Raw genomic sequence first — 55,023 nt, 5'->3', positions numbered from 1 at the left:
TAAATTTTTTTTAAACATGTGTTTTATTCATGGTTGAAGAAAATAAACGCTCCCACTGCGCTCCCCTCCCGGAAAAAAAAACACATTCCAAAGCATCTTTATTCTGCCACTCTTATTACATTATGGAATTAACTGGGATCAGATAGCATTCCCAATGAGCTTTTCTGTCCATTTGCTCATGGTTTAGGCCTTTACCAAACACGCCGTCCATTTCAAGGCTAAAAGGCCGTTAAAACCATCACCGGGTCGGCAAGATCAAAACGGTTAACTTGACTTGCGCAAGACATTGTCACACGGGTATGATGGTGAATTAAGTCAATTTACTTCAATAGAAACACACTTCATTTTGACTTAATGTCTGGCTGATCATACTGTTTAACCCTTTCGACCGCAAAGCAAGCCATGCATTTTTGAAGCTAATCCATTGTGAAAAGTTACGATATTTCTTTCCCCTCCACAACCTTCTCCGTAAAACCGATGTGTTCTAATCTGATTTGGCCTGGGTACCCTACCACGCATAGCCAAGCTTTCCACTACAGGTTTTTTTTATCGTTAATACTTTCATAGATTGTTTGCATTCAGCGGCCATCTTTGAGGAGTGCTTTGTTATGTTAATTCATTAATGCACAAGAGGTCCACTCATGGCAGTGCAAACCATCTATTTATACAAAACATAAATGTACCGTTTCCATTTCAGATATCGGAACTCAAATAATTATCCCCAATTCCAATTGAATGGAAATATTCCCAACATTTCGGAGAATTCTGGCGATTGGCTTGCCAAGGTAAACCGTACAATGGTAGAAGTAGGACCTCCCCTGACCCCAACGTGTGCGGGTCACTACGGGGTCGCGTGGTGAGATCGCTCCCCTTGCCCGACACGCGACTCTGTGGCCCCGCTACACGATGTGACGATTGAAGGCAACCTTTTACCGCGTAATTATTTTCGTCGAGTCTTTAAATTCCGAAGGTAAGCCGGCAACGCCAGAGTTTTAAAAGGCAAGGACTTCCCTAAATCCCCTCTGAGAATGTTTTTGTCAAACTTTTAAACACTCTGCTTTGTGTTTATTGTCTTCGTCGGCACGGCTCTAGCCATATAATTATACGAACGCTTTGAAGTATAACGATTTGCATACAAACATTTCCAGCGGTAAGGATCAATGTTTATTGGGTATTTTTATTTCGTCTGTGTGTCAACTATGTTTTAAGTTCACACATTGGCTTTTATGGAAGCGTGATATGTTTAAATCAAACTGATTAAATTTCATTGGAGAGGACAATATTTACACAGCTGCCACTGCTCAAAAGTTTGAAAGTATTGATCTGTGTTAAATTTTTAAACGCCTCTTGTTCATGTTTGGTTTTAGATTTATTCATTGGCTGTTTTTCTTTTGTGTGTTATTTTATTAGTCTCGCTAAGACGAGTGCAGCGCATTCGCGCAATGCGGAGATCGTATGCAACATGAATTGTTGAATACCCCCCGCTACCGGGTTATCTAAAGCTTCAGAAGGCCAAAAAAAGTCTCCGGTTTCTGGTATGCGCGCGCGTCGCCGTAGCCATGCGCGTCGGCAAAATGAAAAAGTTTTTTTTTCAATGAAAGATGATGTCTCAAAACCGCCAAACTTACTGGTTTGACTAGAATCCTGCTGCTGCACAATTTTAACGGTTTTTAGATGGGGTTATGATCGAAAATAAGCTTTATGTGGCCTCTCTGGACTCCCATATATTTGCACTAAGTTTAGTCGGGCACCATTTGCAGTCATCAGCCGACATTTGAAGCAAAAAAGTCAGGTAAAAAAAAAAAAAGCCGCGTCGCCGCACCTCTTTTTTGACAAGCTCCATACCAGAAACCGGAGACTTTTTTTTTGGCCAAATCTATGGCGTGCAAACTTAACATTTAATCGCGAAATATAGATACATTGTATCTCTATTCATTAGAGATATCTCTATTCCTAATAGAGATATCTCTATTTCTAATAGAGATATCTTTATTTCTAATACAAATAACTCTATTAGAAGAAATATATAAATTAGAAATAGGGATTTCTTTTGAAATAGAGATGCCTCTATTAGAAATAGATGTTAGAAATAGAGATATCTCTAGACCTATTTTTATTAGAAATATATATTTCTATTAGAAATAGATATTTGTATTAGAAATGGATATCTTTATATCGGGATGCTATAGAATTCGTTTGCAAACAGGCATTTTAAATAAAGTGCAGGTCATAAAAACCTAAAACAATTGAACTCATAATTAGCGATTGAGTCATAATGGAAACTTTAGACCGATATCAAACGATGACACCAAATAGAATACTTACGGACGAGATAATTGTAATATTAAGTTTTGCTCCTATACACAACGCAATTTCCGTATACCCAGTTTGTGGTGTCGGAGAGATTGTGAGAAACAAAAAAATGAGAAGTGTTCTTCTCTGCACTAGTAGGCCTAAATATGAGGTCGTGGGTTCGAGTCCTACCCGCGCAAGCTTCTTAAGATGATGGAAAACCCAATAAATTCACATAAACTTTTGGTGACAGTTTTGAACTTTACGGTCATGTACAGTTATAATATCTTTTGATCGCAAGAAAGAGGTAAAATAATGAAATTAATACGAAATTCTACATACCTTCGGACCGCCGCTGAACGAGCCGAGTTGGAGATTCTGAATAACCCTATTTCTCTAGTGACTTTCAGATGCAAATTTTCTGCCTGCATAAAAGTCTCAAGCATGCCAGCGCCACGAGACACCGTGCCTGTTCCCTCCATCACCAACTAGTCTCTGCAGGTTTTGCAGACGACCCCTATCTCGCCACGGAGGCGTGCCCGGCTCACGGTCAATGACACGCGGTAAACGACTTGCCGCCATGGTGGTCTTATCAAGTGGTGAACTCGGTGTTCTGTACAGGGCGACTCCAAAAAACGAAACCCAAATGTCAGGATCATTGTGTTAGTGAAGTTCTGCATGTAGCACTTTCAAAATCTAGGATATGAAAGCCCAATTCATAAGCTTTCTTTTAGTACAAACATCATTCAAATTACTCATGTACTTTTCAAGTTACATAATTTTAAACACAACCACCGTTTTAAGGTTCTGTCCATGGATCACCAAAAACCTAAGGCTTCAATGTACTTTCAGCAAAACGAAAACAATCACAAGGGATGTGTGTGAATTGTTTTCGTTTTTGCTGAATAAACGCACGCCTTTTTTGTGATCAGTGGACAGAACTTTAAAACGGTGGTTGTGTTTAAAATTCTGTAACTTGAACAGTACACGAGTGATTTGAATGATTCTTGTACTGAAAGAAAGCTTATGAATTGGGCTTTCATGTCCTAGATTTTGAAAGTACTACATGTAGACCTTCACTAAAACAATGATCCCAACATTTGGGTTTCGTTTTTTGGACTCACCCTGACTATGCACAGTTGGTCGCACGCTACTCGTCGACTTCTTATCAAGAATGTATATGAGGATGAAAACGTTGGGTCCCAAAGATGTCGCTGAAAAACCAATTGACACTTGCTTATAATCACTGTTCAAGGCGTAGACCACGCCACAGGCTTAGCAAATGAATAGTAACGGAATGTATAGTCTGATCTTTCAATTATTTGAGGGTATTAGTGCACATGGGCCTTCGGCACGAGTTGGCCATTTTTGTCGAGTTCCCTGAATGTATTTCATAAATTGTTAACTGTTGAATGGGATGACGCCAGACTTTTTATGCAGCCTTATTGTACTGTCATTTTTTTTTTAATCTGGAATAAAACATTAGAGAATGTTTAATTTTAAATTATTTATTGAAGCAGACTTGAATTAGTTAGTTATTTACTTGCTTTCATTTCTCTTCGCAAATTCCAAATCAGGAAGATTTTGCCTCACTTTCAATTCAATTTGGCTGACTCGTGCATAAGGCCCATAGACGTTTCAGCCAACGCTCACATTGGGTTACTTTGGGATGGCAAAAGGGTTTAAGTAGTACAAACTGCAACACTTGGCATGCATCAACGATTATTATTCCCTACATTGTAACCGCATTTCAGTAACGTATAACTATAGGGTTAAATTGGGGGGGGGGGGGGGGGCAACCTGGGATGAATATATTTTTCAGGGGGGGGGGGGGGCACTACAGGCAAGTGACTATTTTGTGTTGCCTATGATCCACTATAGAGTCCCAGTGGCGGACCCAGGATTTGGTGTGGATTTTTTTTTTGGGGGGGGGCTCATTTTTTTCAAAAAATTATAGTTGCCCAATAGTGTTGGCCGCAGAAAAAAAATTGGAGTCTTTTTTTCGGGGGGGGGACCTATTATGACATTGGTAGCGCCACTTACACCCCTATTATACTACCCGAAAATAGGCCACATACATATCAACAAGGTAAAATCGTGGGGGGAAAAATACAAATTGGGGGGGGGGGGGGGGGCTCAAGCCTCCCGAGCCCCCCTTCCCCCCCCCCCCCCCCGGGCGCGCCACTGTAGAGTCCTCGACATCAACACGCAGAAAAAAAGCAATATTAACGGCTGGGGGGGGGAGGAGGTTATACCATAGTAGATGCAGTCGTGAGGTGCCGCGCTTTCATTTCCTAAAAGTAAAAAAAAAAAAAAAAAAATCGGAAAATACCTTTAGAATTTCGAACCGTACATTTCATTACTCTAAATTCTACTTCACAAGGTATCAATACCAAGTGTTATTGAAGTAGTTCCGATATTCAATTGCAGGAATATGAGGCTGGCCTCCTACAACCTTAATAAGGTCCCACAGGTGTCCATGCTCAGACTAGAAAATTGGACTCTACACCAACCGGAACCAATGGCATCAACTATAAGACGAAAGTCATAGGTAAACCCGTCCATCAAATAACTTGAACTCTGCGATTCAACACATCTGAACTAGCATCTGGTTTCGATACACACAAGTATTTCAATCAATATATGAAGAAGATCTGGTCTGTTTAAATATATCCTTCATTTTTACTTCATGTTTATTCCAATCAGTACCCAGAAAAAAATGATAAAGAGAAACCAAAAAAGTTATGTGGTGTTGGCCAAGCATTCAGGAGTCGGACTTACTAAACTCATGATCAATTGAGCCCATTACCGACTTTCAATATAGGAGTTATGTAGCTGTATTGTGTTTAAACTGTATTTGTGTGTTCTAAAGTCTATAACTGGAAAGGTACACGAGCGATATGAATGATTCTTTTACTAAATGAAAGCTTATTAATTGGGGTTTCACATCCTTCAGATCTGAAAAGTACCACATGCAGAATTTCTTACAAAGGGAGCGCCATTTTGGTGTATTTTTTAAATTAACCCTATGGGCCTGTAGGCCCTGTACAAGGCCGAATTTTGTTCTTGCTAAGGAAATCCTACGACCTGACAAACTCTATTATTCTCAACTTCCAAAATAGAACTGCTTGTTCTGTTTTCAAGTTTTCCCACTGCTGTTGCTGTTTCGAGAGAGAATGTTTCCGCAAAATCTTCACGAATTATTGGTTTTTATTTGCAGATCGATTCTCCTTCAAGTGAAGCGAGTACTAGGGCTCTTTCCACTACACATTGGTCCTAATGACCTATCGGAATAGTTTAATGGTGGTCGCAGCAACAGCATGACGTACTTTTCCCACTCCTTCAGGTTTTTAATGAATGTTTAATAACATAACGATCCATACACTCAGCAACCCGCGCGGAACCTTTTTTTTTTTACCGAAACACTTCAAGCTGGGCTAATTGTTCTGCCGGGTACGGCGCGAGCTGGCGTGCGCGTCTAACAACTGGCTACCGTGCACTTGAACTGAAGTACCCGTGGACTGAATTAACTCGCCCCGCTGACTGTTCAAACTCCTTCATGATCGCCGATTTTGGGGTATTATGATGCACGAATTTGTTAGTAGCAAATCAATAAACTTGGGTTAATGATTCATCATTTTCAGGCAGCGTCTGGGTGTAATACTCCTGTTGGTTTTGAGATGATCTTTGCCCGGAAAGTTCTTGAAACGCGTTAAGCTCGCGGTGCAAACATCATCCTAGAATTGTGTGGGTATTTCAGGCAGCTTTGCAAAGCTCGTTCTCCCCTTAACCCCTCTGTCTACAACTAAGGAATTCGTGGAGCTCGAATTAAAAAGAAAAAGCTCGTGAGTTGCCTGGAATTACACCGAGTTAATATTTTTCGAGGATTTTTCCTTTCATTTTTGGACCGCTCTTGTAGTCGTGGTGTCGCGTCTTGCAGCTGGTGCTGGAATTAAATACGATAGTCAGGAAACAGGTCAGCGACTGGGAAATAATAAAAACAATTCCCTTTGGAATGGAGTACTTTTGGGGATTGGGGTCGCCAAAATTTGGGGTAAACATTTGGTGGGTGTGACGAGAATACATAACAAATGTATGTCACAGACGCCGGTTATTCATACGAACTCATTGGAGAGTCGTGAAAATTGTTAAGTATTTGCTTTACAGAATTTATGAGTTGTTTCCCAGTCTAAACTTTTTGGCCAATATTTACAATGAGGTCACATAGTTTTATACATCATGAATGCTTTACTTAGGAACACTAAATTCTTTTTTAAGAGCAGATGGACTTCAAAACAGCATTTAAACCGAGAGCATTGGTGCTCTCTCTCTCCCTCTTGTGGTGATTATCAAAGAAGAAAAGGTCCTAAATGTCAAACATGGCTTCACACTGAGAGCTTCGGCTTGAAAGTGGAGGAGCGCTCCTAACATCAAAAATATTTTTATTAAAAAAAATGACAACTCAATTCGTTGGACGAAGTCCACATAGAACGTTGCTCCTTTCTTACTTTTTGTGTCACTCCCCATTGTTCTGGGGGATTAAAACAAAATGCAAGCTCAGGAGCGGACCTAGAGGAGGTGGTCGAACCCCCCTCCCCCTGCTCTGACACCAAAAACGAATTATAACAATATTACAGTAATAACAACAAAAATGACATTCTGCCTGTCTGCAACAATCGGACATAACAAAATCTGACGGGCCTGACCCCCCTGCAAACATTCCTGGATCCGCCCCCAGCTGCCACGCATGCAGCGTGAACATGGCGGAAACTCACGAAAGATGTTTTGTAAGTGTAACGCAATGAGTATACACATTATTACGCACCAAAAGTGAATGCGTAAAATTCTTCGGTATTACGTACCGCATTTTGCAGCTCTTTCGGCCAGTCTTTTCCACGTTTCAGCCCCTCATCATTACCAGCCACATCTTCATTGTGTAGACAAACCATCTCCTCGCCAATATATAGACGTTTCCAAAACAATTTCGGCTGCAAAGAATCCTTCCCGTGATTTCATCTTATTGTTCTGCAGTCGCATCGGAATGCGCGGTAACAAAAGTAATGACCAGAACCAGAGCGATGTCGTCTGCCCACTGCAACGCGCGACGGTGATTGGCTACCAAGTTTTTTCCATTGGACAGCCTGTACTCAAATGAGCGTTGTGATTGGCTGGATTTACACGCTTCGGCTTAATTTGCATACTCAACACCTGTTACTAAAGGATAATAGATCGGTCCTTTGGCACAATGATGTTTTCAAGTTGTTTTGATTGAGGTTAAAGGATTTAGTTACACAAATTAGAATACATTTCAACCAAAATCATATACATTGCGGAGTTTTTGATGTCTGGCTCGACAGAAGACGAACGCCAGTCAAGTCTTTCATCGAGAGAGCCTATTAAAATGGAGTTCGTTTAAAAGTAGAGGGGGAAAAATTTAAAAATCCTCCATGAATTTATTGAACACAACCTTAAATTTAGGTTCAAAAATGTGGAATTAGAAAAATGTAGGCTTTAATTACCCCCCCCCCCAAAAAAAAGAGCAACATAAGAAGTAAACCCAATAAAACAGCCACTGTTTTCGTGGGTCACTACCCTTGATGGGATAGAGGGCACTAGACTGGATTTAGTAATGAGATGTTTTGGGGCAAAAACAAAGGGACCGCAGAAGTAATTTTTTTCGAGCCCGCTATTAAAATGTACGTCCATTGATCGAGGCAGTAAGCTACCCACAATTCTTTGCGACCCTATGCTTCCGTCACAAAATGTTTGTGAAGTGATCAGCCATTCCCAGCGCCCTGTTTGGGGAGATGGGGACGAGCGAATTAGGAACGTAGAAACATTCACCGTTGGGGGCGCTGTTCATCAAAATTCAGCTCCCAGCAGATCAATTCAATATTGATCTGTGAAATTCCCCTTTCGTCTTCAAGGCACGGTTTTGTTTAAAAAAAAAAATGAGGCCTGAGGTTTTTACCCCTCGTCCATCCCCAGAAAAAACTGAAATAATTACGAATTTTGAAATTATAAAATCACCAAAATAATGTATGGAGGGATTTAGGTGCAACCCATCACTTCAAAATAGGAAGTAAAAAAATGATTAAGAAAAGCCAACACATGCAAACGAAAGAAACGTTTGTTGAATTATATGCTTCAAGATAATCACTTTTTATTACAAATATTACAGCATACAGCAAAATGTTTTAATTTCTTTGTCATCTCGGCACATGTTTCATTAACAGACACATAGCGTCCAGCATAGTGAACAGCAGCAGTTCTTAAATGTGAACAACTTCAATTGCATTCCCAACCGTTTTGTCGCTTAAAAAAAAACAATCTCAAAATCATTGCATAATTACTTGGGAATCTCAAAGACAACATCCGAAAATATATCTCCAAACTATGAAGATTAAACAAAATAACAACAGCTTAAATCTCCTGAATAAAAAATACAGACTTAAGGAAAGACATGAAAAAAAACAACGACATAACTTGATGTTCAGTTCAATCTGACTGGCCAATGCTCTGATCATGTGATGACAAGGAGCTCTCTGATTGGATATGCAGGATCTGATGTCAGAGTCAAATATCAAAAGTGCGTTGGCCCACTTGCTTGAAAGTGTGACAAATGCCACACTCGTATGAAATGCGTAACGCTGCAATGATTGGAAGTCTGAAGAATTTTGCCTCACATGAAGGTACCGGACTACAAACATCCAGTTTTGTTGAAAAGCCAGAAATAAAGCGAAACAGTAAACTACATCAGTGCGATCACATAACACTATGGCGCATCAGCAAAACCGGACAATGGAAAGTTAATTTATGTGCGTATCAGTTATTGTCGGATCTGTGTAAATTCTCTTACGGACTGCAAAGTCTTTAAGTACACTGCTGAAGATATTGTCACAATTCACCAAATTTGGTTACTTCGTATATTTCCGTTTCAATATACAAATAATTAATGTTTGGAGTGCAATTGTTAGAATAAGTTCACGCAGTGACATGGAATGATCCATGCACCTCGTGGAGTAGAACATTCCATCCGTCACTGAACAAAATTATTACTTTCATTACAAAAATGTGAAACATTAATTATTTATTCGCTACAATGCCTGAATAAATTCCCACCACCTGATTGGTAACAGTATGTCCGTGCAAGGTAACTTCTATTTATCGTGGAATGGGACTTCTAATATGCAGGGAGGCCGGGCCGTGGGTTCGGACGAATAATTCCATGATATGTGATGCCATGATCAACAACCCATCAATCAAACTACAGGGATTTATTCAGGCGTTGTATATAACAACTGCTATTGTTAATTGATAATAATCTAAAAAGACATTAAAACAAATATAACTAAAAAATCAATAAAAATGAAAGATCAAAACAAATGACAAAAGGTCAGGTTTGGGAAGATGTGTCTTAACACTGGACTGATATTCCAATTTTTTTTTTAAATTTTACTTTATAAGTTTTAATACGAAGAGGTTTTTTGGGGGGAGGGGGGCTACACATTGATGAAACTAATTATGGAAGGAAGTTGGTAAAGCTTGCCTATTTGGGAAGGTTTACCCATATGGGAAAGTTTGCCCATGGGAGAGAAAACCAGTACACCCATGTGGGAATCCTTGCCCATTTGAGGTATATAAGGTACCGGTACATGCACACCCATATGGGAATTTTTGCCCATATGGGAATTTCTTTTCAGATTTTACACTGATTGTTCCATAAGGAACCAAAATACTCAAGTTCTGAAATACTCCCTACTGCATGGGTATTCATTATAGATTTGGTATGCTGACTTGATTTTTAAAAACTTTTTTTTAATATCATACAAGGCAGGCAATAACCCAATGTTACAATACATATACAAATACAACACGTGACATATACATATATAATCATAGAATTTGTTTTTATCGAAATACGTCTTTACCTCGCACGTTCCTTAATACAAAGAACACTTCAAAGAGGCATCTTAACATTTTAAAGGGTTTTCTTAGATCTAATTAAGGCAGGTTGTTTAGAGGTTTCTTTTCAAGTCGGAGTGTGTAAGAAAGAGCATTTTGGTCTCGCAAAGGGTTTAGAAGAAAGCCATCCCATTCTCAGAATTAAGCTTGAAATCTAAGAAACTTGTGCCCTCCTACACACATTGGTCTAAAAATCAGAGAAACCCCCCTCAAAGGTTTGTCTGGTACCCAGTGCACATTCTGCGGGGATTGCATGTAGTCCTTGGGGTAATCTGGTCCAATCGGGGGGCAGGTCACTGACTAGATTATACTAATAATTTAGGGGGCTAATCATCCTTACTCGCAGCTGAGAAGCTGAATTATGAAGGACACGGCTACAACATGGACGAGCTGAACGCATGTAAAGGCGCCTTTGGCAGCCGCCATACGACTTATGTCTGACCGAGGAGCACAACCAGAGATCAAAAGTGTTTGATTTTTGCGGAGGGAGGAAAACCGGAGAGCCCGGAGAAAAACCCTTGTGGCACAGGAGAGAACCAACGCACAACTCTACTCACAAATGGTCCGAACCGGGAATCGAACCCAGGCCACAGTGATGAGAGGCAAGCGCTTTACGCACTAGCCACCCATGCCACCATCAGATTGGTATGACGATGATAACCTTTGACCAAGAGGTCACAGATTTGAACGATAACTAATCCCCTGGGTGGAAAAGAAATTAACAAAATCTTTAAATGTTTTTGCTAGAAACCTTCCTCAATCCTACAAAACCCACCATTATGCAGGAAACCAAAGGTTTACCATTTGGGATTGAAGTTGCAAGTGGACTAACTTCCTAAATCCTGCAAACTCCTGGAAAACCTCTTGGTGCATTTCGAAGGATCTAAGAGATCACGGTTAACTCTAGGTCAAGAAACAGTCAATTTATGCAAGGGTTTCCCATCTGCAAGACGTCTGGTTGCAACTTTAAGTTCCTTTTCTAACAAACCGCAGTCACCATAGTTTCCTTAGAATGTATCACAGGATAAAGTGAACCACATTCAAATTGCTGATTGTTTGATAACAATGTTCTGAACGTTTAAAGCTATTCATATACATGCGTAATACATCAGCCTCTTGAGTACAGAGGGCATGTGCCTCCCCACACGCAATTTAAAAAGTAGCCTCATATATCAAATCCATTTTGTTGTCTTGTCTTTAATACAGAGTCACCACAATTTACACTTCAAAATGAAAACAATTATTAGGAATTTTTGCTGCTCCTGTGACAGCAAACTCTTGCTATTTTGACCCAAGGTGGTACAATAAGCTGTTAAGCTTACCAGCATATCCCACCAAACATCTTGCAGATGGCAAAACCCTTTCTGGACGATAGCATTCCCAGCTCATGCAAGGATTAAGGACTTAAAATAACTGAGGTACTCAGACAAGTTGGAGCTTAGGTAGACTAAACTCTCTCACTTGCAAGTTTTTGAAGGACATTTAGCGAGGCTTAACACTGATATTTTGAAATTGAGAAATAATCATGTTTTTCCATGTGAGGTGCCATTTTTTTTAAAATTCATTGTAGAAGGCATGTGTAGGGAATGAAATACTTCGAAGTGTTTATACACAGACATCATCAACAATGCCTGAAATACGAAAGAGCACATTGTAAAGAGCTATAAGATATTAATGATATACTATACAATCTCCCAAGAGGGAGCTATCGTTGAATCAGGGACCTTATCTCCTCCATCTGTTTTTGGACGTCGCTGAGGATTGACCCCAGCTGGCTGTCGGAGCCCGTCGTCGTCTTCATTTTCAAGTTTTGCACGTGCGTGTCTAGCGCACTCAAGTGTTCCCGGACCGAGAAGCGCATCCGGACGGGCAGCGATTCCAGGTACTTGATGCATGTACTGTAAAAGATCTCCAGGTCCGCGCAGAGATCACTACACCGGCCAAATTCCCGGTGGTCCTGGATGGAGTCCGCTTTGAAGCTGAGGGAATCGGAGAGCTGGAGGATGAATGATTTGGAGATCGGTCCTACCTTGGTAGAATTTTCCGTCTGTCCAGACAGGGGCTTTGTTTGGATGGAGGTCCGCTTCTGGGGCTTTGGGGGCACCAGAGCCGTCTGCTGCTGGTATTTCGGGCTGGTCAGGTCGGGTTTAGGACTGAGAATGGGCTTAGGTCCTATGATTTGGGGTTTGGGGGATAACGGGGTTGGTTTGTTTGATGAGGAGGAGGATGTCACTTGGGAGGATTTGCTAGGAGAGCCGTGGGGACTTGGACTGGATTCTGACGAAGGTGATGTCACCGCGTCGGCAGGGGGCGCAGGGGGTGGCACAGTCGGGCGGGAAAGCTTACCCTTATCCCGGGTCCTTGTTCCATAATTGGGCAGAGTTCCCCTGGGGCTCTCCGGTTCGGGGCTCAACACTGGGCTTGTCGGGGGAGGCGGCAGGGTGTTTTTCTTGGAGTAGGGTAGCGATTTGGTCTTAGCCAGCTGCTCTTTGGCATTGTCTGTCTCCTGGGTGAGATCTCGGTGCCTGATGTCCAATTTTGGGGGAGGTTTGAGAGCCTTGCGCCTCATGGTATGTTCCTCTGTCACCTCTGGCAGTGCTTCGGTCTTCCTGGGTTTGCGCTCGCAGGTTGGGCTTGACGAGGAGGATCGCGGGATTGGAAAGGGTCCGTCTTGCTCCTCTATCAGGGCTTCATCAGCACTCTTCTTCCTCTCCTTGCGAGGTTTCTTGCGCCCATTGATGGGAGGCCTGAGCGCAACGCGCACATTCTGGCCCGAGCCTCCGCTATTGTCCCCGCCACTCTCGGAGCTAGTCTGGCCGTGGGACTGGGAGGAGTTGTGCAAGCACGAGTTCAGCTCCTGGTGTACAGTATCGTGGAGACGGGTGGTTCCATTCTCCTGCCGATGAATCGGCGAGCCACGACGGGGCTTCTCGGGGACCTCCTGGTGGTTGATGTGATGGCCTCTTGTGGAGGCATCCTCCTCAGTTGAGCTGATCTGCCTGTCTGGGGGATGGTGGTGATGGGGGTGATGCTGCTGCTGCTGCTGGTGGTGGTGGGTGCCTTGGTCTTGCTGTTTGGGTCGGTCGGTCTTCTTGCGGGGAAGGTTAGGGAGCTTGAAGGGAAGCTTCTTCCGATTATGTTCGGGGGAGTTTTGAGGGCTTTGTCTTTGTTCTGTGAGCAAAATGTAAAAACAAATTGCGCAATTAATAATTTCACCTTATATCATGATTTTGTCTAGATTTAAGATCTCTCAAAACATAACTGAATAAAGTTTGAATAGAGTTACCATTTTGCTAACAAATTTGATGAAAACTATTCAGGAAGTTGAAACTTTAGAAATATCTGGAAAATGAATTCCATAATTTTTAACTGAGGTTAGCATTCACATCTGCAAAATAAGTGCAATCCCTTAAAGAAAAATCTTTAAAAGAAAAGAGCTTTTAACTAAAACGATTACAATCACCTAAGTCTCATCAAAATAAACAAAACATTTGTTTGAAAAATAAATTGCCTTCTGATAACTTTGGCGTAAAGCAGCGCATTATAAAGTGAAATAATGGTTAGAAAAATAATAAAACGTGCAGATTAAATGAAGGGTGCAAAGAATCATATTTTAGTAACATATCAAACTTTAAAAGATATGAGATTTGAAACAAATTTAGCCAAAAAGACTGGTAGCTTTAGAGGGTGTGGCTTTGCCAACTAAAGGAATTCTCATGCAGTATAATGGACAGAGATTGGACTGAAACTCAGTCACAAAAACATTTGAATATGACGATGAAGATGATGAAGCTTGAGGCCAAATGAAAAAAGGTTAATGGTTGCTGAAAATGAGTTGATTTGGAATGCAGTTTTAGCTTTTCTGGTTCTTCAAAGACTGTTTTTCTTTACCAAAAATGAGAGCAGCCTCAAAGGTATGAACGGAAAAAAGGTACAGACGTCCTTGATTTTTAATAAATTTCGCCTAGCAATGGTTTGCAAACAAGATGGATTTTTAATGCTTAGTGACAGTTCGAGAAGGAAGCGAGCATCAAACAAAGTACAGCACTCAGAGGGAATTAGGAGAAGGCATGATAGATTCACAGCCATGCAAAACTAAGAAAAGAGTAAGGGGGGGGGGGAAGGAAGAATAAACTTCTTCAAACTCCTTCATGCAAACATTCACCACATGCAAAAAACCATTTAAGGTAATTGATTTCTCGGCATTTTCCTGTCATCAAATTAATTTCTGTGACTGTAGGTTTATTTTCCACTGCACTTATCACCAAAAGCCAACTGACTATCAAAAACTCTCTGAAATTCATTTACCTAAATGAATTTTGAGATAGAGATTGAAATCAATGAGGCTGAAGAGCCAGGAGATTTTAAACTAATGGTAGAAATTTAGCAGTTACACAAATGTGAACGAGTCCTGCAAGGAAAGAATGCAAAATAAAAGAGGCAGTAACTAGAGGTTAACCTCAAGATTTTTTTGAGGTAGTGAGGAGTTTTAAAGGATAACTCCGGGCTCAACCTCAAGTTTAATTTTGCAATTTTCCCTATTCATAAGATGGAAAGTGATTTTTTTCCAACTTTCACTCGGGAGGTAACACACTGTGTATACAATGTTATACGTCGGTGAAGGGCAAAACCTAATTTGATTCAATTTTCCCTAACAGAGCAGCAGAAAAACCTGAGACATTATGATGTCACGCTTTGTTTACATGTGCGCTTTCTTAGATGCGCACTTGGTGGCACTTGCCCCACCTGGCGCCCACAGGAAAAGCGTACATGTAAACGAAACATGACGTCATTATGTCTTGGGCCTATTGATTTGTGTGTGTGTATATGGTGAAACAATGTATTGCCTTTGAATGGCGCCCTCTAGAGGTGATGAGCGTATACATTGACTGCATTGTAACTTGCTTATTTGCTCAAAAGGCCACTTTTTACAGGTTTAAGATTCTGTATGCTAACAAATGAGGAAAGTACTGGAATTTTAACCCTGGATATCACAGATTTAATAGAAGGTATATGGGCTCCGTGCACCAACGAAAGAGGGCGCCCTTTTACCTAGCAACGACGTCCCATGGGCGGGACATTTAGCTGGTTGACGCGCACCGTTCCTTGTGTGTAACGCATGTTCACCAGGGGATTCGTATTATGTACATGTAGTGGTACTGGTACGGCCGGCCGGCCGCGTGTCACGGCAAAATTGCAGTCAGGCAAGATGGCGTCTGTTGGTCACCCCCAACTGTACTCTCTTTGCCAGTGAGGGGGTACTTGTGAACGGAGCGGATATAGGATCACGTTGCTGTTCGTGCATTTTGTTCGTTTCCAATAACACCACTCAAAATCCAAAGAAGAATGTTCAAAACCTCAGTGGATGCTACACTTTCCAAGAAAACAGTGAAAACACCATGCACAACCCTTCGATCACTCTTTATTAAAAAAAAAAAAAATCATCAGTCAATTGACTGATGGTTGGAAATCACCTACATTTCTTGATTTCTTCTAAATGACAGCAAGCCAGACGGAATAATTTCACGGGGTGTTTAGTACCAGTACGATCTCTAATCCAAGTAAGCTTTTTATTAATAATTTGGAAGGTTACTTTTGGGGTAAATGCAAATGATCCTACAAGCCTTTAAGTCGCACAACTTCGGATCTCTTTTCCGTGATCTAGAGGCCAAATGCATGCAAATTACATGCAGTACTGGAGGAGCAAGTGTTTTGGTGAGTCATATGGAAAGGCCTGTCGTTCAAATCTGACTCATTTTTGTATGTGTACAACTTAAAAATACTGAGTCTCTTTCAAAACAATGCGATTCTTGGAATCGTTTTTTGGGGTTTTAAGTTGTTCATACGCTTACACACACGCACTCCACAATGCTGAGAACACATTGGAAAGAAGTCAGTGAATATATAAGATTATGAATCACAAAGAATACAAATAATGAGACTACAGACAGTTGTCAGATTAACAGATGAAAATGTTAGTAGGAATGGCAAGGACTAGTGCTGCTTTGTGCCCCCCCCCCAAGAAAAAAAGTTGTTTAAGTTCCAATTTGTCAATAAGATTTACAGTACCGTAGCACCATGTGACAAATCTCTTTTGTGAGTTCGTGAGGTTCTCAAAAGAACCGGGGGAAACTCAATGCTTCGGACAGTACACTCTGCCCGTCATCAGGGGACTCAGATTTTCAATTTCTCACAGACTCGGATTTTCAAGTTTCCTGACGACGGGCAGAGCATACCGTCTGAAACGTTGAGTTCCCCCGGTTCTTTTCAGAACCTCACAAACTCATAAAAAAGATTTGTCACAGGGTGCTACCGTACATTTTTATCTTATTGCGACCTTCACCATGCAAACCTTCCAATCTTATCTTTCCAATTTGTCCATGATATGTGATGCGATCAAGCTAAATGAGTCGTTTGTTGGGAACTTTCATTTGGAGATACAGGCCAAAATAGGGCAACTTCATCACATCACTTCATCACATCTCTTGGTGTTCCGACTTCCATAATTTTTGACCTAAAAATGGCATCAGCATGCGGTTTTCACAGCAGAAATGCTGAGATTGTGCTCGTTTCAAATCTGTAATAAACTTTTTTTGACCAGGGTCGACAAACGACTCATTTAGCTTGATCACATCACATATGTCCCCTCTAGAATCTGCAACTGCCACCTTGCCAACACTGACAAGCGGTAGCGTTGTTGACGTAAGTGGAACCCATCCCAGGTTCGGCACATTGCATATACAAAACAAAGTGTCATGTACCTCTGCACCAAATGTGCAGGGCACCAATTCTTGTGAACAATATGACCTTCACTAGTTAGTGGGTCACAAAGCATCATCTACATGCAAATTTCCTGCAGGAACTGAAAGAGTCTTTGATCGACATGAGCATCTTCCCCGTCCCAAAACACAGCACTTAGTCCTTGCCAGGAAGTTAGTGAAAGCAGTGCAAGAGCAAGGGCAAACCTACGAGCGTGACCTACTGGTGCTATCGCCAGGGGCCTCCTTGCCCCCTCCTCTGCCATGATGCTCCGCCCCCTCAGACCCTCCCCCGCCTCCTCCTCCGCTCCCCTTCCTGCTGCTCCTGTTCTTCGTTGGAAGCAACGGTGGCTCCCGTCGCCGGTGTAAGGACTTCTCCACCTCCTCGCTGATGCTGGAGTTCTGAAACATGTTGTTCATCTCCTCCTGGATGCCGATGAAGTCTGGCCGCTCAGCTGCGCTCCACTCCCAGCACTTGAGCATGAGTTTGTAGACGTCTGCCGGGCAGCCCTCGGGCCGCTCCATCCGGTAGCCTCGCTCTAGCTTCTCGTAGACGTGCTGGAGCTCCACGCCAGGGTACGGAGAGCTGCCATAAGTGGCAATCTCCCAAAGTAAGATACCGAAGGCTGGATAAAGGAGAACAATCATGGTCAATTGAATTGAGAATCAGATCCGAGGGGGACATTACTGAAATCAGACATATCATTCGGAGACAAATAAAGAAATTTGTGACACCTTGAAATGAATTATTTGATTCATTTTGTCCAAACAGTCTTAGAGTCCAATTTACCCACTGGAAAAATAATCCTGAATACAAAAATCTTTAACAAATATTGAGAGGTAAACCCTCAAGTTTTTCAAGGTTTGGAGGTATATTCTGAGTTTGTAAAGTTCACCGGAGCTCTTGTTAAATTCTAGACACTCTCCAACAAACATGAAAGATAGGAATGAGATGTGCTGTATTAAATCAGTATTTGTTTTGAACAATATGGAGGGACTAGACTCCATACATAACTTGCATACATTGTGATCTGCTACCAAAGTATCTTATGCAAATTTTTACGGTTATCAGGGGACGCTCTGGCGACATTTCAACCATGTGTCCATTTTCAGTTGTGATCCAAGATGATTAGGAAATTCCCCTAAAACAGCCAGTCCCTATAACAAGCGAGGTAAAGCACCGCCGCGGCGGAAGAGGTTGCCATCAACAAGTTGAATCAAATCAAGTCTTAGGAACTTTGGCAGTGCTACCCAGGAAAGTCCGAGCATACCTTTAAGTGATATATTCAAGGTAATGTATGCGGGAGGTACGCTCAGAATTTCCTGGGTAGCACTGCCAAAGTACCTTTGATAACCAAGGGGAAGTGTGGCCTAGTGGTTAGGGTTTGTGACTCATGATCAGAGGGTAAGGGGTTCCAATCCAGCTGCTGACAATGTGTTGTGTCCTTGGGCAAGCCTCTCTCCACCCAGGAGTATGAATGTGTACTGGCATTAGCTGGGAAGCAACCTGCGATGGACTAGCATCCCATCCAGGGGGAATAGAAATATTCTCAGTCGTTTCATGCTACTGAAACCAGAGATAAATGTTGGCCTGATGGACCATATTGGCTCGTGACAGACTTTGCTGTCATAGACCAGCTGTATGAGGAAAATCAAATTCAAATCCAGTCTTAGAGTAAGACTAGCATTCTCCTTACAAAGACGCAGGTCTGTGCACACTCAGCTGGTCTTCAAACTCATCTTGGTCAAGCCCTATGAGAGAATAGAAAGAATCTCAACTTGAGCCTTGCGCCCACTCACCCCATATGTCCGACTTGTTGGAGAACTTGTTGTAAGCCAGGCTCTCCGGGGCTGTCCACTTGATGGGGAACTTGGCCCCGGCCTGGGCCGTGTAGATGTCACCGCTCACGATCCTGGCCAGGCCAAAATCAGCCACCTTGACCAGGTGGTTGTCGCCCAGCAGGCAGTTCCTCGCTGCCAGATCCCTGGGAGGGGGAAGAAAAATGATATGGAGAAATTGGGAGATTGTCAACATAGGAATGGGTAGCTCAAGATGGTAGGATGATGGTACGGTGTTCCAGAGGTCACAAGTTCGAATCCTGTTACGACTAATGTCTTTCATCAATGTTGTACCGACAATTTTTTAAATTAGAAGCAAAGCCAGGGCTCACGGGAGTGGGGGTGGGGAGTGGGGGTGGGGAGTGGGGGGGATGGGGGTGGGGGATGGGCATGGGGGTTGGGGGGGGGGGGTAAAGATGAGGGGTTGGGGGTTGAGGACTGACCTGTGAATGAAGCTCTTGGACTCCAAGTAGCACATGGCGGAGGCCACCTGGGAGGCCATGTAGAGCAGCGTGACGGCCGGCAGTGTGGTGTCATCATTCTCCCTGAGGTACTCCAAGAGATTGCCGTGCTGCATGAACTCAGTGATGATGTAGAAGGGGGGCTCACGGGTGCATACGCCTGCGGGGGAAAGAACAAACTTGTTGAAAACTTGAAAGCAGTATACTGAGCCCGTGATAAGCATTTTGAACTTAAACGTTAGCACGGAATCCTTAGTTATTACATGGTGACTTTTACTCACAATGGTACAGTCCAATTTCATCGCTCTGCTAGCCCCACAATTCTGCGCAGCTTGTGTCCACAATTTTGTGCTGCATCAAAAGCTCTGAAATTTGGTGCTTACCCATTTTCTACATCACCTCCTCTACACGATGAAATCACCGGATATCTATTACAGATAATAATCTGTATTTAAAAAGTTCAAAATGCATGGCCTGCTAACCACAAAATTTGCTTATGATCACCATTCTCTGCTTCAAGTGCTGGCACTTGAGAAATTAGTTGTGCGTACACCATACGTAAATAATAAAATTACAGCGCTTATATAGCGCTTTCCATCGTATCAACAATCTCAAAGCACTTTACATTATTCACCCGTTCATCAGGCCAAGAGGCCAAGAGACCACGCGGCAGCCAATATCAGCGCACATTTGGTCCTCTACCCTCACAGGTACCCATGCATACTCCCGGGTGGAGAGAGGCAATTGTAGTTAGGTGTCTTGCCTGAGGGCACAAACACCATGTTCCTGACAGGGTTCGAACCCATGTACCATCATACATGAGTCACACACCATAGCCACTGGATCATAGCATTCTTTATGTGCGCCAACCTCTATTCCTGTGTGTCAGGGCAAACGATGTATCCCTCCCAAGAGCTCTCGTAAGCTGTCAAAATGCACCATCTACTTTACATGCACAGAATCCACAGTAAGCAGAGCCTCTATTTAGTAGTGGCTACAGCCACAACCCATAGACTCGTGTGTAATTTCTAGCCGTAACCATGTAATTCAGACGTGGCCTTACCTAGTAGCTGGACCAAATTGGGATGCTTGATCGTCTTCATGACCGCTGCCTCTCGCAAAAACTCGTCCACTCTCATATTCTCTTCCTAAGTAGGAAAACAAAAATTCTTTGTAGAAATTATGTTTTGCATATCTGAGGATGTATAGCCTCCATTAAATGCTGTAAGGGGAGAATGCAAAACTCAACAGGTGTTATCTCCAGGTTCACCTCTAGTTTCAATGAGGTTTTACAGTGTTGTATGGGGTACCTCGTAGTTTAACCTCAACTTACCGCTTTTTAAAATTTTGCTTTTGTGCTAGATATATGTGTTAATATCAGCAGTAAATGTCACTTATTTTATTTTTTTTTAAAATATGGTGAGAAGAATCTCTCCGAGTACCAACTAAAAGCATTATGCAGAATTGGAATTTGACTGGTGACCACTTGTTACTTCAGCTGATGTTTGTCAAAGAAACTCTATGGCCTAAAGTTCATTTTCATGGCTTTCCAAAAAAGTCGAACTGACATACTGCGGACTTCGACAAAATATTTCTTTGTTGTAGCAGCATGCATCACAAGTCCATCACAAGTAATCTGATCCCAAGTCAAGTCAGGCGAAGTGTAGCAAAGGCATTCCCTTGCTAATGTTAATCCTCTGTAACTCATCACAAGACTTGTGATTGCCTTCACTACATCACTGAAATATTTACGATTTGTGTTTGTGAACTGATTTGATCACCTGATGGTTTTCAAGCCATCTTCGAGTCAATTTTTTTTTTCTCCGCAATTTCAGTTTTGCCCTAAAACAATTCCAAAGCTTGTCTGTACCCTGACATGTGATTTGTGACTGGAGTTTTTAATGGACTTGTGAAAGACTCAACTAAAACATTGAAATATTGATGACTGTAAATTTATGAAATGACTGACCAGCTGTTAACTCTTTCAGTGCCAAACTCGTACATGTACGAGGTATATTTGTTAGTACAAAAGTGCCAACCTCGTACATGTACGAAGTAATGTTCGTAAATGTTCGTACTTAAATTGCCAAACCTCGTACATGTATGAGGTAGAGTAAATATGTTATCTAAAGGGGGCGCTCTCGCTCTTTCTAATGGTACCATTTTCATGCATGAACGACCTGTATTTATTTTTTCATTCGAGTTCTTGCGAGAGGGCGCAGCACTAAATCTCGTATTTTCTGCAAAAAGTGCGGAATTCCCCTGTGTTCAGGCCAGTGTTTCAGGGTGTATCAGTATGTTTGTGACTACTTTTGACTTTCCAATATATCAAGGATATACCAGAGAGCAACAACAACAAATTTAGTGAGTAAAACTTATTTACTTTTTTTTTTTACAGAATTTCGAACAATTAACAAAAACGCTCGAAGTTGGGCACTTTAGGGTTAAACTTTTCAAATTTCGCTGGCACTGAAAGAGTTAAGTTGCTATCCAAGTCAGGTGATTATTTCTCCACAATTTCATTTTTTTTTTAAAGTTTCAACGTACCCTGACTGTCTTGACTGCCACGATCTTGCTGTGCTTCTTCCAGACAGCCTCGTACACCTCCCCGTACTGCCCCCCGCCCAGCTTGTTCCTCATGGAGATGTCTGTCCGCTCAATCTCCCACTCGTCTGGCTGCGGTGAGACGCCGTAGATCGTTGGCTTGTTGGTCTTGGCCGCAGGGAACCGTAGCGTGGTGATCAGGCCGTCGGCGTCCTTGGAATGGTGGTGGACCAGCTCGGCTACGGTCGGGAACTGGCTCTCGTTAGTGACAAAGAACTAAGAGAGAGAGAGAGAAATTAAAATTATTTGATGATTTCAACTAAGTGATGAAAAACCCTTAAGTTTCTTCATCTTTGTTTTGGGGTTTAATTTCAAGCCTCACGTAATTCAAATTGTTGCACTGGTACCACTCTCTGTACCTTGCCTTCAACGGAATAACGGTTATCCGATTTTACCAGAAGCTCCCATTCAGCTCACAGTCACGCCAACAAAGAGTGACGAGTGAGGTGCCGCATGTAATGCCCTCCCAATGACTGGGTATAGTTTGTGGGATTCGATGACCACTGGGACTTTACCAAAACACTCCAGAGCGGTCATGTTGAAAACATGTGTGGGAATTCGGGCGATTCACAATGCAGTGTGCCACCAAGAGTTCGCCATGGAGAGTTCATTTTTCCCAGTGCATTGTGGGAGATGGTCGACAAATTCGCAGCGCGGGACATTTGAAATTGTTAGTTTTTCCGGTCAGTAGTTTCCAAGCGTATGATTCAAGGATCTGTTTGCCCTTTTCATTTTATCAATATGGTGTTTTTTGTAAGGTGGCAGAACGCTATACCCCAATATATAACAAATTAGCTCAAGTTGTCTACTGACACTCATTCAAATGGGCCGTGTTTTGTCGACCGGAAACTTGAAAAATGGACTCTTCATGGCAAACTCTTGGTGGCGCACTACATTGTGAATCGCCCGAAATGGGCACGCTATCTATAAACACCACTGAAAGAATGTGGTCACAATCAGAGACTATTGAGAAAATTGGAGGATGATGGAGAAAGTTATTTTGTTTAGCATGTGTCCCAAAAAATGAAAGACCTGATTTTTTTAAAGGTTGGTTTCAAATATCCGGTTTCCACAATATAACCCGAAAAGTGGAACTCAAACTGAGTGTTAAAAAAAATCAGAATTTGAATCCCGCCACTACTGACTTTTTTCGAAGTCGATATTTGTTCCCACGGTATTACTGATACACTGATAAAATCATCAACAATCGGAGAATATCCAAATTTGAATTTATGCTCAGAATATCTTTGATCCTAGTAACACAATTCTCCAGACTTAATTTATCTTGGTGATAGCACCCTCTGCCACCACTGCGGCTTCACATTTTGGGTTTTTTTTGCATTAGAGGAACAACTTAAATCCAAACCCACTCTCGATCGAGACTTATGAATCTACCTTGGTCAGATCTGGGGAGTGGTTGATCCGATAGTGGTACACCCTCCCAGCGAAGCGCAGCGAGATGGACAGCTGGCCTGGGCTGCTCTCGCTGTCACGGACCAGGAAGCTGCCGTCTATGCCGCTGCTGAGCAAGTACTCGGCCGCGGTGCGGGAGATGGGGCCGTGGTACCACGAGTGCTTCTCTAGACTGCTGACGGGGGTGACGTAGCTGGAAGGCACCCAGCCTGACTTGCCGTTGGACGTCTTCTTGGCTTCGCACCATTCGCCGTTCTTGTTGTAGGAGATGATGCGCACATTCTCATCTGCCAAACAAAAACAAAAGATGCATTTTCAAAAGGAAGGACAAAACAAACCAACCAAACAACTACTACCAATGCAGAGGCTTCTAATCCAAGTCCCAAATCAATACTTTTTTTTTTTCAAATGAACTTAATTCACAAGAAAATCATGAAAATCGGTTATAATAGGAGTAGATCGAATTCTTTCAGGTTGATGAATGCTTATTTCATATAATTTTAACACAATTGCTCCTAAAAAAATTTTCTTTAATATTTGAAAAAAAAAGAAGAACTTCAGTTTTGTATCAACATTTTTTTGTACCTGACGCACAACATACGTTGTACGCAAATAAGAGCTACAGGTATACACAACAGAATTGATAAAATATTGCATCCAACCTGTTTGACAACGTGAGCCCTAAGAAAAAAGACTTCAAGAATTCCACAGGTTATTTGAACTTGACACTTACTAGTAAAAGTACAACAAACTACCCCATGGGATAAAGAAAGGAAAGCTATTTTGGAGCAAGGCTTGAAACTAAATACGTGTATTGTGGAAACATTCACAGCTGCATCCTACAAAGCATGTTTTAATAGTTGTATAAAATGTGCCAAACATCGCATCTGAGTAGAGACCCATTTCCCCAATCGTATTACTTCCAACCATGATGACGCAATCTTCCTTCTTTTTTTAACCGCCCGCTGCTGAACACTTCGGAGACCGGAAAGCAGCGATGTTCTTAATGACAGAATTCTAACCCTCTGGGGTGACAAACATGAGCTGACGACAACTCCCTGTCAGCCTAGTTTGTCTTGAAAAGTGTGTCGCTCAGAAGTAGGTCAGGTAACTGGGATTAGAACGTTCACGTTCCAAAGTTTACTGGAGACTAAGCGCTAAGTGAGGAATATCAACAGCCCAGTTGGTCAGAGAATTCAAAAGTGGGGCCACCAACAATGAGGATCGGGGTGGGCACAGTTTCACTTAGCACACCATGCAAGTTTTTTTTTAAATTCCAATGGTACTTGGAGTGTGGTTTTCACAACGTATATTTATTGTTCAGTAGTGATTGATAGAGTCCTAAGATTAATATCTGTGTGACCGACAAATGCTTTGCCCAAAGTCAATATGTATGGAATTTCAATTGAAATGGCGCATGAATATTTATGGTCTTATTTCACAGGAACTTAATAGTGAAATCAATATCAATTTGACACAGAAATTGACTGGCACTGTTTTTGAATCTGCAACTTCTGCAACACTGTACCAGCGATCTCGTAACTGAGCTATCCAGCCCAATATTGGGCAGTCTCACGATCTGTCCAGGTCTTTGTTTGTGGGGCAATTCTCAAATGATTTAATGCAAGTACTTCAGTAGAGAAAAGTTCTTAGGGTCCAATCCACAAGGTAGACCACAACATTCCCCAAATCACCAAATTCTAACGGCCCTTGATATTGAGTTCATTTCTGGACTCTTCATCTCGTATGAGTTCAACCTGACTCTCGAACAAGTCTACCCTACCAAAAAAACACTGAGATTCAACCGAGTTGGCAATGGGGGAGGGAGGAGACAGGGCACTTGTCTCAACCAATCGATTGACAATAATCCTGACAGAGGGGTTAGCCTAGGTCAAGCAACTCCCCCCAAAAGTTCCTTTCTGCTTGGGTGTGAACGAGGGGCCTCTGAAATCTTCACATCTATGATCGGTGAGTGTATGGAGGAAATGAACTGATGAGCTAGTTGAGTACTACGCCAGAGTTGACAGGCCCCTGTCAGATGGAGATTTGTTTTATTGCGAGTTGAGAAGTGGCTCATTTTTGTTGGCATGCTCTCAAGGTCACTAAATTTGTTGGGAAAACTCTACCCTTAAGCAACATTTTAGACAGCTGGATACAACATGTCTGACACTGATGCTAGAACTAAACATAACGGATAGCAACACATGTACAAATCAATGTGAAGAACAACTTTTCTAAAGAATCGCTACCTTTTATGAGGTGAATGAGCAAGTTAACGAGAGAGACTGCATCTCTTGCATTAGTCATTCACTACTGTAGCTCATTTTGGATATTTGTGACGTAAGTTTCATTGCTCTATTTGAATGAAACCGTTTGTATCCGGGGGGAGAATCGGAACCGATTCAAAAAAATGTTGGGAGTTGCCCGGGCCTTTATAATTATATGAACGAACAGTAACCTCTTAGGACGTTATTTGATATTCCTGTCTCTCTGTCCTCACAACAGGAATTGTGTACTTTAGTACCACTCCACACCAGTCTGAAACTTAATTACGGATGCGATGGAGACACCCCCGCCCACTGATGAAAAATGTATTACGTTGTTGCACGTCCAGCTGCAAAACATTACAATTCGCTTATCCAAGGTCAATCGCATAATCCAACAGAATCCAAGTCCGAACGAAAACTTTCACTTTGTCCTGAAATAGAACCAAATCACGCCGATTAATTAAGCCGAGGCTAAAATTAGTGGACTCCGTGATCCAGACGTTGTCGAGGGGGGAAAAGCAAAAAGCAGAAACATCCTGTGGATATGAAGCTTAATTGGTTTCCGCGGCAACCGTTACCAGCGACGTCAGAGGGCAGGGTTTCTGTACGTCTTTCCTGGGAGGGGTTGGGAGGGGGGGGGGCCCTGGGTCATTGTGATAGGTGATCTTGTCCGAAAGAAGAATTTGAAAGAAGTCAAAGATACAACATGCCAAAAATATAAACGCTAGCAGTTACAGACGTCTGGTTACGAAAGAGATTTGCGTACTTTTTATCTCCACTGCCATGAATAAATGTTTGAAAGTGTGTCACGTTAATAGCGCAGAAACTTGAAGTTAATGTTGTGGCATGTTTATATTGTCAAGAGTTATGACAATTAGCTAAGACGTCCCTTTGTTTTCATATTGGTTTCTCTTCTATTGATTCTGTGAGGTTAAAATATTTGACAACTTAATCTTACGTTTGCCAAAATTTCGTGTTACATTTAAATTTGATTTTACTGATTTTAGTAACGAGGTAGCATCATCTGCAATTATTCTTACATTATTTTTCATGTGTTACGAAGGATCGATTTGTCAAGTAACTTTTCGAGAAAACTTGAATGGAACCAAGAATAGACCAATCTGTTAGGCCCCACACACTGTGCAACAATATGCGAGCCTTTCAAACGCCATACTGTTCATGCATGTCATGTGCGCACAACCGCACATGCACGCATGTTGGACATTAAGCACGGCTGTGATTGGTCCAAAAAACCATGGGGCGGGGCTTAGTGGATCGTCTATTTGCTGGTTTTGAAGTGTTCAAACCTGTTAAGTTTTAAAACCAGCGTGCTGTTTTTTAAGTTAACATTTAAAGAAAAGAAAAAAAGAAGAAAAAACAACTGATGTGGTGTACCTTTGCGAACATTGAGTTGGTTCTCCCCGCTTCCACTGAAGTCGTAGAGCACCACGAAGAGCTCGGGGTCATCCTGGGCATTCAGCTCCTCGCTTGAGTTCCATCGCGGGAGGTCCACCGGGCCGTGCGACGGGGTGCTGGGGAGGGGCCGTGACTGGATGCTGTCTGGAAAATTCTCTAATAAGAAAAAAACAAAGGAGAGACAGAAAATGAATGTAAAGGAATGGGTACTTTTAAAACAAGAGATTTTTTTATGATTCCAAAACTAAAATTGAAAACAAAAAATTATATCTAGACTCGACTTGGCCCTTGTTTAGACTTCATTCTGGATTCCACAGTACCGGTACTTCTGAGGCCAAGTTCGTGCAAGGACTATAGTTGACCAATGGTTAACTAACGTTTGCCTGAACTCTGTCTAGTCGACAGTGGTTGACTACGCTAGTTGACTATTTGGAACCAGCCTACTGGGGTTGGTTGCTTCGCTGGTAACCAATAGCCGCGCGCATTCATATCGCTAGCAGAGAGCCAGGATCCAGAAGTTTTGCGATGACATTTTGACCAGCGTTTGACTAGAGACGTTCACACGTTGCTATCAGTGCGCAGGCGTAAGGTACGTCACAAATCAACCACTACCGGTAGTCGACTAATGGTCCTTGCCCGAACTTGGCCTGGAATTTCAGCATCGTGGGGGAGATAATGAGCAGATGGGGAAATCCTCACTATCAGAAATTCCACCGCTAATTTCATACGTGATAGCAGTTTTCAGGATTGTTAAATCACTGATCGATACCAAGTGCTTTAATAACAACGTAGTAGATTTATGCATAAGTATGACTAGCACACCAAGTTCCGAAAATTTCCTTTAAGAAATGACTTGACAGACTCAACTCCTGCAAACAATGCCAACTTGCATCAGATATTCTTTATTTTCTGTTCACCATTCCATATTTGCTCACTCTCTCCTTGCATTTCCCCCATTATTTTACGGTGCATTGCACCTGGACACAAAGAACAAAGGATAGATGTCACAAAAATGCCCCAGGCTGAAACAGTCAGTATATATACACTGGAAAGAAAAACCAATTTCTGAATGAGACCACAACACAGCTGCATTTGATTTTCCTGCAGTAACTGCCTGCCTGAAACGCACACCTGTGAGCGATATCCTAGAGGAAATGAAGGAAGGGTCTCCAGAGGGATATATATAGCACCTTGAAAAAGGGGGTGGGGGGCTGTAAGGGGGGGGGGGTCGTTAGGGGGGGGGGGTTGTTAGGGGTGTGACGTCTGTGCAAGGGGTACATCTACCGGTACGTACAAGTTCAGCACTTCTGCAAGTTTAGAAATTTGGTGGCATTTCCTGCATTTAGGGCAGGCGTGCTTTCTGTATATAACATTGAAAATTGAATTATGTACAAATACATGGGGCAGAAATAGGTTTTTTTTTTGGTGGTTGCATTTTTGCATGCACTTGGAAATGCATCATTTAAAGTGGTCCTGATTTTAGACTGGAACAACGTTCAGGAATTTGAAACCCCCAAAAATTGCAGAATTTGGTTTCAAAGACCAAAAACTGAGTTGCGTTCAGGTCTATTACAGTCTAGTGTTTCGCATGCTGCAAAGCTATGCATCCATGCAAGAGTATATAAATTGAGAAGGTTCAGAAATAATCATTGGCATGACGATCAGGGGTACTAGCAGTACCATCCACTGCTAATAGTAAATACCGCTTCTGTACAAGCGCACTACCACAACTTCTGCTTCATGTGCTACAATCGGCACAAAAAGAGCAAAAAGTCATGTTAATATTCAGCGCATGTTCAGGACAGAAATTGGCTGGAGAAAAAATGTGAACATTGCTCCGTCCCAATAAAGAGTTCTTCTGCGGTCCTTGCCCCCTCGTGACTCATTCAATGGTCACATGGACCAACTTAAGCCCGTTAATCCAATCTCGCAGGCCACGGGGATTATGGGCTTGTGTACATCAGTTCAAGTACATTAAGCGTGTTACATGCAGTTACGTCTTCCGAGCCCTGCACTCTAAACTCTTCAATCCACTTTAATTAGCTTTGAAAGGACAAGGTGAAGCAAGTGTAAAGTTTGAACTGGACAATGACATGAGTGTTGAATCACAGCGCTGGCATGTGGAGGGCATGCTGTAATCTTGTTAACTGACAACTTCAACCTTTTCTTCTTCTGTCACGCCTTCATGGCTTGCTACAAACAACCCTGCATTTTTGCTAGGATGTAACCTCAATCCTGCAAAATCCTCCAACTGCCCCCATGTAAAAATAACATTAAGCCTCAATCCTGCAAAATACTCCGTTATTTCTTGAGTGTGGTCCTTGGAGGGGTGACCACTGCCTCAATCCTCCAAAATCCTTCGGCAGTCACTGTCAGTATGTTGAGGCAGAGCCAGTGACATCCTAGAGTGGTATGGAGGATTTCAAGTATTATCAAGGCCTAAATTTATGCACGGAAGGTCCGGCCCAAGACCTTGACACAGTGCGTCCTCCAAAATCAGCAACACACTTTGGCATGTAGCCTCAATCCTGCAAATTCCTCCAATTTGCAAAGAGGATTTTGGAAGATTTGGGATGGATGCACCTATCAATTGTATAAGGGCACTCAATGACCACCGAGAATGGTCTGTCAGTGTCCAATAGTAGGTCAGTCTTTTATGGAATCTACACATCACTGTGTCAGAGCAGTGACGCACCAAATGTTTTGACACTATTTGGCAACATTTTTGACCCACCTTTCACAGATTGTGATGCACCTACTGAGGAAAAGTGACACACCCCATAAGAAGTTTGACACACCAAATTATGACTTGTCACGCCCCTGTGTCTCAACCATGAAGAACATGATGCACCTTTGATACACAATGCAGGGGAGGGGGTCATAGGTCATTCTTACAATTTACGGGTGCATGGCGATTAACCGCCAAGTAAGGTTTTGCTACAGAAAGAGTGTCTGTACATGTAGAAATAATTTCTCCATGGTCTGTATCACTGAAGTTGCACCACATGAGCCCTTACTTGGCCCTTTGTGAGCATGAAGCCAATAGGCTTTAAAGTCTGTCTACAGAGGAAGTTCAGCAAGACGAAACTTGCAATTCGGGCATTTGGGACTCTGACATAAAAAAAAGCGCGTAACCAAGCAACGTCCTAGACTGGAGACCTGTCTTTATACATGAGGACAGGCAATCCTCCCAAGCTCTTGAAACTTGCTGTGTGTCTCGACAATAGTACATGTGCCTTTCCACCGGTGCGTTTCACTTATGTGAACAATGCGAACGCTTGTCAACATTGGCAACGTTTGTGCAAATAGGGCCGACTGTTTGCCTCCAACTTGAAAAGTCTTCCTGCATCGTTCGCTATGGTTTCCCAAAATGGCCGACAAGAACAATGCACTATCCTAAATCTGAAGCCACAAAAAAAGCATAGAATTTCTAAAATCCTTGAATACTACATCCCAGTCTGTAACACCGATCTACTTCTGCAACGAGTGCTCCATCGAGCGCATGTATTGAATGTGAGTAATCGATTCCGTGCAGGGACTCGACGGAGCAATTAGCCTCCGACACCTCCAATGCTGAGAGCAGAATTCCCCATCAAGAGAAATTGCTCCCTCTGGCTCCGAGGGCAGAAAACCATTTATCACCTGGAACAGAGTCTAGATGGTTTGTGCCGTGAAAAGCACAATGTACATGTACATGTACATTACACAGTAACAAAGCTGACGGATTTAAAGCACTTGGTGTTGAAATAATTGCCATGGCAACATAATAAAAACATCTTTTTCTTTACAAATAAACTTTTCTTGTCTGATGGTCATGAATCTCTTTTGACACAAAGGTAGTTATAATTTCTGAATGGATCGTTTGCACTTTAAAGAGTACTCAAGTTTTTTCAGAGTCTTCAGATACATGTATTTTGTTCCATTTGTTCCAAAGTGTCATGAAGATGCACAAAATTTTAGGAATAATTAACAGCAACTGGAGTAGGTCTTCATAGAATTAACATTTTTTGGGGGAGGGGGATTTTTCTTTTACCTTCTACACTGTACTTTTTGTTCTCCTGTCTAAATTCCCGAGAACTTTGTTCAATTTTTTTGCCATTTTCAATTACTTCAAGTCCCATGCAATTTACAGCTTCAGAAAAAAACTTGCCAATTCCTATCACCGGCCGCTGCAGGAGAAGTGCAGGCCTCTCATCCCCAAGTTACAACTTGCCTCACGCTGAGGACAACCCAATAAAAATCCCCCGACACTAGCTCGGCACTCTCAGGTGATCGGTGGAAATGCTACCCTTGCCGGGCCTTGGGGCAATACAGCCGTTTAGTTTGATCAAGAACTGGAAAGCAAGGACGAAGAAGAAGAAGGAAAAAAGGAGAATGAACGAAAGAAAAACACCTCAATTGGGATCCTCACTCCCTGACGGACATTTCAAAATACCACTTGTCCCTCTAGGGTATAGTAGCAGTTTTTCTTCTTCTTCTGGGACTCAATGTCTCAAACACGCTGTGGACAGGTCGCTTTCGAACAAGGAGTCAACGACATCTATGCAAGGGACTCTTGAAAAAAAACAACTCAGCTGACTAGCAGGCCGGGCAGGTCTTTTTGAAACTTTTTATGAACGAGATGTGGAACAACTTGGGAGGTTTTTGGGTCTAATCATGATTCAGTTTAGACAAGAGGCATTTTTGGAGGTTGGCGGATTGGGTGAAGCATGGTAGGAGAAAGGGGAATGCCACTTGCGGTCATGAAAATATTCCCATATATTTACTTCTTGAAATTTTGTTCCAAGTTAGCAAAACCTTGTCAGGATTTCTACAGATACTGGCTTGTCTGTATATTTAATCCTGAAATAAACCAATACACAAACTGGCTAAATGTGGAATGTGAATGCTTACCATTTTAAGTTATTTTTTGGAACAAGAAATCAGTGCGAAGTCGGGGTTTTTTTAATGCCGGACATACAAATTTCCTTTTTGAGGTCTTTTCAAAGAATTAGGATATCAAAAAGTTGGGGTACAAAATTCAACATTTATTGTACATGTCGGTGAATACTGCACAGACAAATAGGGACAAATATAGAACCCTCTGTTATTGTTACAGACACCCGGATACACATTTCTAAAAAAAAACTGTGTTTCCTAGAAATATGCCACAAGTAACCAAAGAATATTTGTTCACATGTTTTCAATATAGCCAAATAATAACTACAATGCATACAATAAATACTGTACATGTACAACCACCTTGGTCTGGTACCCAGAGTCAATGTCATTGAAATTCCTTCATGTAAATTACTGGTTACAGGCTGCATTTGCTTTCCTACAGATTTGTACAGTATGTCTTGAACCCAAATATATTTGTTTAATGTAGGTAAAGCTAAAGTTTTGCCTGATGTGAGTGGGTATTTTTTTAGCACAAATTTCTGCTGTTGCAGTCACAATGCAATGCATTCTTGACCATTGCCAAAACCAAGCCATGCCAAAATACCAGCGCACAATGTTACAAGCGACTATTTAAAAGGGCTCCGTGCAAAGGTACATAATCACAGGCAAGAACAGAGAGTTGGGGAGACCATTGAGCGAGACATTCAAACGCATCGCAGACACCTGGCGCCCACCACGCGAAGACGTTATGGCTTTCTGCATGTTCAGAATAAAATAAGCTGTGCACACTTTTGCACTATTGTACGCACATGCAGTGTGTCCTGTCCCAGGGCTCTCAAAAGTGTTAAAAAAGCGCCCTCTCTTGTTGGCGCACGGAGCCAATAGTGCACAAAGAATTGTTTATGTACATACGTGTACATGTACATACATGATACGTGTCCCACACTCTTGATGTGTACAGTGTTTCAATTTATTTTATCTTTCTAATCTTTCGACTGACATGTAAAATTCAGTGACAGACAATCAATTGCCCACCCACGGCTCTAACATTGCTGAGCTGCAGAGCGACCCCAGCTGTGTGTGCGCAGAGCTGATAGGCAGCTGTCATTTCCGGAATCTATCTATCCCAACCAAGAACCATTTATCACACAGCTGCTAACCATGGAAACTTGCCCAGCAGAGAAACTTGTTAAGCAGAGAAACTATCTGCTTAGCAAGAAACAGTTACCGGCTAAAAGGTCATGCGATGCCTACTGCTTGTCACTGGTGCTCAGGTAATTTCTGGTAAGCGGATTAAACTGCTCAGCAATATTTTATGCCCAACAGGTCCACGAGATTTGGTCCTGGGGTCAATTTCACGGCGCTGCTAAGCACAAAAATTTGCTTAGCACAAAAAAAAGTCTGGCTTATAAAAGCAGGTTACCAGCCAAAACTCTGCGTGATGTATATTGCTTGTGATTGGTATTCAGCCATTGTTTGCTTCGCATGAAAATCACATGGAGTTTTTGGCTAATAACCTGCTTTTATAAGCCAAACTTTTTTGTGCTAAGCAAATTTTTGTGCTAAGCAGCGCCGTGAAATTGGGCCTGATATTGACACACTGAGGCTTCGGTATGGCTTGATATTACACATGAGTCTATGGGAAGTGGCTGCAGCGGCTACCATAGACGTGTGTGTAATTTAAGCCGTAGCCACTTTGGGCACAGCCTCAGTTGCCAGTAATGGCTTTGCAACAAAACCAGTCCAGGGGTTAACGTTGGACAAACCCATTTTTGTTGTATCAAACTATCGGTCATTAAGACTCCTTATTGAAAGTGACATATGGGGAACTGATTCACACCTTTTGGGTGATCACAGAGATTTATTTATAAATGTGAATGACTGCGACCTTGCCCCCTGCCAAGGACTATAAAGACAAGACCACAAATGTGGTCCAGTCCAAAATGACCAAACCTAAAAGGGTGATTCTATGAATTTAGGGCCCAAAGTTTGACATTTTTCCTGTCCCTTTTACCATGGCACTTTGTATTTCTCATTGAAGGACATGTATTTGTACCATTAGCAATGACTTCAAACAATCCTTTATCTGTTGGGTAGGTACAGTGTACATGTAGTTTGCTATTCATAATCCCTCTTGGAAAGTTGGAGGACAATTGCATCAAGAAGTGCGGCATCAGATTATGAAATCATAAACGTCAGATGCAACAGGGCCATAAAAAAGGGTACACTAAATTAATAGACTGACCCACAATGTACATGTAACATACACGTACATGTACATGCACTTCGCTTATTAAAGCTAAAATTCGGCAGTGATGAAAACGTACCAAATGCAAACGCACAATGGCCTCAAGCAATGTAATGCATCCTTTATAATACCTTGTACAATCAAGCACTTTATTAGCAAGATACCAACATGAATATCAACCTTTATAATAATAATAATAATAATAATAATTTGGGAGGCTAATCATCCTTACTCGCAGCTGGTGTGCTGAATTGCGAAGGACGCGGCTACAACGTGGTCGGGCCGCTGGCACATACATGTAAAGGCGCCTATGGCTGCCGGCCACATCGACCCATTATGATCACGGAGCACAGCCTGAGATCGAAAGTGTTTGATTTTTCCAGAGGGAGGAAAACCGGAGGGCCCGGAGAAAAACCCTCGTGGTACAGGAGAGAACAAACGCACAACTCTACTCACATGTGATCCGCGACCAGGATTCGAACCGTGGTCACCTTGGTGAGAGGCGAGCGCTTTACACACAAGCCACCCATGCCACCCATGCTATGAGGCATGCAACCGTGAAGCCACAAAAACGGAGGAAATTCAAAGACTTCAAAAAGACTTTGTACAGTGTTTTTGAATTGTCAATGGCAGACATTGGAATTGACAAGGACGGATTCTGCTGATCCTAGAAAAAAAGTTGCATGTAGTTCAACAAAAACAAGACAAACTGTACAGAGTTCCAAAAGAAAGAATTAACTTTTAAAGGGAAGATACAACATTTGCAAACTTCACAAAACGAAATGATCAAATTATCACAAAATACCTTACTGGACTGTCGGGGAATGACAGTCTAAAGCATCCTGTAAAATCGTGGCTCCTGGTGTGCTGACATTTTCAAGAGAAATGGGATTTTTCCAATGCTGGTCGGCCGACCAGCGTTGGAGAAAACTGGCTTTTTTCAAAAACTGCTCCTAATTGTTCATAATTAGTTATTCCGCATTTTCTAATCCTCCAAATCCATTCATTTCTGAAAACTGCAGCAAAAGCAAATGTTGTACATTCCCTTTAACTTTGACCACCCTAAATATGGTCAATCCCAGCAAAAAGCCAACCACGAATTCCAGACCGGCCACTTCATCTTATCACAAATACCTTCCCTTTGAGCCTCTTTTGTTCCACCGATGACCTCATTCCCTTCGCCTAATTAATCAATTAATCCAGCCAATCAGCAGGCAGCCATGTGTTTGCATGACTGAGCGTCAGAACAATAGGACAAACCACACCCACTGACCATGTCATATCACTCAATTGTTCATTACCAGAGTGCTAATTATAGAGCATGATAGTAATGTGTCATTTTGTTAAATTCTCGCCACCCATTGGTGGCAATTTGAATAATGGGGTCACTTGCCCATATAAGGGCACAGCTCAAAGTTATGAATGAACCACTTCAGAGTCCAGGATATTCAGAATATGGTTCTTAGGCCCCCCCCCCCCCAAAAAAAGTCTCCGGTTTCTGGTATGGAGCTTGCCCCAAAAGTGGTGTGGCGACGCAGATTTTTTATATATTTTTTTTATTACTTTTTTTCCCTTCAAATGTTGGCTGATGACGGCAAATGGTGCCCGACTAAATTTAGTGCAAGATGTATGGGAGTCCAGAGAGGCCACATAAAGCTTATACTTGATCGTAACCCCATCTAAAAACACGTTAAAATTGTGCAGCAGCAGGATTCCAGTCAAAATAGTGAGCGTGGCTGTTTCGAGACATCATCTTACATTGAAAAAAAAAAATTTGAATTTTGCCAACGCGCATGGCTAAGGCGATGCACGCGCATACCAGAAACCGGAGACTTTTTTTTGGCCTTATACATTCTTTTTAACTATTGATACAAGAGCCTCACATTGAATAAATTAGCACGCTGAGTTCACTGTTGTACACACATGTTTGCCAATGGAACCAACAAAATGCTCTTTATGATTAAAAAATATTTTTAAAAATGCGTACCAAACTAAATGTATTTAAATGTTCATGTGCATGAACATGAACCATACCAAGTTTCGTAAGCAATTTGTATGCAACATGTGCAAAGACAAGCCTATACCAATCGTGTGCACAACAAAAAGTATGCATGCACTGTATGCCTTTAAATGCAAAAAAAAAAAGCAAAACACAATTATGATATTACATGTAAGCTTCTAAATGTCAAGCCACTTGCAGATGCTACATGGAGTGAATGTTACATGCAAAACAATTCCAACAAACAGACAGGGAGACTAACATACCAGCATGATACATACTCTGGAGCAGTGACACTGACAAAGATGGTAGCAAACAGTGTGACAGACAGTCTGGGGGAAGGGGTGAAAGAGAGAATACAATACAATTTAGAAAAGAAAAGCTCGATTGTGAAGTTGCATTTTAAATGAAAACTTTGGAGCGACACTTAGTTAAAGTGATTTGCTATGGCACTGCATGACTTTTAAAACAAAACTATCAAAATGTAAACAATATAGCCAGAGTGACATACTTTACCAATGTACGACTACTACTTTCAGTGTTTAAAAACGAGTTGAAAGTGTGTGCATGTTTACAATGTCCATTGCACAAGCGTGTTCATTTCATGTTTTTTAAAGGCCACAGATAATTTAGTAATTCATAGCTCTCTAATTTTCAACAATCAATCACACAATTACATGTTAAACCTCAATCTAGAAAAAAAGCCTGAAAATGTCACAAACATTAAGGGGAATTTAGACTCAACTCTTTGCAAGCCAGGAACAGCAAAGGGTTATTAGAAGAGTTGACTTCTCTCCTCTCTGGGTGTCCAATCAGGTCCAATTGATCCTCGTTAGAGGAAATCATTTCAAAAATGGCCCCACGGGGGCAACGTGGGCCTTTAGAATTGTAAGAATGAAGTGAATGTTAGATGATCCTCTGTGCTACTGGAGAAATAAAAATGCCTCCACTGTGTTAGAAGATATGGTCAAAGGCTAATACGTACATGTAGTTGTGCTTAACTGCAAGAGAACCCAAATTCAACATCGCCTGTCGCTGCCTATTCGTAGAAGCGGGGGCCTACGGGCCAAAAGGCTCTCCGTGATATGATATGATATATGATATAAGGGAATATTAAGATTTAATAAAAAAAAGATTTTTTTTTAAAGTTATTTAAAAAAGAACACTGATACGGTAGCTCAGGATAAATGGGATAGAGTTTACATTTGAAGGAAGTTTTCGATAATTTTGAGTTTCAACCCAGAAAATAGCCTTTGTTTTCAAATTGCTATTTATCAAGCAACAATTTAAGTCACTTTTGTAGAAAATAAAATCTCCCACTTTTTTGTATTGAATATAGGCCTACTTAACAACTTTCATATGGTACATACGTACAATCAGTTTTGTGCATTATGGGGGCATTTTAAGTATTTAAACTCAAAATAAAAGAGTATTTTCAGAGGGTTGGAAACATCCAAAACAGAAGAAATTAGCTTTTCAATTAAAATAAAAGGCACAAATTGAAACTTTGTTAGGAAAAAAAAATGAGCATGTTGAAGAGCATGCAAAGAGCAGCAAGAAAGAGTTAGAAGTGTCTGAAACAGGATTACATGTACATGTACATGTACTGGCAGTGAACAAGGGAATAAATACATATGTACATGTACATGTACCGATATAGTGTGCTTGGCCGCAGCCAGGCTCCTAGCCGGTTTCAAACGTACTTGTTTAAAACCTGCCAAGCACACATTTATTCCCATTCATAAATACGGTACTTTTTGGTCAAAAAGTCAAAATTCGCAAATTTCCCACACTTTTGTTCAACAAATTACTTCCCGTTTTGCAAAACACTCAGGCTCTAGCCACGTCTATGGTACTGGGTATGTGCCGAAAAATCTCCTTATATGGAAATTGGCGTGTGCGTCACCACCCACGTGACGGATCTTGACTAATAGGAATGGGGAAACTGTATCAGGTATCTAGGAATGATTTATAAAAAGCAAAACACAGGACCCTCCAGACCACTAAGTTAAGACTCATAAAGTCAGTAAAAAGTGGCAGCAAAAACTTGGCCAAGCCACTGAAAATGTACATGTTTGTACCATCTCCGTTATAAACATTTTGGTGGGATTTGTTTTCATTGTTCGGACTAGGAGTGTGTTTGAACAGTGCACGAGGGTCTGGGTGGTCCCAGTCATCATGTGTCAAAAAAAGTAGCAATAAATCTAAACAAGATTTGTTCCTGGGGTGGTTATTGAACTTCTACTATTGTGTGAGCTTTCTTTCTGTGGTCCTGGTAAAAGTGGCTGTGTTGGTGAATTAGGCCAATTAGTTTCGGTAGAGTGGTCATGTCAAAACGGGAAAGCCAAAATACTGAACAGGGACACCAGTCACCAATGCGTCAACAAAGCAAACCAACTGAATAGTTTTCCCCCCAGTACTGTTTTTTTCCAGTTATTTAAAAGTCAATCGTTTTTCAGGGAAATTTAAAGCGAAATAAACTTGTTCAGCATCAATTTGTCCCAACAAACCAATCAATGAAATATGCACATATTTATATCCTTTTACAAAATAGATCTTGAAAACACACCAGGGTGAAAAAAATCAACAATCCAAAATGAAATGGGCATCACCAAAAAAAAAAAAAAAAAAAAAAATTTGGGGTCTGTACTGTGATTCCCAAGGATGAGAAATTAAGACTGATTTCCATACATATTAAGATGTCAAAAAAATATTGTATAATTTTTTTTGCAATCAAACACCTAGTTCTGCAATAGTTATTGTAAGCTGCGCGGTCCTTTGTCAAATTACAATGTCCCCCTAGGTCCTACACGTATGAAACCTAAGACGCCGGGTGCTATAACAGATTAATCACAAGATGTCTTGTGTAAATCTGGCTTGATCAATCTTCACCCCAGCCGGGCTAGCATCTGCGGTTAATAATACCGTTATCACAATATGCTATTTTTAACCAACGGAACCCAACAATGACTTGCATTTCAACACACAGGATTTCCCTGCTGTGGGAGGATGGTGTGGACCTCCCTGTGGGGGATGGAGACACCCCGTAGTGTATGGAGTCTAGTTTTCAGTATCTTCCTTGTTGTTGCCGGTTCAGACAATAACCTTAGACTTGCCTTCAGTTAAAGGCTTTCCTCAAGAAAAATGATCAAACACTTCTAAGATTATTCTTTGTATGCACATGGAGCCATTTATAGCTCCATGTTACGCAGTAAAACCGAAACAGCAGCATTTTTAAAGACAGCGTCTCAAATTGTTGACAAAGTGATCACAATAATGTCCAGTGTTTATGTAGCGTTTTTAAATTGACAACTCTCAAGCAGAATGCAGTAAGGACTGGAGGCAGGTCTAGTGTCGTCCAGACATGGAGGATTCACAGCCTCTGCCCAGGGAGCCAGGACTCTGTCTCCTTCTCTGGTGTCAAAGGTCACTAAAGGTCACCAAAGGTCGCTGGAGTTTACTGTTGCGGTAAATGAAATCGGGTTAAGGATGTCTCTGGGGTTTCAGTCATGTCTGCCATCTGGCTGCCCACCCACCGACACACGCATTCAAATTATTTGGGCAGAGATAGCCAATATTATCTAAGAAGAAGCACGCACAATAATAAGACATTCATGCAGCCTGTGAAAGAAGGCACAAAAAGACTATTGGGCATGGCGCCTAAATCCCGCTAGAATTTAGGAATTTACTTTTGTTCTCTTGAGATTGTGAATCCACTTAGAATTTATCTAAAAACGGAACAATCTCGGGATACATGTGGGAATGATATCATCATCATCATCAACATTTATTTCCAATCCCATCAATCAATAGGAACACAATGCATTGTATACCAAATGTATACACAAAATTGTATTCTTAACTTCACTCTGCGCAACTATTTTTGTCTGCTGAACATGGAGAGTACAAAACTCAACGATACAGATGGAGACAGGCGCCCTACCTTCTAAAAACTGCTCTGACAAAATTCACTAACACAATGGGCTTTGAGCTGTTGCATTCAGAGCGTTAAATTCTGTCAACTAATGAAACAAGAATCTATTTTTGTTCAGAAACGTCCTGAAGTCCGACCATAATTTCATCCCCTGGGACATGTACTGCACAACATGTATCCATGTTGTAGCCATGTCTCTTTGCGATTAAAATTCCATTAAAGAAATTGCTATTTGATATTTGACTAGACTTGAAACTACATGTAGACCATGGTGTCTGCAGGTTTTTGACAATATGGGGGGAAAATATGAGTTTTTGGAGATAACATAAATGAAACATGATGCTGAAATTGTGAAGAGGCATCTTGATATTTATAACAAGATACAACAGGACCACATACATGTACATGTCTGAGCAAGTTGTTTTTTCCCTTACTAAAAAGACTCATGAAGTTCTGTTTGATAGTTTAGTTGGTCAAATTATGAGATCAACACCAATACGGTACAACCAGTCACCCCCACATAAGAATTTGTGGTTTATAATAGTCAGAAATCCACAAAGAATGAGATATTGGTAAGGCTGGGACAACTAAGAAGGCAATGATGACTGAAATTCACAGAAATCTTGCTGTATTTCTTCCTGCTTTACTTGTCATAAACATTATAATTTTTGAGGTTGTCGTCAACCTCTCAGTTGAAAGTGAACCATTGACCTCTAAATTTACCTCAAGAAAATCCAGGACGAGCCAGCTCCTTAGAAGAACATTCGAGAAGGGGGAGGCGGGTGTTTGTTCAAAGACTTGGTTCTCTGGCACTATTTTTGGAATCTTTATCTTGAGGCCATTATTGCCGTGGTTCATTTTTTTAACGGACTGCAGGTGTCCCACAACTAAAATGGAACTGCCATCTGTGTTAAGATGTCCCAAGTCGGCGGGTCGAAACCTTACATGCAATACTCAGGAAGTATAAATTCCACATGAAGTAAAAAGCTAAGTATTTGCAACATGTGCTACCGAGTCATCAGTAGGGCTTACAAGGGTGCCAAGTGCAGAACATATGTGAGTGACTTTGATGAGAAAAACATCTTTACGTCTACAATTTTTTTGTGGTCTTAAAAAAATAGGTAATCCTTTTCAAAGAAGTTGTGCACTTTGTATAATGTTCAGCGTGACATGACTGTAGCAATGTGGGCATTTTGACAAGTCATCTAGGTAATAGGTTTTGAGGATTTCCGGAAATGATGTGTGGATGAATCGTCATAATTGCTTCCTGTTCTTTTGACTTGCTGCAGAAGATTTATTTTGCAGTCCAAGAGCTAATGTTCCCTTGTAGTGCATTTACAGCATTGTAAATGGCCAGCTTTCAGTGAATTAGAATAATACGCAAAAATCCATCATTTTTTTTCTTCGTAACCAGTTCGCTCTGGGATTATTTTGACATGACCGGACCCAGGCCCGGGATTGTTTTTCATGAACCTCGATGCCAGACGGGTTCAGGCCGTCATCTGCGGGTAGCACACCCTGATATTTCCGGCCTTGCTCGCTGCAAGCGGGTTGCAGAGATATTTCCGGCCTCGCTCATTGCCTGTTTATCCATTCCAGATATCCCAAAATCTTTTCGTGTACATGTATACACGTCATCCGACATGATCTGGTTAAGTCAACGACTCGTCCTAGAAGGTTTAGGTCTCATAGTTGGATGAAATCAACCAAAGCAAAAACAAATTTTAGTTTTCGTTAAAACTGACATTACATTGCTCAATTATCCAAATTGGATGAAATCTGTTTTGGAAATAAAAGTACATCAAGTAGTATGCATTTGATTTAGTATGCATTTTGAAAAGTAGCTTAAAACGATTTCAAATGTGTTTTGGATTCTTTTGATATAAAGCCCGGTTCATACTCGGCGCAAAAGCGAAAGTGAATTTGTGACGTCATGGCAAGTATTCGCGCTGCAAATTCGTAAAAGTTGAACATATTTCAACACGGGCGAATTTCGCAGAGAATGTTTCATGACGTCAAATTTGCTTCGCATTCGCATTCGCATTCAGTATGAACCGGGCTTAAGACTAAAAATACTCAGACAGGCTTTCTTGATTTTGATCCAACTGGCATTCAGTTTAATACTCCGCCACTTGAAGATTTATACACCACGCATGTGCCAAGTGTGTCTAAGATGATTATCACACAATGGAGCTAGGCATAGCATGATGACGCATACATCTCTGTGAACGCTTCCAACAATAATAATGTAACATGGTTTATTTACTCACTTTGCCAATAGGGTTAAACATGTAATAATAGGCAATTTCCTCCCATGTGGATGGTTAACATGGGCTTTCGTTTTATTGGTCCGACCTCCAGATGTAATTAGTCTGTGGTGTGTGTGTGTGTGTGTGTGTGTGTGGGGGGGGGGGGGATGAATGTTCTCGTCATGATTAATTTCTGAAGCTTTTTGCGAGGCACATGCTCAGCCAAATCAAATATAAGCATCTTTGATTGGTGGCCATCAAGATAAGATAGATGTCTCATCATCCTCATCATTACTTCACACGCAGTTACGCAACTCACAAACGCACCTGCCACAAAATGAGCAATTGTTTCTTAATAGGGGAGCAGTGTACCACAATTGGGATTGCCTGATCATGTTTCTATTGGCAGACTTAAATTTAGAATTGTGATAAAACTCTCGCAGGGGTGTCCCAGACATTGAACCATGTTTAAAGTACATTATGCCAACATCAAGTGATTGTCGCATGTTGACTAATAAAACACACATTCTCAATGTCACAGTGCCAGAAGTGGGGGCCTGGGAACAGTTATGAATTCTGTCCTTAGATCCTTTCCATAAGATGTATGAACTGCACTATGAAGCCCCCACTCCCCCAATGCCCCATCCTTTCACATGTCAAAATATTGGCACAAAATATTTTGCATTATACATTCTAAAGGGCGAATGTAATATTCCTAAATACCAACAAAATTGACTAAGACAGAAGTACAGTACTCTCAGTAGATTCTCAAGTCAAAATCGTTGTGAGAGATCCTTCTTAAGTTCAAAGATCGTCCCAAGTAGCCCTTTGTACATTGCATTTGCCTTCTCGTATAAACTCGATAACTTAACAACAATTACCTGGGCAGGGTTCTCGCTGCTGTTGTTGCTGCTGCTGCTGTTGCTGTCTGCCCATTCTTTCCAGACGGCAGCGTTCGCACACCGCCGCCCGGTTCTTGCGCGGCGCTCGGTTGGCCCTGTCGCGCAGCACCACAACGTCCAGTGGAAGAGCGCCCCCATCCTCGGGCCGCGGCAAAATCTGCAGCCGCGACGGCATCAGCCGCGATTTCTTGGTCTTGATCTTGTTCTCCCCCTTCATCGGGAAGACGGCGCTCCCAGAAATTATCTTGGATCCCGGCTGCTGAATTGGTGTTTCCACATGTAATTCCATCGGCGTCCAATTTTCTATTCTTTCCCCACCCCCAGAATGTCTTCAACTCCTCTCAAACCAGAGGCTATTGTTTTGACACAAGAGTCTACCGTCATGCAGGAGTAGCATCATTGTTTCCGAAGACGTGGAAATTATGAATATTATGAGCAGCCATTGTGCAACAAAGCCCTTGACTGTGTCTGGGGTTCCGCCCGATGCTAATGTATGCCTCTGGGGTGTTTCGTCCCGAAAAATGAATCAGAGATTGACACAGCGAGACAGACTCTGCGGTGAGAATATCATTAACATCCCATTGGATACTGTGTGTGCAGAAGAAGTTCCAGTCTTTCAGAGGCAATGAATTATGCAGACAGCCGATTCATAAGAAATTCACCCCATATATCATACTTCACTGCTTGTAGCAAGACAGTGGTGTGAAATCAGCCAGCCCGGTCATGCCGGTGTAAATGTACACTCCGAGTCCTAGTGGAGAAAATGCCCCTCAAGCAAATAACCAACATCCTTCCAAAACAATGCACAGTGAAAAAAACGTCACACACACACCCAGGAAGTCCAATCCCTCCAAATCTTCATTCATAAGTAACACTGTATCCCCTGCTTGTAGTACCGCTGTATCAAGAAATAATTTAACACTCCAAATACTCAGACACCCTGTGTACACACAACACAAGAGGGGCTGGTTGGTGGTAAAGTACATGCAACTGGAACAGGCCATGTGGGTCATGAGTTGAGTGGTGAACACAAAGGCCGGCCCTGTGATGTCATCCAGTAGGGGGCGGAGCCTGTGGATGCAGCAGCCAATCAGAATGCAAGAAGGTGGTCAATGGCCTCCAGATGTATGAGTTGGGAAGACCCTTTCTACACAGTATTAGCCCAGCTGAACCACGGACCATTTACACACAGTAGTGTGTCTATGGTATTATCAATTCTTGTTATCCACGAATTCAGGGAAAATAAGATAATAGGGCCTACCGTCCTTCCAAATTTGAGCAATGTGTACACCTCTAGCGTACCAAATAAAGCAAGCAGTTCACAGTGCAAATACTTTGCTGACGTCTATGGAAAGCCCCTACACGGATACATTTACAAAACCGGGTATTGCATTTATTAGTAAATCGAATATCCTTTTACCAATCAAAACCTACTGGGTAAAGAAGAGGAAGCAGAAATGGGCCAAATGCACAGCCGAATCGGAGAGAAAAAGAATTCAGGCCAATAAAACTACCAGCTAAAAACCACAATTCAAACTCCCAGCCAACCTTTGCCAATTACAAAAACCAGAACACTGACCGCTCAAAAACTGAAATGGCAATATTAAGACCGTGGCCACAGGAAACGACACCTGTTCAACATAAGCCCCAAGATTCCTAATTTCCTGGAAATCTACCTTTGCGGCTTTTTTTCTTTCTCTATTTTCATTGGGACTGGGAGGCCTGAAACCAGAGCAATATTTTGACAGCAGAAGACGGAGGGGGTAGGTGGTGGCAGGAGGGGTGGGGAAAAGAGGGGGTGGGGGAAAAGGGGGGCAGGGGGAAGTGGAAGTAGGGAGGAAGAATGCTTTCCAGCTATGTGAAAACTGTGGTAACAAAATGACTCATACCGGATCACAAAAGCCTTGCTGATTGTGAAAAAAAAAAAAAATCAATGTTTTTTTTTTGAGCATGTAATTGTTTTTTAAAGGAGTTTTTCACCTGTCTCCAAATGACCAGTTGGCTTTTTTTTTTATTAGTCTGGGGCTGACAGTGCACTGACTGTGTTATTTTTTTCTCTCTCTCGTTTTCCCGGGGCAGGGATTAGAACACTACCCATCAAACTGGACAACCAAACAAAACCTGCCTCGTCCACAAAGGTGGCCAAACCCCCCCCCCCCAAAAAAAAACCCGGCAATGAAAAAAAGAATGGCCTTGGTGGAACCACAAAAAAGGCGCAAGTTTACTCTCTTTATGTCCATTTTGTTGGCCCTTTCAGGTTTCGCCTGGAGCTGTAGAGTCTTTTAGTCATGCCACGCTGACTTTATGACCAAACAGAACCACAAACACAAAAACCCAGACCTCTATTTTTTCTCCCCTCATTGTTGTTGAACAACAAAGGCAAAACTGGTGTTATTGGGTGATTAGAGTGTAATAAGTGGCTAGTTTTGGGCAATGAGTCACCTCAGTGAATGGAGAGCAACAATGGATGGTTCATCAGTAACAGTTGTAAGTCTTAAAATTGGGGAGAATTTTTTTGTCCCCTCCCTACCAATCAGCGAGATAATTACCTTCACCTTGCAGAAAAAAAACCTTTGATATTTAAAAATCATCACCTTTTAAAAGTTTGAGGCCTAAAGTCTAACTCTGTAGGTTGTAGGTCAATCCACTCAGTTAGTAGTTAGAATTAATTTTTTATTTTTTTTTTTTTTTCATTTCCCAAGCTATGAAGACTGCAAGAATAAGGTGAGAGAGTACATAAACATGAAAATATGAATGGTGAACTTAAATATATAAAACCAGTGAAAAGCTAGAACTCAATGCTTGCTCGTATTCCAGTAGGATTTTTTTTATAACATAATCTTATATGATTTTTGTATTAGCTGCAAGGATATAAGGGATTTATTTTTCTTTGTAAAAGAAGGAAAATCATTTTTTTTTTTAGTGTTATAAATTCACACCTGGCTTTTAAGACATTTAACATGAGTTAATTCTTAACAAATGGGACAGTGATCTATGAGCCAATGACTGGTTAAGTCTTGAGTCTAGACAGCGAGAACTCAGCCATGAACCACATGGCACCCCGAAGGATGGCCGACACATTCATGACCTCAGCCTGGACCCAGACAGGTCACATCCCATTATGTAAACATGTGGGGCAGTCTGGATGCCATGCATGACAGGAACATCAATCTGACATTACATTGGTCATTTTCGAAATCCTGGGTTTGACTGCAGCTTTTGCCTTCTCCTTGGGCTTCAGATCATTTACAATCAGAACAAAGTGGAAACATACAAACTTTGGCCTCACATTTAATAGACAAACCTCCTACTGTTTAATTAAACAGTCACAGTCCAAAATTAAATCCACTTCCCTGTCTTGCCTTTTAGTACACAGGCTAGTGACAGTCAGATCATGTTTCAAGCAAGCACTCTGACTAGTCAAATTCAGTCAACAGACAAAAGCAGGAAACTGAGGCCACAGCTGTCTTATCAATCATCTACAGTCAAAGTAGAGCTGCATGCAGTTACATAAACAGTCACAGCCAGTCAATCTTGCTTTATGTACATGTAGGCTGGGAGCTCTCAACTGTTATAAAAAGTCTCTGGATTTGATTTTGACTGAAAGGACAACTTTTCACAGAATGTTTGTTTGTGTAGGAGGGTTGCTTCTTTAGGTAAAATAGAAGCTTCATTGAACCAATGAGTCGCAACTTAGAAGGCCAAAAGAAATGATTAAGCTCAAGTCTGAAGCAGAAGCTGGAGGAAAATCCGCGCTTTGGAAAATTGTAACCACAGCCCCTAAAGCTCACAACAAGTTTTAATGCAATGTGCATGCGTGCTCTGCTTGGGAAATGATGCAGTATACCGCAAGGCAAATATACACGTAGATTCCTCGCATCCCATCACATGCCGCTGCTCAAGTGATGGGCTCCAAGGCAAATTTGATACAGATGTCTTGTACCACAAGCCCCAGGGATGCCTCCGACAGCATAACTGACCGCTCCTGAAAATTTGCTAAACTCGCGAATGACTGATGACGACAAATCTCTAAACCAGTTCCGGGCTTGATTTATCGCGTGCGATCGCCCGCGTTGACGTTTGTTGGGTTCTTGAAAGCATCAAATTTATTGAATTGATGCGATGCGGAAATGCCGGGCATTTGTAATTATCATTTCCCTAAATCAAACTACTGAACGTGTCTGGAGGGTAGAAGCCTGAAATTTTGCAATCAATCACCAGATCATAAAACTATAGCTACAAGATCATGTAATTAAAATGTACAATTAATTACCATGCATTTAAAGATCACCTACATAAATATAACAAATGTGATGCGATCAAGCTACATGAGTCGTTTGTCGACCCTGGTCAAAAAATGTTTTATAACAGATTTGAAAAGAGCACCATCTCAGCATCACTGCTGTGAAAACTGCATGCTGGTACCATCTTTAGTTCTAAAATTATGAAAGTTAGAAAACCAAAAGATGTCATTAAATGATGTGATGAAGTGGCCCTACCCTATTTTGGCCTGTATCTCCAAATACAAAATTCCCGACAAAAGACTCATTTAGCTTGATCGCATCACAAATGTTGCACTCTCCGTACTATATTTTATTGTCATCCTATTCCTTTTGTAAACTGGTATTTTTCTGGCAATACAGAAGTCATTCTTTTTTGAACGAGACATTCAATAACTAAACTAACTGTTTAGTAACTGAATTATTACTTTACATATTTAGAATTAGCTGCACCCGACAATAAGGCCGTGTCCGAAACGGGCTTCCAGAGCTACGGCTATGTCTATTGTCAGCCCGTCCCCACGTATTTTCAATTGGCATGGACCTAGACCTAGCTCTAGTCAATTGATTCAGATGCAGCCTTAGTCTGTACAGTTCTCGAGAGGTAGGCTGGTTCCCGCCCCACACTCAGTATACGGACCGTATCAATATCGTGCATGATGTATGTGATGCTAAGGAATACTTTCTGCACACATACATGTATCAACACTGCACTACATCCTTATTCAATGACTGCTGAGCCTTTTATCATACAATCATGAAGTGAGCCCTCTGTTGTCCACACCTTGCCAGCCATGATGTGCACTGGAGCACTGGCTGTTTTTTAGCATCATTGAGCACTACCGCACAATTTACCATTGAGTCAGTGATCAAGATGAATCACCAAGCGATGAAAAAAATTAGTCCACTCAAGCAGAAATATTATAATTTTTCTGTCCAAACATGCCACATTTTGTTTACAAATCATGCATTCTGTTTACAAATCATGCAGTTTTTTCTTCCGTTCTAGATCTTCAAGATAAAATGACGATCCTTTTAGCTGATGAGTTTTGTAAATGTTGATGCCGCGTGTAAAAAAAAATGTGGAAATGTGTGCATGCATGTAAACATGTTCATAAATTTCGTGCTGTATTAACGCATGTCGCGTGGCTCTACGGTAAATGATGATGTGATTTGGGAAACATTTCAAACATGCACATCCAACTGTGCTTTGTGCTACTCTGGAATTTTTATCAACCACAAAAAAAATATACAGCACGGCGTTTAATTTGATTGCAAGCGATTACTGTGAAAATAGACATCTTTATTGCATATTATCCATGTGCAATATGTTCAGCTTGTATCAGTACTGACAAGCTATGGAGAAAGAAATGGCCTAAATAAAATTATGTTTTTCCCACTTCCCTTTTTTTTTCCTTAAACACTTTGTTTTCCTCTTGACAATGTCTTAAATTTTAGTGAAATCGACCCAAAACTATCTTGGCTTTCTTCAGAATAAATGCACACAAAAAAATTCAGAAATTGATCCTCAGAAATATTATGAAGTACATTGTATTAATCCTGCATCCCAGATCTCCAATCGGGCTTAAAAATGTAATGCTTGAAATTTGTGTGGATTTTCTGTGACCCAGAACATCGAAAAATAAGGAAAGTAAACAATCTAAACCACAACATCTGGCCACATGTACACCTTTTTAATGGAAATTGTGTGGTTATGGGCCCTTGTTTAGTTCCCGTCAATGAAGAGTCAAGGATTGTATCATTCCAAAATGACATTTTCTTAAGCTTAAGCAGACTTCTCTAACGAAACAACTTTCTGTAATTTTGAACAGTTACTTACAGTAGACAATGTGATTTTCTTAGGCGTTTAACAGTTGGTGCCCTGCAAATCAGCACATTTTTGTGAGTTCACTGTGCATCGCGGTGATTGCAAACTTTAATTTCGAGTTGCGTCTTGTCGTCTGCATCATCGTTTTACACCAAAATTTCCCTCAAAAAAGGCAAAACCCTGCCCTCTATCCCCAACAGTGACAACACCCCTGTTGGTGGTAAATGTTGCAAGCTAGTTTGGTGAGTCCCATAACCTAGAAGTGGATTCTTGTTATAGGGAACAGGGCCCGTAACTACACAATTCCCCTTTAACAACTGACAACCTACATATATGTACATGTATAAGTGTAACCGTCCAGAAAAAAAGTGCTGGCGTTTTCAAGCGAAGCCGCAAAGATGTTTACAGTGGAGTGGTGGGGCTTGTCCAAGCCGGCCAGTTCCTGTTACCTGTTATTAGATCACACTTCCGCTTGTTAAGATTTGTTTTCCTTTTCTTTTTTTTTCCTTTTCCTTTCTTTCTGCTGGTACAGGGACCGTGTCAACGGAAATGCTGAAATGCATGAGGGACAGGGTTGAACATTAAAGCCAAAAGGGATTGTGGGATTGGATGGCATTAAAAAACAGGGAGGCAACGAAAGACGAAACCTAACAATGTTCGGCGATTTCCTGTGTCGTTGGGTTTCGGATCCGATGTCACTGGCTGAGGTTGTTATTATTTACAAGCCGGAGGATATGTCACATCCGTTTTATCAATACAGTGTTCTATATTTGTGTAATTTGGTTCATTTTTGTTAGGGTTAGTTCTTTCCTGTGCAGTTGGTTTTGATGGGGTTGGTGAATGAAGTATATTCTTAATATATCGCCAAGTCATTAGTTGTTATTGTTCATCAAAATTTAAATTAGTTATTGGCAGGCATACCGGGAACACTTCTTATTACATAGAGAAAACAATTCCTTTAGCCCTAACTGCCTAGGCATTTTTGCTAGGATGCAGCCTCAATCCTGCAAACTCCTCCAACTGCCTCCGAGTAAAAATTGCATTGAGGGTTCAATCCTGCAAAATCCTCTGTTATTTCTTGAATGTGGTCCTTGGAGGGGAGACCACTGCCTCAATCCTGCAAAATCCTCCAGCAATCACTGTCAATATGCTGAGGCAGAGCCAGTGACAACCAGGAGCAGTGCGGAGGATTTTGAAATATGCCTAAATTTATGCACGGCTGAGCATAAACAACACAAGGTCCGACCTAAGACCTTGACACAGTGCATCCTGCAAAATCAGCCTCACACTTTGGCCATATATAGCCTCAATCCTGCAAAATCCTGCATTTTGCAAAGAGGACTTTGGAGGATTTGGGAAAGTTAGGGTTAATAGATGCATGCTCTTCATTCAAACCGTTGTTGTTGATGTTGTTGTTGTTGTTGTTGTTGTTGTTTTGTGTGTACAGGTATGTATGCATGCATGTAAACGCATGACAGGCTTGCAATCGACACTTTAATCGTCGATTTGCACAATTTTATTGCTGCATTACACATTGTGGTTGGCAACAGTTCAAAATCGCCCACCTGTACAGCTCAGAGTACAGCACGTTACGGTTTTAGCCGCCCCTCTTTAAATTTAATACTGATCGAAGTGAACAGCCGTGAAAATCTTGAAAAAACCAATAAGACCTGTTAGGCCCTGAACAAGCTGAAGGCTGTCAAATACGAGAGTCCCTCTCTTCAAATTGCAATAACCTGCCACCGAGGGGGAAAAAAAGAAGAAGAAATTTCAATTTGTGGGGAGGGTGCCGACGGAAAACCTGGGAAAATATGGCATCAGTTGGGGCTTGTTTGCTCTGAATGTCGGCTGGGATGCACCAAGTGCTCAAAATTTGTAAAACCGATCGAGTGATTACTCTCAAGTTGATTTCCTGTGTTGTTGATGATGACTGAGCGCCATAGTGCGTCATGTGAAAAAGGTGCGAAATTCGCAAAACCGATCCAGTGATTGCTATCAAGTTGATTTCCTGTGTTGCCATAGTGGTTCATGTGGAAAAGGTGCGATATTGATAAAAATATCAATATCGGGGTGGGGTGGGGGGGGGGGACGGACACAATGACTTTATCTCTCTCAGGGTGAGGGGCCAGGGTGGATTGGGTTTCAAAAAAGGATAAGTATTTTTTTTTTAACGTCAAGCCTAAGAAAGGCACTCAACTCGTGGAAGAGATTCGGTGTTCCAAAAACGAACGACAGAAGCTGTCCATTGATTTCCGGCACTCTGATTACGATGCCGTGTCGAGTAGCATGTCATGTCGATTAACTATCAATATTTGGGAGTGTGATTCATTACAGCGGCCAGTCAGATACGATGAGTGATTTCAACGTCATTGTGGCATGTGCAGAGCTGCCAACATTTGCATCTTGCAATCAGGGAGATTGTGTACAACAATCAGGGGGATATTTAGAATTACATTCAACATAATAGGGAAAAAGTTTCCATAATCAGGGAGATTTTCAAATTTGTTCACCAGAACATGGAAAGATTGGTTTATTTTCAGGGAACTTTCTGCAGAATCAGGGAGAGTTGGTAGCTGCGCATGTGCATGTGCACTGACATGTAATAAGGACACACACTTGTTCAGCAAAAACAAATGAATCCAAGCGATAGGCTTTATGTGCACTTGATGAAACTGCATCGCAAATTGGAATGAAACGAACTTGTAGCTAGAGTGTAGCCTCCCCCCCCCCCACCACTTACATGTACAGCCATCACGAAAGAAAATCTAATGGATTTTTTAAATTGAAATAAAAAATGAGAGCCCCATGGAGAACCTCACTGTAAAATTCTCATCACAGGTTCAATGTTCAGTATTCAGTACCGTCGCATTGTAAATAAAAAAAACAATTAATGGTGCAGGAAACATGAGTAAACTTGGTCGTTAGGAATATACATGTACTGTCATTAATTAATACTGTCATTGCCTTGCAATACAAGTACATGTACAATACAAACATGCGTCTGTATATTTACAAAACATCTTTGTCTACTTGTAATATCAACGAAGATAAAATGAACACATCCATAAAGCCAAAACGGTGTCTACTTTGCAATAACATTTAAGTCCGCATCGATCGCGAAGAAAAGCTTTCAACTTCTATAGGAAACCCTAACGGCAATGTGTGTTACATAATCCTCCACAATTTATGCACTGCCAGCCCTTGGAGGAATTTAAAAACGATAAGAAAAATCTATGTCAATCGAAGCCGATCACACTGTTATAAAATCATACATGTTTAGGATGGGCCGCTAGGCAGTCCTTGATCACACTGAGTCATTTTCACGGTACTCGTTCACTCCATGGCTTCGAGCTACATGTATATATGGAAGCGTTGGATGAGCAGTGTTCGCTGAAGCACTGCACAATGCATCGCTCCGACCGACCGTACCCTATTTCACGTCCCGGCAACGATGCGCAGGGTAGCGACAATCTCGATCGCGTCCAAGATTGCCCGGCTGCGGGATATGTGTGTGCGATTACGCGAGGCGATGCCATTAAATGAAACGTATACGCGGAAACTCGGCCGAGTGTTTTCTGGAGTGGCTGGCCGTGTAGGTATATCTCGGCCATGGGTGCGTTCGCGGGCAATGTGAGACACAATCGCTTTTGGGGGAGAGGCTTCATTGAAGGGGCAAGAATTGGTTAGGCTCGTGCTCTAGATGTACACAAATATAGCATTCAGTCTCCAGGCGCTTAATTTCACGGAATTGCTACGGTAGGTGCAGAAACACTCTAATAAGCTTGGAAAAATTCCTGCTTTGCAAAAAACAGACTACAAAACAAGATTTTGATGTATAGGCCTAATGCTAACAATGAAATTGGGCTGAATGCCTTTAACACTAACACAAAAATCTCTGTCTCAGGAACGCTTTTCACACTTAGCAAAATCCAACACAGCTTGTACACGGGTCCAGCGCTCTACACGGGTAAAAATCTAACCATGGTCAGGACGCAATTATTTTTTTTTCCCAAACGACATCCGCATGGCGTTTTGGATTTTACTTCTCTTAAAACATGAGAAGAAAATATAGAATTTAAAAAAAAGAACTGATTTCCAACGAAATGAAATTCAGACTTTATTTCCCTTTTAAAAAAAATACTCCGAAGCCTCAGATGAGGAAAAAAAAATTTCAGGTACAAAACGGTGTAAAATCACGATCCCCATCGATTAAGATATATTGCACTGTACGCCAAATCTTGCGGAAAAAAATATTATACACGTATACCTGCGTACGTATCATAAAAGTATCGTAGAGGGCACTAAACAACAATGTATGTGGATGTAGTTTGGGAAAAGGAAATTCGCGGTCGGGACGATGACTGAGAGCCTCTACCATGTGAGAAAATCTCAAATCTATATATAGCCGACCTATTCTTACATGGAATAGACATTAATCTGGATGATTAATATTGATGACTGATATGGATAATATAAACAAAAACAGCCCATACATTGTAAAAACAGGAAACCCGTCTTCACTGTCACACACCACATTGCCTCCACCACAAAAAATGACCATGATATTAATCATTTTTACAATGAGGGGTTAAACTCGGCCCCACCTGTAGGCTGTTACACGGCATTTCTCAGCAAAATCTTGCTTGTTTTAGGAAACATGTTTACAATGTATGGTATGGATTATCCAATATTATTACAAGTACCGGTAATAGTACATTAAAGACTGTTTGTTTACGAACACAATTACTGAATGATCTTTTATGAATAAATTAATAAAGAATTAATCTAGACTGGTTTCATCAACTAAAGAAAGTTTAGGTTGTAAATTGCTCATGACAGAATGTTATGAATATAATTAAATGTATTATCGTCAGTATATACCCGGTATGTATATTTTTCAGTCTCCAAAATTATAAACAACGCGTGAATGATCAACAAATTTCAACTTGCAACCAACTGAACAGTGTGGGGAAATTATGAGCGATCAAAAAACAAGAAATTGAAGAAATTATGAAGTCAAATCATAATTTGCGGCTTTTTCAGTGGATTTGCTTACTGAAACTCTGTACGCAAACTTGTTTGACAGAAAACTTTGTTCAGCCATTTGACATCAACTACATGAACCAAATGAAAAAACATGATACAGATATTCGACACGCAGTTTAAGCGATTCAAATTGAATTAAACAGCACGTTTCTCAAGTTTCAATTATGGAAATGACTACTGATAGAACTGTTCCATGTGTACTGTATGCGTTTGTTTATGGTGTAAATCGAGGACACACACGTGCAACTTCATCGATGAATTGAGGACAGGAACCAAATCAAGGACGACCTCGATTAGAAAACGTGTACAAAAACAATGAGAGCTGTTGCAAAAATGTTAACGTACATGTATAAACAAAGGAAAAGGGAAGAGGAACAATAGAAAATGCTCGATTTACACCATAAACAAACGTGCTAGCACGTGTGTGCTTACCTGGAAAATAGCGGCCATATCTGCGACGTTGCAGCGAACACGTACACCTGCACATGCAATCCCCATCGAACACTTTTTCCAATATAACATCCACCACTTTCTTAACGTTTCTGTCGTGCATGCTTAAAAGGCAAGGCATATTTCCCAATCATCCACAAGTCCAAAAAAAGAGTTAATCTTCCACAAGCCACATCAAGGTTTACAAGTGC

At 41.5% G+C, this 55,023-nt stretch overlaps 1 protein-coding gene across 3 annotated transcripts; it reads right to left on the bottom strand.

Annotated features, from left to right (window-relative positions):
- Positions 1-8,421: 8,421 nt before the first annotated feature.
- LOC119734200 (tyrosine-protein kinase ABL1-like) lies at positions 8,422-44,224 on the bottom strand. Of its 3 annotated transcripts, none has more exons than XM_038207554.1 (10): positions 43,208-44,224; positions 36,410-36,475; positions 26,995-27,171; positions 23,315-23,619; positions 21,863-22,135; positions 20,379-20,463; positions 19,298-19,475; positions 18,816-19,000; positions 17,240-17,641; positions 8,422-13,428 (listed from the first exon to the last, which is right to left on the bottom strand). In XM_038207554.1, the coding sequence occupies exons 1-10, from the start codon at positions 43,515-43,517 to the stop codon at positions 11,963-11,965; spliced, it is 3,447 nt and encodes a 1,148-aa protein (XP_038063482.1). In that variant the 5' UTR covers positions 43,518-44,224; the 3' UTR covers positions 8,422-11,962. The 3 variants fall into 3 exon arrangements, with proteins under 3 accessions (XP_038063482.1, XP_038063483.1, XP_038063485.1); XM_038207555.1 differs by having other exon boundaries at positions 36,425-36,475; XM_038207557.1 differs by lacking the exon at positions 36,410-36,475 and having other exon boundaries at positions 43,208-44,223.
- Positions 44,225-55,023: the final 10,799 nt, after the last annotated feature.

Source organism: Patiria miniata, unplaced genomic scaffold (genome assembly GCF_015706575.1).
Source record: "Patiria miniata isolate m_02_andy unplaced genomic scaffold, ASM1570657v1 HiC_scaffold_27, whole genome shotgun sequence".
Taxonomy (NCBI): domain Eukaryota; kingdom Metazoa; phylum Echinodermata; class Asteroidea; order Valvatida; family Asterinidae; genus Patiria; species Patiria miniata.
Note: the sequence above shows the minus strand (reverse complement) of the source record. Positions and strands in the feature narration are given on the sequence as shown.

Coding starts and splice junctions, on each gene's coding strand:
- LOC119734200 (XM_038207554.1), bottom strand. CDS start 43,517: ATGGAATTACATGTGGAAACACCAATTCAGCAGCCGGGATCCAAGATA. Junction 22,136..23,314: donor ACTCCCCAGATCTGACCAAG/GTAGATTCATAA, acceptor TCTCTCTCTTAG/TTCTTTGTCACTAACGAGAG. Junction 19,476..20,378: donor CAATTTGGTCCAGCTACTAG/GTAAGGCCACGT, acceptor TTTCCCCCGCAG/GCGTATGCACCCGTGAGCCC.